The sequence below is a fragment of the Petaurus breviceps genome, unplaced genomic scaffold, assembly GCF_028583685.1.
Source record: "Petaurus breviceps papuanus isolate PSGF00001 unplaced genomic scaffold, PetGlider_PUasm1.0 90281, whole genome shotgun sequence".
Lineage (NCBI taxonomy): Eukaryota > Metazoa > Chordata > Mammalia > Diprotodontia > Petauridae > Petaurus > Petaurus breviceps.
In genome coordinates this window covers 229726-292926 of record NW_027187205.1, presented here as the reverse complement: position 1 = coordinate 292926, position 63201 = coordinate 229726, and the positions used below count along the sequence as shown (strand labels likewise).

The following is a 63201-nucleotide window of genomic DNA, read 5'->3' as shown; positions in this document are numbered from 1 at the left end:
TTAGCCTAGGGGCAGGGAAGATCTTTAAAATTTACATTTCCATTACACCTGTGCTAATGAATCCTGAAATTTAGAGCAGAAAAGGAAACTATGGACAGGAATGACAAAGAAGCTATCTCCGTTTTTCAGCTGCATTATGAAGGCCCAAGAAAAGAAAGGGACTTATCCAGAAAGAGTTGATTTTGTCTTGAAGAAAGGAGCCACTCAGCCTTCCTGTCTATATAAAAGGTCACTCATCCCAGACTTTGTTTTTTGTTCTTGTATCACTGAACCTTCTATATCCTGAGTGCCAAATGAAAGAGGAAACTGTAGTTGTTTTCATTTTTTGTAATATGTTCATTGTTTTTATTTCGTTTCTAAGGTTGCCAAAGATAAATCAAACTCTAACTTTTGTGTTTATTTCTGAAATCTTGATTTGGCCAAATAAAGAGAAGCTCAGTAACTCTTCATAGCTTTAACTCCCATAATTGACCATAAACTCTCTCTTTAAAAAAAAAATGGTCACTGCCTTCTAGCATACCAAAGGGACAACCTTTTTTGAATGCAAGAAACCAAGCTTAAAATCAGGATCTATCTCAAGATCTATGAATCTATGTCAAAGGATACACCCACCCCACCTGTGGAATCTTCTCTCAGGTCAGTGATAAGAGAAATGCTGAGAAAGGATTAGAGAGGCTAAGGGCTTTCCTTAAATAAATGGTTCTTAGTCTTTGGTGACTTTTGATACTTGTGGCTCTGCCTAAAAGCAAGTGAATTTAAGTAAGTGTTGTTTTATTACAGGGCACTCAGAGGATAAGGAGAGATGTCCTCAGGCATTCATTATCTGGTAGGGCTGGGGATGCTTGCACTAAATACTTAGTAAAGCTATTGGGGAAGGTAGGTGGTACAATGGATTGAGTGCTGGGCCTGGAATCAGGAAGACCTGAATTCAGATCTGACCTTAGACACTTACTCCAGGTAGGAGACCCTGGGCAAACCCTGTTTGCTTCCGTTTCCTTATTTGTAAAATGGTCTAGAGAAGGAAATGGCAAACCACTCCAGGATCTTTGCCAAGAAAATCCCATATCAGATCATGAAGAGTCAGACACAACTGAATAAAAGTAAGGCTATCTGAGAATTGGTGTCTTGTTTTCAACAACAAAATGCCCCAAGAAGTTGTTTTTTAAAATATCTTAGGAATTCTTGTATACTAATAAGCAGGGTGGGAGTGGGTGGTGGCCGGGGAAGACGGGGGTGGGGGGGGGGTGTATTTCTCTGGCCTTCCCTTCTTTTCCAAGAAAATATCTCCCAATTTTAATTAAACAAAATAATGACATTCCCCCAATCCCTCCTAGACTTCTAAAAATCAAAATGTATTGAGATCCTGTGGGTGGGTGGGGGGAAGACTATTAGACTTAACTTTTCAGCCCAAAGTAAACACTTGGCACCCTTAGATCACAATGAGATACCCGTGACAGTCCTAGGCTTACTGCATAATTACAGTCAGCATTAACTTTTTGGTACCTTCTAGTATGTAAACAAGGGCTGTACTTTGAACTCTGGTCAGGCCAGTTCAGCTGAACCTTGGGTTCCCAGATGTCCAGCACAATACACCATCTCCCTCCTGCTCTCCTCTCCCTTAACTCCTCTGGCTCACCAGCAGCTTCAATAGCCTTGATTAAAGCTTGACTTTTTACTCCAAAGTGCAAACATTGCTTCATGTTGTCAGTTTATATTTCCTCCTTCCTTCAGCTCTTAGGATCAGAAGATACTGTGCTTTGTTTGCAAGTAGAATTTTTGGTTTTGGAAGTTTCTAGCATTTTAGAAAATAGCCCCTTTTTCAACTTTAAAAAAATTGGAATTATCAGCATAGTCTATCCATGAGAAATTTGTCCCTTTTTTGCCCTCTATTTTTCCACCCTGTCCTTCAATAGATGTCTAATTACTGTAGCTGGAGCCCATAGGGTATTTTTACCAGCTGTGCAGGGTGTGGATTTCTCTTCAGCAAAGTGGGCTCTTTAAACTCTATTCATGCTTTCAGTCAGAGTATGGAATTTCCGTCCAGATTGGCAAATTACAGATGACTGCATCTGGTGACTGGCTTTTCCCTGAACTGTTTCTCTTCCTTATACTCCATAAGTTGGCAAAATTTTTCTGTTGTATTTAGCCATACCCAGACAGCACTAAATAAGCCTTTTCGGTTTGGTTTGGGCCCTTACTTCAATGTTTCCATGAGAGGTGTTCTTTTATAAAGCACTTTTCAGCCTAACCTGCCCTGAGTCTGCCTTATTTCCCCTGAAATAAAGTGGGAGGGTATTCATGTCTCAAGTCAATTAGGCCAACCCCATTTCTTCCTTCACACCAAACAGTGCCCTTCCAGGCTACTGGTTGCCTCTCAATGAGGCCAGCTCTGTTTCTCCTCCAAGAGTTAGACCTCATTGAACCTGTTGGGCTGAAAATCTGCCCATTGCAGAAGATATGGAGCAAGCGCTGAATTTGCAAAGTTGAAAACAGGTTTGGGAAGAAACCAAAGCTAGATTCTACATCCTGCAGCAAGATTTAAGGTAAAAGAGTGAGAAAATAAGCTGTAACGAGGTAGCAAAGCCTAAAGGAGTGAGAGCAAATAGGACCTGTCATAGAGAGTCTTTCTGGTTCAAAAGAAAACCAAACTCAATTTAATATGTTTTTATTCATTTGGATAACTCAGTAAAGGTGATTAAAAAAATTTAAAAAACCATAACTTTCAGATCAATAATCATTTAAACATTTTTTGTTTTTATAATGTTGATTGTTAAGTCGGAAATTTTAAGCCTTTCTGTTAGAGACTGTTTGACCTTGGATAAGGCAAATGTTTCAATTTGTCATATCAAAAAATTGAAGCCGGTTTGGAGGGGTTGGAAGCAATGCACACATAATTACCTTCACTAGCTAAGTTTCTGAGAGTCATAGCTAGTATGATTCATACCTGCAGATTCATAAAAACATTCATTAGAACCAAGGATAAATAGTTTCCTATTTCTTTCACCACACGAGAACAAACCCATCTGAAGTAAGGGGAGGCATAAAGGAGAGGACAATGGCAGACTTTTGTGCAAGACTGAAGTCTAGGGGTGTCTAGGTGTCTCAGTGAATAGAGCACCAGCCCTGGAGTCAGGAGGACCTGAGTTCAAATGTGACCTCAGACACTTGACACACTAGCCATGTGACTTTGGGCAAGTCACTTAACCCCAATTGCCCTCCAAAGAGAAAAAAAAAAGACTGAAGTCTGATCCCCAGTAACTCTTGAGAAACACCAGGTCATGAGGAGCAAGTCGTAAGGTGCCAGACCTATGAACATAGTATGCAACTGCATAGAAACCATGCACAGAAACAAATGACAAATGGAAACCATCCAAGAACAAAGAAAAACTCTAGGGCTTAAATAATAAAGTTAATTTTGAAAAATCACCTTTGCAGAATTGGAAAACAGTGAGTTATGAAGTAATTAAGTTAATGAAAGTCTTGCTGGCTTAAAAAAAAACAATGAAAGTGTTTTTCTTAATAGAATCATAGATATAAAGTTGGAAGAAGTCTTCTAGACAAGTCCCTTTATTTTACAGATTGGGAAACTGGGATACAGAGAGGTTTGGGTGATTTGCCCATGGTCAGACAATTCAATCACAGTTCAGAGGTGAATCACAACCCAAGTCTTCTGTTTCTAAATCCAGCATTCCCTTTACATCAACCTGACCATTTCATTGTAAATTCAGTAAAGGTGATGATTGATGATTACTTTTTTTTTTTTGTAAATTCAGTAAAGGTGATGATTGATGATTACTTTTTTAAAAAAATCAGTTTTTAAATGGTTAAAAAGATGAAAAAATTTGTGTTTTTGTATCATGTTGTTTTTTTCATCCTGAAATCAAGTTTTTATTTGCATCTTGTTAGATGCATTCAGCATTTGAATTAGTGCATTTGTAAATGGTCTGATTTCTGTCCACAGACCTCAAAAGATAACCTTTCCTGTTCTAAAGGGCGTATCCTCTGCTCACTGTTTATTCCTACTTTACTCTTTTTAAAAAATTTTTTTTGCCTTTTGGAGGGCAATTGGGGTTAAGTAACTTGCCTAAGGTTACATGGCTAGTTTTTTTTGTGTGGGTGTTAAGTGTCTGAGGCTAGAACCGAACTGGGGTCCTCCTGACTCCAGGGCTGGCGCTTTACTCACTGTGCCACCTAGATGCCCCACTACTTTACTCTTAAGCAATGAAATGAGCTAAATGAGAACTCCTGTCCTTGACTATACAGAATGATGACTATACACATTTTTCATGCCTGCTCACAAAGGAGGTGTCATCTACCAATAAAATCATAGATCATAGGATTATAAATTTAGAACTGGAAGGAACTTCTGAGACCAATGCCCTTATTTTATACATGAGGAAACTGAGACCCAGGGAGGGTAAATAATTTGCCCAAGATCACAAGTAAGTAGTAGAGCTGTGATTCAAATCCAGTTTCACAACTGGAATATGTCTATAATCTCATTCTTCCTCTGAACAGTTTAAAACCTTTCTGTGCTTCCACATCTGGTGATTCTTGCCCCTGTCTCTCTGAAATTCCTTCCTAGGAGACCCACAAAGCCCTAGCAGCTGGTGCTCTGTGGTTCTTTCCTATGAGGCCATTGGGATTTTATAACAGAATCTATATTCCCAGACATGCTGACCTATGCAGTAGGAGGCAATGGTTGGATCTAATAAATATAATTCAAGTTGTCAACTCAGATAGGGATGATCTGACCCTGCACAGCTAAGCACCTCCACAGAGCAAGGTGATATGGTAGAACAATCATGCAGTTTCCACACTATTACTCTGTCTGGCCAAATTTCTTATTCTCTCACTGAGCAGGTAAGAAGGAGGAAGGATTACAGGATCATTATCTAAAGCTGGAAGGGATTTGGGGCTTAGACTCATACTTGGCCCCAATCATGTCACCCTATTTTTCCATGTTGTCTGAATACAACAACTAATTCACTAATATCATCAACTAAATGATTCAGCCTCATTATTTCTTTTGGGGGTGGGATTAACATCTGGACTTTACTTGAGTAAGGGAATTCCCAGTGTGGGAATTTCCTCCACTAATGTAGACTGGTAACTTTTTTCTTTTGGCATGTCCTTAACAGCAATGGTTCTCAGAGTATGGTGCAGGGAGTCTTTGAAGTCAAAATTCTCTTAATAATAGCACTAAGATATTTTAATTTCTAATAAAGTAAATATCAGCAGATATAGCTCACATAAACAAAAACTCTCTGGGGAGCCTTAAAAGTTTTAAAGAGTGTAAAGGGGCCCTGAGACCTGAAAATTTGAGAACCAATGCTTTGGACATTGAGGGATTGAATGACTTGGTCATGATCATATAGCAACTCTATGCCCAAAGTAGGACTTGAACCCAGATCTTCCTGACTCTAAGCCCTGTCCCATGCTGTCTCTTTTATTTTTTTTTATTAGATCACAGAATCATGAAATCTGAGGGCTTGAAGGACCTTGAGAGAAGATCTATCTTAACCCCCTTATTTTTTAGATGAGGAAACTGAAAAACAGATACATAGAGTGGCTTGCCCAATATCATATGCTATTTAATGGCAGAACCATTGGTAGATGTCCCTGACTCCTAATTCAGTGCTCTTTCCACTCTATGCCACATATTCCTTGCCTTGTATATATTTGACCATGGTGTTGGAAAATGTGTGCTTGAAGGTAACTGTACTGATTCAATTGCTTTACTTTGCTCCACCTGCATCTTTTCATCTTTTCTGCCTCTGACTCCTATAATATATTCCCTTCTCATTCATTTGGATTTGATAGTTCTTCTTTGCCCCTTCACCCATTCATCTTTCATTCAGTCTTGCTTGGGGCCAACTTTGGTCTCTCATTGTCACTGCATTTTTATTTACTCTTGCCACTTCTCTTCCTTTCAACTTTGTCACGTCTGCCATATGGACACTCCAATCTTACCCCAGATCTTCTACCTCTTCCAATTTTATTACTCCCCCCCTCCAGCATATCCTTTCATTAGCTCCTTATATATCTTGCCACATAATTTTTAAGCTACTTCTTTTTTGCTTCCCCCCTTTTACCCTGTAAACCCAACTGTTCTCATTTCTTGATAATCACCAAGGTTTTATAGGCAGCTTCCCCCCTTTCTGAGATAATTAAGCCACCATGGTGAACTGGGGTGTTTTCCCCAAATAAATCAAGGTCAGGGAGCAAACCCAAGTGAGAACTCACTGGATAAAAGGTCACTAGAGAAAGAATATCATAGCATTGCCCAGGATATTGATTTAGAGGTGAAAGAGCCCTTAGAAGGGCACCTTGTCCAGTGCCCCTCACAGGTTTGGAGACTATAAACAAGAGAGGTTAAATGTCTATTCAAGCAGTGAGTGATAGGTTTGGGATTTGAACCCAAGCTCTCTTGACATTAAGACCACCACTCTTGATACAACACCAACTTCTAAGAGCCTTTGGTAATGGGCAGTGACCCAGATGATATTTTCCTGATGTCAAAGTAGAAGGAATAAATGAAGGGTACTTTAAAAAGTACTAACAAACACACATGTGACTTTGACCTAGGAGCTTTGTACTGTAATTGAGTTACAAATTTAAAATAGCTATAATGATGCCCAAAATAAAACTTCAAAAATAAAATGTGGATCAAGATATTTCCCCCCTTATTCAATACCTTCTAATAGTTCCCTAATCCATAATGACCATAAAGCAAGGGGTTTTGACATAGGGCCTGTGAACTTAGGTTTTAGTATTTTGATGACTACATCTCAATATAATTTGCTCCCTTTGTAATCCTACATATTTTATTTTACGTTTAAAAATCTTATTCTGAGGAGGGGTGCATGGGCTCACCAGGCTACAAAAGATGTCCATGGCCCAGAGAAGGTTAAGAAGCATTGCCCAAAGACGAGATCTGAGAGGCACATTGGCTAAGGGAAATCAAGTTGAGTCAGTCTTGGAAATCTGCTTATTATGGTGTCATTGGTCTCTGCTTAACCTGCAGTATAACCATGAATCATCAGTGCCCGAGAAAAAGGACCAGCCAGTTCTCACACGTGGGCAGTTGCAGCGAGAGTTGAGGTCCAGTCTTGGCCTTATTGGCAGTAAAATGTCAGAACATTTTCTTGATTTCCTCTGGTCAGGATGACAGGAGGTCTCAGATCCTGAGATAGTGTCTCCAGCCAAGCCATGTATAGGGAACTTGGACATTTTCCCTTCCTTCCTATTGGCAAGGTTCTGCAAGGCAGGAAAAAGCAACATGAGGGGAAGTACTGATTTTTTCCCATTTATACCCAGCTTCCTGCTTTGTCTTTCAGTCTGGCAGCTGGGTTTATTGTCCCCTCCATAGGACTTATCTGGCCTTCTCTTACACCACTGCCCATCCCTGGAAAGATCTCCCCTTTCTCCTCTTCATGGCTTTCCCACTTCTTCAAGAATATGATCAAAACTTACCTCTTCCTTTGTGAAATCCTTCTAGATAAATCCTAACTGTGAGTCACTGGGATCACTTCCACATCCCTTTCCAGGTACCCACATATGTGGCTCAGCAGAGCTGTGATGAGCTGGGGGGTATGTTTCAGTTCTGTGGTTCTTATGTAGTTTGTCCTGTTCCCAGTTCCCTCCAGGAGTGGGGAATCTTCTGCTTCAAGGTCACATGTGGCCTTCTAGGTCCTTGAGTTTGGCCTTTTGACTAAGTCCAAGTTTTACAGAACAAGTCGTTTCATGAAAGGGATTTGTTCTGTGAAGTTTGGATTCAGTGAAAGGGCCACACTTGAGGACCTCGAGGAACACATGAGGCCTCAAGGCCAAAGGTTCCCCACCCCTGCTCCACCCTACCCGCAACATTAAATGTAAGGTCCTTGAGCACAAGAACTGAGTCTATTGTCTACTTAGCAATGTACCACATTCAAATCATATGGTGCTCTGCAAACAGTAGGCTGCTGACTTCTGGGAGAAAACCCAGGTCCTGTTTGCTCTGCTGGTTCCTTTTTGCCTGCCTATAATTCCTCTGGATGACCATTTGAAAATTGCCACGGAAGTAAATATTAGCTGGTAGAGTTTTAAAATTTTTTCATTTTAACTATCCTTCTTGCAATTAACTTCAATTTAGAATATTCAGACAAATGTTTAATCTTGTTTTATGTTGTGATGTCATAGTAGCACCATGGCCCTGGCAAATTGTCTCAAAACAATAGAGTAATCATTTAAGCTCTTTGAAAAATGTCAGCATTGCTCCATAGAAAGGATTGATCTAATATGGAGGGAGACACCAGGTCCTCCTACCAGTGTGATTTGAAAAGGCTAGGATGTTTTGGATATTTGGGCACTTCTGTTCCTCACTCTCCCCTTACCACACGAAATGCTGTTGTTAAAGATTCCTCACTGGAGTTAAGCCTTATCCTCTCCAGTCACATCTCCTTTGACCAGAGAGCAGCAGCAGGGTGAGGGACCATGAGAGTCAGAAGGGAGCTTAGAAGTCCCCTAGATGAGCCCCTTCATTTTATGGTTGAGGAAACTGAAGCTGTTGAGATCAGAGGATTGTAGCTATAGACCCAGAAGGGACAGCAAACTCCATCATTTTACCAATGAGGAAACTGAGGCACAAAACAATTTGGTGATTTGCCCAAGATCACACAAGTGATGAAGCTGAAATCTGAACCCAGGCCTTCAGACTGACTCACTACAGTGTACTTCTAAATTATTAGGAAATGAGGTGGGAAAGAGGAGAAGCTCTTCTTTTGCCAGATGTCAAATTTCCAAATTGCTTTCTTTCATTTGTTTGTGAGGCATATAGATAGAAATTCAATTGGAGGACAGAGGAGCTAGGTTCAAATTCGAATTCTTCCACTTTGTGACCTTGGGTAGTAATCAATTAACCAATAAATGAGCATTTATTAAACAACCACTATGTGCCAAACAAGTCTTTAGGCCCTCTGGGTCTCCATTTCTTCAGCTCCATGTAGCAGAGGTGAGTGGAGAACTTCTGATCAGCTGGATAACCCCTCTCCCCTCTACCCCAGGTAACTGGTTGAAATTACCTTTGTCAAAAGTGGGAACTTCCATGGGGGCTTGTTATATGCACCCACTGAGGGGCCCTCCAATTCTAAATCTATAATCTTGAAATCCTAGGATCCCATCCACACATCAGCCAGGGAATCTTTATATTCTTGCCCAGGAGAGTAACTAAAGTGGAGGGGGGAGTCTGATCCCTAGAATGGAATTCCCTTCCCTCTCTCCCCCCCTCACCCCCAAGCAGAGAAATGTCTTACTTATATAGCCAGCTATTCTTAGCAAAAAAAAAATCTGGGATATGGGGCCATAAAATATAACCTCAGGGACAATTTCCCAGCTCTAAAGTCTCTCATTAGGGCCATGTGAAAAAAAATTCCTCTTGGCTATTTTTAAAAATTAGGGAAATAGATCTTATTATGAACTGAGAATCAAGACTCCCTACTATACTTTGGACCAAGGCCTTCTGTGCCTCGGTTTTCTTGCCTGTAAAATGGGGAGAGGTAAATTCACCTTTCTCACTAAATGGATGAACTAATAATCAGAATTTATTTTTGAACCATAAAGTATGATGAAAGTCCCAAATAAAATGTATCCTTTAATACTCAACTCAAGTATCAGCTTCTAATGAAGCATTTTTGTATCCCTCTTGCAACTACTACTCTCCCTCCCCAAATCATATTGTATCCATTTCACATACATCCTGATTGTACTTATTTATTTATGTATACATGTCTCCCATTAGAATATAAGTTCTTTCAGTCCAAGGGCTGTTTTACTTCTATTTTTGTATCCCCAGTGCTTAGACTTGCTACATAGTAATCACTTAATAAATGCTTGTTGCTTTATCAATCAGTTAGTTGATAGATGTAATTGGAAAAAAATAAAATACTATTAAGTACAAAAAAGTCAGTTGATTGGTGAGTTGTGGTACTGGACTCTGGCAAATTAGATTCCTTCTGGGAAACCAGAGTCACAAAGGGAAACTGGAATTTCGCTCCCTAGAGATTTTAAAGAACAGGCTAAAAATAGTTTTGTATGGGCCTGCTTAGAAGCAGAAGGCTAATAAAGCTTCTTGTTGGAGGGTTCATTAGCCATTACTGGTCCAGATGGCCAAAAAGATAGTCCTATAGAATGTGACTTGACTGTCCTTTGTGACCTCTTCTGGGGCCTGCTACTATGAGGAGTTCTATCCCCCCAGGAGTCACTTGTTCTACAGGCTTTTGGACACTCATACCCTCTGCCCAGGCAGCCATTGAGATTGTTTGGGTTTCTGACTCAGACCCTGGAAAAAGAGAGTTCCTTGGATTGGAGCTCCCAACTTCTGGGGCATTGGGGTTTGGGATAAAGATTTATGGCTTTTGGCTGGAGAGACTGGCTCAAGTTTTGGGGCAAACAAGATTAAATAAAAGCAAAATACATTAGGCTACAGTTTTGTACACCTACATCCATACACATGCTACCTGAATGGCTGTTTTAGTGCATAACTAATGCTTTCTTCCCAAGTGGATATTCACTGCTTCTGAAATGTAGGTGAACCTACCACTTCTGGCCAAACTCTTTCTAGGGTGATGCATGTGCTCTGTACTGGCTTATGTACTTGTAGCTAAGCCTCAAATCCTCTGCTTGTTTCCCTGGGTGTAATTCCCACAGGGCCACACCAAATGGAATAGCCAGGGAAAGTTGGAGTAGGGATGCCTTTATAGTAGTCACTAAGAATGCATCATTCATTTCAGGCAATTTTTAGAAAGGAGGCTGGGCACAATTTTTTTCTGGGAGGCTAGGAAGCTCAGTCTCAAGGTATTCATGTCAACTTTGCCCCTCATTCCCCAAGAAATATACAGTGTTAATTAGCCTACTGAGGAAATGCCTCTTTTCCCTCTGGGGCTCACAGATTCACGGAATTTAGAACTGAAAGGGATCTCAGGTAACATCCAGTCCAACCACCTCATTACTTTTGATGCAACTAAGGCCCACAGATGCGACATGATTTGCTGGAGGTCTTACAGTAAGCCAATGAGAGCCAGGATTTGAACCTAGGTCTTCTGACTCTAATTCCAGTTCTCTTTCCACTGCAGAGAGAGCTCACTTCCCACCAAACTCTCTTCAGGCCCTCCAACCATGCCTTAATATTTCTACCAAACACAATCTACCACTATCTCCTCTGAGCACCAGTAGTAAGAATAATAATCATAGCTAGCATTTATAGAGATTTAAGGTTTACAAAGAACTTTACAGATATTCTCCAATTTTATCCTCTCAACAATCTTGAGAGGTAGATGCAATTGTTATTCTGATTTTATACAGATGAGGAAGCTGATGCACACAGAGGTTAAGTGACTTGCTCAAGGTCACATAGCTAAGAAGTAGCTGAGATGAGACATAATTTGAACTCAGGCCTTCCCAACTCTAAGTTAATCACTCTATCCACTGTTCCAACTAGCTGCCTTGAATCAAATCCTACTTCTATCAGTACCTGTGTGACCTTAGGCAGAGTTTTCAGTTTTCTCATCTATAAAATGAAGAAATTGGGTTGGATTGGATACTTCAGTTTTCTTATCTATAAAATGAAGATTTTGGATTGGAGTAGGTGCCTCTAAGGTTCCTTCCAGCTCTAAATGTACAATACCTCAAATTCTGCTTTAGTTTCTTCTTAGATCCTACCACCACCACCACTACAAAATAACCAGGGGATAGTATAGGATCTATCTTCTCTCCATATCCTTTTTCAAAATAGTAATAATAATAAAAATAAGACCATAACAATGGTACTTGACATGTAGATAGTACTTAAAGTTTGCAAAGCATTTCACATTCATTAGCTCTGATTTGGTAAAGGGATGCTGAGTTAGGGAGCCATTAGGGTGGTTCCAAGATCTGAGATACCAAGGGTCTGTTACTAACTCTAATCACAGGGGCCACAGATATAGTGTTCTCTTCCCTCCACACCCCTGTACCCCATCATGCCTCCATATTGCCTTACAAATACTTCTGCTCCATTCCCCTAATCCCCTGCCAAGAGAGTTGCACTTCATTCTGAGCCCAGAAATAGTACTATACATATTGAGAGAAGCCAGTTCTTTCCAATATTATGTCCTCCCAACTCCTAAGAGAGCAGATATCATAAGGTCATAGGTTTTAGAACTAGAAGGGGCCTTGCAGATTATCTGTTCTGCATAAACCAGTTTTACAGATGAAGAAACTGAAGCCCAGAGAATTTCAATAACTTTCCTAAAGTCACAGGTAGTAAATGGTAGAACCAGGTCAAGACCAGACCCATGAACAATAGGGCCTTGGACAAGATATAAACACCTGGCTGACTCTCTGTAGTTGTTAATACCTGTCTAATTATTAATGCCACCCATCCCATAATCAAGGAGAAATGACTCAGAAGTTGAGCCACACAGCTGTTGAAACATACAGGTCATGTGATGCTTGATGGTTCTTTCCAGACGGGAAAAAATACAGCAGAGGCACCTGTTTGGCAATCTTCCAGGACTTAAGCTGGCAGTGTACAACTGGACATCTCTGGTGGTCCTGGTGGATCTTCCCACTTATCCGCCTCCTGTCCCTCAGGCCTCTCTAAAAGTGATTTATCCTACCTCCAAACTCCCACCATGCTTTGTGCCTTAAGCTCTTGTGCACTTACAGATTTCATTCTGCTTTGAATTATGAGTACTTCTAATAGCTCTCTTACTAGACTGAAAGCTCCTTGAGGGGAGGGAAATTCCATGTCTTATTCATCTTTGCAACTCCCTCAATCCTAGTACAATGCTTTGCATAGAATGAGTGCTCAACATGTGTGAGGTAAATTGAATTGAAGAGGTTTGGAACAATTGAGCTGGATGCAAGTCCTTGACTTTCAGCTAAGATGAGACAGGACAAAAGTGACAAAAGAGGTGGCTCAGTAAAATGTGCCTCTTCCTGAGTGGGATACACTGCTAGAATATACTACAGTACCTCAGGTTCCACTCATGAAGCTGACTTAATGTGAAAAGAGAAAAGAGGGAGTCAGAACACTGTTGTCAGTGATTCTGCAGTCTCCGGGAGGAGTTTATGGATCAGCAAATCCAGCTCTAGTGCTCTGGGATGAGAGTGGGGATAGATAACCTCGCCAGCAACATATTAGAATTACCAGCTGATTGTGGCCCTCTATGCTTTTGAACCAGGGAGGCAAGTCTTTCCTCCCTGGCTTGGGACAAGCTTCTCAAGCAGGTCAGACTTGACTTACATGACTATGAGAGCAGCATCTCGGGAGTAATCCAACAGAACCTCGTTCAGCCTCACTTGTCGCAGGGACTGAGGGGAGAACAAAACTCATCAGCACCCATGGTGTGGACAGCAGCCCGTCTAGGGGTGTGTCTCTCTCTTAATTTTAAATAACAGGCTCTTCAGGGGGTGGCTAGGTGGTGCAATGAATAGAGCACCAGCCCCGGAGTCAGGAGGATCTGAGTTCAAATGTGACCTCAGACATTTAACATAAAACTAGCTATGTGACCTTGTGCAAGCCCCTCTCCCAAAAAAAAAAAAAAAAAAAGCAAAAAAGTCCCCCCCCCCAACCAAATCAGTTTCTTCACCTGGGGTCCATTAATTTTTTTAATGTTTTGATAGCTTTCAATAGAACTGCTTTTTTAGTTCATGTATTTTATTTTCATAAAATATTCATTTTATGAAAATAATTTATAGTATTTTGTGCATTTAAAAATAGCGTTCTAAAAAGAGGTCTATAGTCTTTGCCATATTATCAGAGGGCTCCATGACACAAAAAAGATTAAGAACCCTGGTCTAAATGAATGTGCATTCTCTGGTCTCCTGGAGACATAGAGAAGTTTTAGCACTACTTGGAATTTAATTGCCAAACTCACCTCCTGATTGATTCCAGTTGACCCTTACTCAACTTTGATATACTTGGTGAAATATATTAGTTTGCAATTCTTACATGTTGCTTTGCACGTGTATTTAAATAATTAAAAATTTTTGAGTGGGGATCCTGAGTTCCCAGTGGTATTACAAGCTTGGTCAGTGAGAGAATTATTTTATTTCTCTTATCTCCCCCTGCCCTCAGTACCTAGGAAAGATCTCTGGACACCAAGGGTGATCAGTAAATGTTGTTGATCAACTGTGTAGAGGGAAGATTTGCAGAGGGTGGGGGTGGGATGATAGCCATCATCTTAATGAAACCACTAAAAAGTAGAGAAGTTAGCATGGTAAAGAGGGAAAGCATTGGATTTGGACCTAGGAAGCCCAGATCCTTGTTCTAGACATGCTGCTAACTCCCTTTGGGTCTTGGGGCAAATTGCTTTCTCTTCTCTTGGCTAAGGAACCACTGTAAAAATGAGGGATTGGCCTAGGTGATATCTAACATCTTATTCAGCTCCAAGATTCAATTCAATTTGATTCCACCCCATCTTATCATTTACCTGGGAGAAGAAGAGACAGGAAAGATATAGGGGTCAAATGAAGGTCAGCAGCCCATGTTAGCAACAAAACTGGCAGCATGGCCTGATTTATAGTATAAATCAGACTAGTCCAGCTAATTTGCTCCAGATGCCCTGGGAACAGGAAGGTGGGAGGTTCCCAAATCACTTGTCCTCTTCCCTCTCCGCGCGCCGCCCCCCCCCCCCACAATGGCACCAAATCAGAAATGTCCTTGCCAACTATACCTTCATTTTGTTCTTATTAATCTCCTCATCTGAGATCTTCCAGGGGCAGTCACGTCGCATCTCATTAACGGTAGCTTCATCCTTGAAGCCATCATTCAGCCGAAAGGGGGCAATCATGTCCTCAAACCGCTTGGTGCTGAAGTCAGAAGAAAGAGTTTGAGAAACTCTTCCTTCAATGTGTACCACGTAGTAGGAGGATGGAGGTGGGGTGGGGTGTGATAAGGAGATGGGAAGGGGAGAGGAAAAGAAACGTTTCTATAATACCTACAATGCACCAAGTGACCTACAATCTCATCTGAACCTCACAACAACCTTGAGAAGGTAAATGCTATTATTATCCTCATTTTACAGTTGAAGAAACTGAGGCAGATAGAGGTTAAATGATTTGCTCAGGGTCACAGGATTAGTAAGTATCTGAGGCTGGGTTTGAACTCAGGTCTTCTTTCATTCCTAGGGCAGCTAGATGGTGCAGTGAATAGAATGCTGGACTTGGATCAGAAAGATGAGTCTTCCTGAGTTGAAGTCTGGTCCCAGGCACTCACTAGCTGTGCAACCCTGGGCAAGTCATTTCACCCTGTTTGTCTCCATTCTTCATCTATAAAATGAGCTGGAGAAGGAAATGGCAAACCACTCCAGTATCTTTGCCAAGGAAAACCCAAATAAGATCATGAAGAGTCAGACAGGACTGAAAATGACTGATCAACAACGTCCTGACTCCAGGCCTAGTGCTCTATTCACTGTGCCATCTAGCAGCCTCTAATAAGACTCAATACCATCCCTCCACATTTATCCATCCCCAACAGATCTTGAATCATTCCTTCACTCTTCTTCTCCTCCCTCTCCCTCCCTTAATGATAGTAGCTGGCATGAGATCTGCAAGGTACTTTATGTTTATTGCCTCATTTGATCGTCCCAAGAACCTGGGATATGAGTAGTGCAAGTATTATTATTCTCATTTTACAGAAGTGAACCGAGTTGTTCAAGGTTACACAGCTTCTATAGCTCAGCTGGGACTTGAGCCCAGATCTTCTGATGCCAACTCTAGGGCTTTTTGTCACAGACTGCAGTTACCTCACTTCTTTGCCCCCCACTCCCACCCCTTTCCTTCTTCTCTCAGGTCAGGGTCTGAGGGTGATAGGAATATGGAAGAAGAGGGAGTAGAAGGTGTGAGTACAGGAAGGCATTACTCTATACAGCAGGCACATTTCTGAAAAACTATTTAAATCAAAGTTTTCTATACGGAATCTTATTTTAAATGCCTGGCCAAAGGTGGGGCTAGAGTTCCACTTAAAGGAATCACAGTGAAAAGTTTCAAATCAACAATAATTTCTATGTATCAGACTTTCTATATAAATCTGGACTTTCAGCATACCAGCTTCTCCATGGGTCTCCTCTCTTGCTCAGGCTGGAAGTCCAGGAGCCACTTACAGGCCCAGTCCCACTGCCCATCAGCATTGGAAGCTTTGATCTGCTTCATTTCTGTCCTGGCCTATCTCTCCCATTCTCAGGCAGCCAGGTAGCCCCTCATTCCTTAAGTATTCAGTATATTGGTGCACAACTTAGCATAGACACTGCAGCTCAGAATTCCTGAGCTCAAGTGATCCACCAGCCTCAGCCTCCCCAGTTGAAGAGATTATGGTCATGGACAACAATATCTAGTTTACCTTGTGTTTACTTTGCACTATATTTTTACCTTGTGTTTATTTTATATTTGCTTATATGAATACATCCCCCCCCCCCCCACTGAGGACAAGGACTTTTATCAAATTTAAATTAAAAATCCCCAGCACCATCGTTGGTGGAATTGTGAACTGATCCAACCATTGTGTTGTTTTGGAGGGGGGGAAGGCAAGGCAATTGGGGCTAAGTGACTTGCCCAAGGTCACATAGCTAGTTAAGTTTCAAGTGTTTGAGGTCACATTTGAACTCAGGTCCTTCTGACTCCAGGGTTAGTGCTCTATTCACTCTGCCACCTAGCTGCCTCATGATTCGACTGTTTTGGAGAACAATTTGAAATTATGCCCAAAGGGCTATAAAACTGTGCATACTCTTTGATCCAGCAATACCACTATTAGGCCTGTATCCCAAAGAGATAATAAAAAGGGGGGGAAAACCCACATGTATAAAAATATAGAAGCTCTTTTTGGTGTGATAAAGAATTAGAAACTGAAGGAATGACTATCAGTTGGGGAATGGCTGAACAAGTTGTGGCATATGAATGTAATGGAATGCTATTGTTCTATAAGAAATGGTGAGAGAGCAGATTTCAGAAAAACCTGGAGACTTACATGAACTGATGCTGAGTGAAGTGAGCAGAACCAGGAGAACATTTTACACAGTAACAGCAACATTGTGTGATGATCAACTATGATAGACTAAACTCTTCTCAGCAATACAATGATCCATGACAATTCAAAAAGACTTGTGATGGAAAATGCTGTCCATATCCAGAGAAAGAACTGAAAGTCTAAATGCAGATTGAAGCATACTATTTTCACTTTTTTGTTTTTTCTTTCTCATGGTTTTCCCCTTTTGTTCTGATTCTTCTTTTACAACATGACTAATGTGGAAATACATTTAACATGATTGTACATGTATAACCTATATCAGAATGCTTGCTGTCTTGGGAAGGGTAGAGGGAAGGAAGGGAAGGTGAAAAATTTGGAATTCAAAATCTCATAAAAATGAATGTCGAAAATTAACTTTACGTGTAATTGGAAAAAAACAAAATATTATTAAGTATATACACACACACAAATCCCCAGCACCTAACACAGTATTTGACACTTAGTTGGTGCTTTAATAAATGCTTGCTGATTGATTTCATATTAGCTTCATGTGGGGAGTACACTTGTTGCTACATGGAGAGGGGACTGGTCCTTAACCAAACTATCCCAGTTTCTCCTTTTTCCAGCTTCCAAGTACTGGTGGGGAATAAACATAAAGCCAGATCACCCTGAAATATAGCGGTAGGGACCTCCCTGAGCAGGCTAAGAACATTTCATAACAAGAAACAATTCCAGGGTTGGAGAAAGCTTAGGAATTGATGAGCCTAGGAAGCCATTCATTTCTATGGACAGAGTTGGCCCTTCAAAGGCATCCCTAATACAAAGCTCAGGGATTGATTGAGTCTCAGAGTCTGAAGCTTTCCACAGCTTGAAGGGCTTCTTTCTGGGTAAACTTTGTCTTTGGAAAACCTGGTTTCCTCTAAAACTTTGTACAAATGCTACCTTCTACATGAAGCCTTTCCTGCCCTCCTTATCCTTCCTCTTCTTCCCAGTTTGTGCCCTCACTACTCAAATCACTTTGTGCTCACTATATATATATATATACACATACATATATATTTTTTCTGTATGTATTTATTAAGTTCATGTTGTTTCTCCCACTAGAATATAAACTTCTTGAGGGCAGGGAAGTGCTTCACTTTTGTCTGCATTCCTAGGGCTTAGCATGCTTCCTGGCCCATAGTAGGTATTTAATAAATGCTTGCTAAACCTGACAGGAAAGCTTCTGAAGGGAAGAAACTTAACTGTGACCTGGCATGTGTCAGGATAAGTGGATTTAGAGATAGAAAAGGCATTTAAAGGTCATCTGGTTGATGTCCTGCTTTTACAAAGGAGGAAAATCAAGGCCCAGAGAACAAAAGAAAGGGATTTGATCAAGATTGCACAGTAGTGAAGTCAAGAATCAAGCCCAGGGTCAGCCAGGTAGCACAGAGTAAGAGCACCAGCTCCAGTGTCAGGATGACCTGGGGATCGAATCCAGGCTCAGACACTTAGCACCCACCCAGAAACACCTGGCCATGTAACCTTGAGCAAGTTACTTAACCCCAATTGCTTAGGGGTGGCCAGGTAGCACAGAGAGTAAGAGCACCGGCTCCAGTGTCGGGATGACCTGGGGATCAAATCTGGGATCAGATACTTAGTACCACACTCAGAAATAACTGGCTGTGTAACCTTGAGCAAGTTACTTAACCCTGATTGCTTTAAAAAAAAAATCAAACCCAGATCCTCTGATGCTAAGTCTAGTGCCCTTTTCATTAAGCCAAAAGACCTTTGATAAATACTTAGACCAGGGGTGGGGAACCTGTGGCCCTGAGGCCACATGTGGCCCTCTAGGTCCTCAAGTGTGGCCCTTTGACTGAATCCAGACTTTGTGAAATTTGGATTCAGTCAAAGGGTCACACTTGAGGACCTAGAAGGCCATATGTGACCTGGAGGTCGAACCCCTGATTTAGACCTTTTGCCAGGCCTCACCTTCAGGTGTGTCTTGGAGAAAGGCCTAGGCAGTAATGTTCAGAAAGCCAGAGGAAACCACAAAGAACCACCCTTCATCATTACCACCACCACTATAATAAGAGACTTCAGATGCTTGTTTTCCCTTCTTTTCTCTCAGAGAATCATAAAATTGCTGAGTTGGAAGGGACCTCAGTGGCCTTCTAATCCAATAAAAACCTGAAAAAGAATCCAGTGCACCACACATCTCACAAGGGGGTCAACCCACCTTAGCTTGAAGACCTTCAGAGGTAGGAATACTACTGGAGCCTATTTCTCTTTTGGACAGCTCTGTTAGGTAGTTTTTCCCCTAAGTCAAACCTTTATCTGCCACTTTATAACTTGTCCAGGATCCTAAGAAGTTGAATCTCACCATGGAGGGGAGATCTGCCATCTCTTCCTGGGACATATATAAAAACAGTGGGATCCCATGTGAGACCATCTGTAAAGTGGGCTAGTTGCCCCTAATCGTGTCCACTATGCCCCTGAGTCCCAGAGCTCCAAAATACAGAGAATTACTGTTCTGGCCGAGGCTTCTGATTGATGTCAGGAAGGACATGAACTTCATGGAATCCTAGACGAAACTTGCTCAGCAGTGAGATGATCCTGTAAGGCAGGCAAAGGTAGATTTGTTGTTATTGTTGTTGTTATTTCCCAATCACTTATCAAGAAATAAAAATAACTCCTTTCTATAGTGCTTTAAAGTTTACAAAGAGTTTTAAAACCTCATAAGAACCCTGTGAAGCAGGTTTGATTATCGCATGTACTATTCTCAAACTTTTTCAGAAAGAGACATGGTGACTTGCCTAGGGTCCCAGCTAACAGGGGTTAATGCAGGTCAGATTCTAAACCCCCTGCATTTCTTCTGATGTGATTTTTAAGAGCAAATTGTACCCTCTCCATCTTCTTATCTCACAGTTGGGTCTGTAAATGTTTGTTCTTGGCACCTGGCATTTTCAAAAGGATGAAAAGGGGACCCAAAACCAAAAAAAATTCTCTAATGTTCCTCTAATAGAAACACACTTGGGTTTCAAGATAAGCAAACACTGAGTACAGATATAAGGGTTTGAGACGTGGGGCTTACTCAGAGCTGAAACCTCCCTATGGTGTGATTTTTGGAGTACTTAGGTTGCTAAAGAGCTGCCTTCCTGGGTGCTTACAATGTGCCTAGCACTGTGAAGGATACCAAAGAATAGTCCTTGTCCTCAGATGACTTAGAGTCTTAATGGGAAGCGGAGACTCCTTCCCATGAAACAGCAAACATTCAATTTTCTGGCTAGGGGGCTCTGACTTTTTGTTCTATAAACACTTAGAGAAGGAAGGGATCTATTTGAGTCGGGAAGGAATCACAGAAGAGATGAAGAGCTTGAGCTGGGTCTTGAAGGGTGAGCAAGATTTGGAAATGAAGGGGAGAGTAGGAAGACAATCCAAGATGGAAGGAAAGGCCCAAACAGGTACAACTGGTTTCTGTGAAAAAGTCTGGCCTGGACTGAATGGAAGTTGCGTGCTTGAGAGTGGAAGGAGATATGTTTGCATGCACAGGTATGGATAGGAGCATCAGATCAGAGAAAGTCTTCAAAGTATCCTCACAGGTGATTCTACATTGTTTAATTTGCTCATTTAAGGACAATTATCTAAAAAGGGAGAGAGCAAGGGGCCAGTCTAGCTAGTGCCAGTGAAGCTAGTGGATAGGGTTTAAGGGTGAAAGCTGCCAGAATGACATGTCCCTGAGAACCTGCTTGAGTTGCTTATCACTTTCCCTGAACAATTATATAATTCACCCCACTCCCACCTCTCCCCCCCATTGTTTACTGGCTTTTTACCAGAGGGGAAGAAAGTTCTCCATCCAGGTGTGACCTTCTCCCTCACACATGAATGACCCCCTCCCCGGTATAATTTATTTTCTTTTTAAAAAATAAATTTATTATTTATTTTTAACATTGATTTTTTTCAAATTTTGTGTTCCAAATTCTCCTCCTCTGCCCACCCCCCTTTCTCCACTCATTGACAAGGCAAGCAATATGATATCTGATAAGATTTAAAAAGCAAATTTCACCCTCCCCATCTTCTTAGCTCACAGTAGAGGTGCTATATGCTTGTTCTGGGCACCTGGCATTTTCAAAAGTATGAAAAGGGGATATGAAACCAAAAACAATTTCTCAAATGTTTCTGTAATAGGAACAACTTGAGTCTCAAAATAATCAGACTTTGAGCACTAGAGCTTGGAGTCTTTGCTGTGGGTCTGCTTCCCAGGTGAGACTCCCTGCTGTGTGGTTATTTGGGTGACTGGGTTGCCATTTCAATAGCCTCCTCGACTTCTGATTGGCTTCCCTGCCTTGAGTGTCTCTACTCCAGGCCATCCTCCTTTCAGCTGTCAAATTGCTCTTCCTAAAGCACAGATCTGACCATGTCACTCTCCTATTCAATAAACTTCATGGGTTCCCTGTTACTTTGAGGATTGAATATAAAATCCTCTGTTTGACCTTTAAAGTCCTTCATAATTTGACCCTTTCCTACTTTTTCAGTCTTTTTATTCTTTGCTCCCCTCCAAGAACTCTGGAGATGCAGTGACACTGGCCTTTTGCTGTTCCTTGCAGAGGACACTCTTCTCTTTGCTCCAGGTATTTTCTCTGGCTGTTCCCTGTGCCTGGAGCTCTCTCCCTCTTAACCTCTGTCTTCTGGCTTCCTTGGCTTTCAAGTCTCAGCTAAAGCCGCACTTTCTGCAGGAAGTCTTTTCCAGTCCACTTTCACTGTAATGTCTTCCCTCTGAGATTATCTCCAGTTTATCCTGTCTGTGTCTTGTTTATACATGTTATACATAGTTGTTCATGTGTTGTTCCTCCATTGGACTGGAGGCTCCTTGAGAGCAGGGACTTTTTCTTTTTGCCTTTCTTTGTGACTCTAGTGCTTAGCACAGTGCCCGGCATACAGTAGCTGCTTATCAAATGCTTGTTAACTTGAACTGACTTAAATAACCTTAGCTTGGATGTGCTGGAGCCAGCTCAACTGCTAAATTTTCAATGAGTATTTAAACTTTGGAAGCTGGCAAAATACTACAGACCAGAACTTGATTTATTGCTTGTTGATTATCTAGACTTAAGAAACTGATGCATCCCATCTTTCCCTACTGGAAAGTCAGAGGGGGAATGGGGAAGGATATAGGAGAGAGCAGATTGGGGGGGGGGGTTATACAGTGGGATCGCTGTTTTGGGGAGGTGGGTAGGGGAAAGATGGGGAGAAAAATCTGTAACTCAAAATCTTGTCGAAATGAACGATGTAAACTAAAAATAAACACAAAATTTAATTAAAAAAAAAAGAAACTGATGCATCCTGTGTATTTTTTTCAGAGAGCCAGTTGTTAAACATTTGTCAGCATACCATTGCTTTATCACATAGTGTCATAATCAGATCCTCGAGTACCTTTGAATGCCCCAAACTTAGAGGACACCAGTTGCTGGCAAGAGAGATAAATCTCCATCCACACCCACTTACGCCTTTCTTTCTTCATCCATCCTGTTGATCTGGCCCCCAACAAACACTCGGATCTTACACTTGTTCCACCTCTTCTTTCGACCCAGGAGATAGGGAATCAGGAGGGTTAGGCCTTGCCAAAGTAAAGGATACATCAAAGAAGTCAAAAAGTCCATCAGAACCAGTGGCAGAGGCAGCCCCATTACCCACCTGCCTCTGCTGAGTCACAGTCTTTTACTGCCTCTTGTGGATCTTCTCTGTAGATTTTATCACTAAATGAATAACCTTTTGTGAAATGCCAACTACTTTTGTTCGAGGGACTGGACTAGGTGCCTCAATAAAAGAGAGATATTTGCAATTTGTCTTACAAGGTCAAAGAAAGCAAAGTGATTAAATGGAATCACTAGGCATTGGCCTGGGAATCAAGAGAACAAAACAAGCTTTTGTCTTAGGTCTTGATACTAAATCAGTTTTGGCCTTGAGAAATTAAGTTAATAGAAGTATAGGATCATAGACTGTAGACAGATAAATAGTGCAATGGATAGAGCATTTGACTTGGAGTCAGGAAAATCTGATTGCAAATCTAGCCTCAGACACTAGCTTTGTGACCTTGGGCAAGTCAATTAACCTGTCTCAGTTTCCTCATTTATAAAATGGAGATAATAATAACATTTACCTCCCAGGATAGTTGTGAAGATCAAATAAGATAATATTTGTAAAGTATTATGTTAAGTAATAGCTATTATTTAACATATTTAACATAAAGTATTATGTTAAATAATAGCTATTATTATTTTTATTATTATTATAGCTATTAAATAAATAGCTATTATTATTATTAGATCTGGAAAAGACCTTAGATACTTCACCAAGTCCAATCCCTAGGTTTCAGTTCCTTCATCTGTAAAAATAAGGGATGGGCCTCCAGGAGCCAAGATGGCGGAGTAAGCAGTAAGTCACTGTCACCCTCCCTTACAAACTTTGAAAAACCTAGGGAATATTGCCCCAAGAAAAATCCTGGAATAGTGGAGCCACAGAAAGAGAGGGTACAGCAGTCTTTTAGCCCAGGAGGCTAGGCGGATTAATGGGAAAGGTCCCTCTTGCTGTGGCTAAAGGGGACCAGCACAGGACAGGAGGCGTCCCAGCAAACCAGAGGCAAGCCCCACCTCAGCAAAGCAGAGGGAGATCCTGGGTACAAGGGTGGTAGAGCAGGCAAGCGCCAACACCAGACACATACCAACCACCACCAGTAGTTCCATCTCAGCACCAGGTAAACTACAGCATCCAGCTGCCAGCACCTGAGGCCCCAGCACAGAAAAATAAGGGAAGGGGGTGGTCTGTGGTTTAGTAGGTTCTTTTCAGTTCCAAAATACTGTGATTCTATATTGTTTTATTATCAGCATATTTCTGGGAGGAAAGAGAATGGACCATATCTTTAGCATCATAGGACTTAAGAATTACAAGGGACTGAGAGTCATCTACTTGTTCCTATTTTCACAGCATGGGACCAAGACATACAGGGTGGAGAATTCATTCAAATTTTCATAACATGTTATTGGAAGAATAAAAATAAGAAGAATCAATTAGGACTCATAAATCTCAATCAATAAGACCCAGGACATGATTCCCAGATCAACACTCTTTCTGCTAGAAACTACTGTGTCTCATGAATGATCATGTCAAAGACATGGTAAAAATGGCCCTAAAAGATGGCCAAAAAACTCCAGTCCCTAAACCTATTAGAGGATGGAGGATGGCAAAGAGAGAGGCAGAAAAGCTCCTTTTTAGACTCATACCTCAGAAATCTCCAGGTACTTTGGGGGTTACTGACCTCCATCATCAAAGAGCCAGTAGATATCAATGGTCTTTTTTCCCTGTTCAGACTGGAATATGGTGCTTGCTTGTTCTTCAGCCACCAGAACTTCTGGGTTCACTAGAAAAAAGATAATGGATCATCCATGAGACAAGAAACACACTTACCTACAACTCTATGGCTGGGGAACAGGTGGCTCCCTCACTCTTATCCATGAACTTTTTCTCTTTTCCCTTTGTCAGAATAAAAAGTGCCCTTATTTCCTGCTCCTTGATCATAACTTTATTGCAGGCATGGGGAGTTGTGGGGACACCCTGAGGCCACCCCAAAGCCAGATACATTATGTCATAGACAAGTCTGTCTCCAGCCCTTTTTTCAACCATGACTCTAAAAGAGGAAGCATGTGTGATAATATGGCCTAGGCCAGTCAGTTAACTGCCCCACAGGCTGACAGATCACCGATGGCTGAATCCTAGAGGGGACTGACATATACCACTGACAGATGGCCTAGCTCCATTGGCTCTGGTTTCTTTCTGGTCTTCAGCCGGGTCAAATACAGGATTAACTACAAGAAAGAGGAAAGAGGCGTCCTTGAATACAGACTGTCCATGGTCGCCTGGGAGTGGCTGAGATGCAGAGGACAACACTTACTGTGGGCTTGCATCACTTCAGAGACGTTGAGACCTTCTCTCATCCTCATCACACACACACCATAGTTGAAATCAAAAGCATCACTGGGAAAAGAATAAACACAGTCCTGCCCACTGTCTGGACTTTGAGTCCCATGAATCAGGAAATCAGCACAGGCCTCTTACACTAGTTGAGAACGTAATTATCCAGAGACCAGTGCCATACGCAGAGAAGGCCTTATGCCTTGGTATCATGAATGATGGCCTACTGGTATCGTTAGAAGGGTATTTGTCCCCAAATATCCTCCCTATCTGACTGCTGCTCTGTTGGAAATTCTCCCCTTAGAGACTGCTCAGGGCTAAGCTAATGGATTCTAAGCTTCTCTTCTAAAACGCAGGTGTCATTGAGAGGAGAAAAACATAGGAAGTCCCCAGAGCTTTATTATGATTGAGTTGGTCAGATCTGCTTTCCTCTCAGTGCAAGAGGAGGTGGGGTAACATGGAGCCATGACATTTGGGAGGTGAGGGGATGCTGAGGAGGAAGGAAAGGAAACAAGGGAGAGGGCGGTGCGAAGGGAAGCGCACAGGATTTAGAGTCAGGCAGACCTTGGTTTTGCGGGGCAGCTAGGTGGCACAGTGGATAGAGCACCAGGCCTGGAGTGACAAGACTTATCTGCCTGAGTTCCAGTCTGGCCGCAGACACTTCCTAGCTGTGTGGTCTTGGGCAAGTCACTTAGCCCTGTTTGCCTCAGTTTCCTCATCTATAGAATGAGCTGGGAAAGGAAATGGTGAACCATTTCAATCTCTCTGCCAAGAAAATCTCATGGACAGTATTGACATGATATGGTCCATGGGGTCATGAAGAGTCAGATACAAACCAGAGACTGAACAACGGCCTCTGACTCAGAATCCAGTATTATTTCTAACAGTTTTCAAAGGGCAAGGATTTCTCTTCCTACCCGACAATAACTACAACAGCCACAATAATAATAACTAGCACCATATTTAATGATATAGCACTTTAAGGTTTGCAAAATGCTTCACATACATCATCTCATTTGATACTCAAAACAGCTCTATAAGGCAAATGCTATTATTAACCCTTTTTACAGATGAGGAAACTGAGACGCAAAGAGGGCTAGTGACTGCGCAGGGTCACATTCTAAAGACAGTGTCTGAGAGGAGATTTGAATTCAGATCTTCCTGACTCCAGGCCGCTATTCACTGAGCCACTGAGCCTCTACACAGCAAATGCCAAGTAAAGACAACCTGATGATACGCACATTTTTTATCAAATTATCCTGTAGAGCACAACCTTGACTATCCAAGGCCCAGCTCATTGATCCTCAGTTGACTAGCTCACATTTTTAGCCTCTTTTACAAGAGACAGCATGGCCTAATATAGAGGAAATGGACCCTGGCAACAAGAAGAGTCCTGCCTCTGACCCAGACCTGCGTGTGACCCTAGGCAAGCTCCTTAGCCCCTCAGTGCTCTGGGTAACCCTCCAGGACTGTACCTTACAGAGGAGCTGTTCCCTATGCTGGTAGGGGAAGTTCTTCACCGAGAGTTCTCAACACTAATCAATCCTTAAACACTTACTAAGTACCTACTCTGTGCCAGGCACAATTCTAAGTGCTGGGGTCACAAAGAAAGGAAAAATCCAGTCCCTGTTCTAAAGGAGTCCACAGTCTAATGGGGGAGATGATGGACAAACCTCTTATGTGCCAAGTATATGCAGGATAAATAGGAAATAATCAACAGAGGGAAGGTACTAGAATTGAGAGGGACTGGGAAAGATTTCCTGTAGGAGATGACAACTGGGCCTCACAGACCAGTCTCTGCCCTTTCCCAGTTACAAAGTGCTTTCCAACTGAGCACTTCATTCAATCTTCTCATTCCCCCGTGAAGTAGGCAGAACCAATATTGTTACTCCCATTGTATAGTACTGGTGACTGAGGATGAGGGTATTTGTCCCCAAATATCCTCCCTATGTGACTGCTGCTCTGTTGGAAATTCTCCCCTTAGAGACTGCTCGGGGCTGAGCTAATGGATTCTAAGCTCCTCTTCTAAAACGCAGGTGTCATTGAGAGACTACACAGCAAGTTGAAGAATCAGAACAAGACCTCTGGTTTCTCACCATCTAATGTTGTACTTTTCCTGCTAGACCCCATTGCTTCTCTTAAAACAAGGAGAAAAAAAAGTTGATATCAGAGGTTTTTGTTTTTAGTTCACATAAACAGAAACAAACTTCCTAAGGTTTGTGAGTCTCCATCTGTGAGCCTGGCCAAAAAGCATCAATGGTCAGAAGGATAGCCCCATCACTGAAATACAATTTACTAGAATTTCAGGATGTTAGAGCTGGGAAGGGCCTTGGACACTGTCTGACCCAATCAATTTACAGAGGAAACAGGCTCAGAGAGGGAAAGTAATATGTTCAGAGTCCCATGACTAATTAGGGATAGTGGGAGGGCAAGAACCAAGTTCTCTTGGCTCCCTGCACAATAGGCTTTGTTCACTATGGCTCCATTTGCCATTAAGGCAGGAAAATGATTTGGACATTTTAGTTGAGAGAACAGATTCATGGATTAGCCCTGAGATAGCTCCCAAATTCACAGATGCGACCCATTTGTCAAACATATCATTTTCTGAGCTTTAACTACAGATGCACTCTGCAGATTGACTTCATGTCAAGACCAAGGTGGGAGTAGGGGAGATAGTGTGGGAGTTTTCTCCCCTTCTCTGCCCATGCCTAAGAAACCTTCAGGATCTCATTTTCTTCTGACCCGTGCTGGCCATCCTCCCTCCCCACTGTGGCCTGGACTCAAGAGCTGGTGGAGAGAGGGGCCTGCTTCCCCTGAAGACCCATGGGATGGTTAAAGCCCCAGGCACTTAAACTCACTGCAGAATCCCGATGTAATCCTCCACTGTCGCAGGGTGAGCCGACTGCCAGTTCTTTTTGTATCCGACCACCAGAATGTTGGGCTTCATCTTCCCAAGACCCGCTGCCTGTATTCAAGGAAGAGCTGGAGAAATCTAGCCAGCTCTCCATCATTAGCAAGTGCATTATTGGAGACACACCATGTAACACCGGACCGGCCATTCCTACGCTTCCTTATCCCTGTCAGCTCTGGAAGTGGCCACAGGTTTACACTAGTGTATGCCTTACACATAATGAGAAAGTTATACAAGTCATCACACACGTGTTCCCGAGCCAGGCACAAAAACTTTTGAATTCTCTCTGAGCCTCAGTTTTTTCATTTGTAAAATGAGATTTTAGGCGATCTCTAAGCTCTCTTCCAATTCTAAAGCCTATGATTCTTGGCCTGCTCCCCTAAATTAGTGCCCTCCTACTAGGTTGTAAACTCCTTGAGGGCAGGGACCATCTGTGCCATATCCATCTTTACCCAGAACTGAGGTCTATGGGCTTGGCACAATTAAAAGTTGTTTTTTCTAATAATGAAGTCAGGCTCTTCCCTCCCCAAACATTCAGTTCCACTGTTCCCCATACTGAGCTTTCCTGCCCCTTCTGAAATTCATGGAAAGCTGTATGAAACAAAAACATTGCCAAATGGGACAAGGACAAGAGGTAGGCCTGAGTTAAAATTTTCCCAGGCATTTACTAGCTGTATGACCCTGAATAAATCACCTAATCTCTCTTAGCCTCAGTTTCCTCATCTGTAGAATGAAGAGGTTGGACTCGAGGACCTCCAAAGTCCCTTCTGGCTCTAAATCTATGATTCTATGACATAGGGATTCTAGTGCCAGAGCTATTAGGGTCCAGGAAGAACTTCCTTACTGGAAAGACTGTGAGGAATGGCTAGGGATGGCTATGGAATCTTCAGAGAAGGTCATTCAGAGCAGGCCAGACCCTCATCTGTCCATCCCCGGTTAGGCATACTTGGGGCTCTCTGCTTTTTCCCAGGCAATCACTTCACCTGAATTAGAATTTGGACTCCACTCCTCAAGTCCTCTGCAATCACATCTGAGTAGAAAGCCTTGATCTTCCTTTTGTTCAGCCACTTTGTATGTCCATTGGAGATGAGCCGGAGCTCTGGCATCCTCTGTTTTCGAGGTCCCTGCCATGGGAGTGCAAGAGAGATCCCCCCACCCCCAGAGAATCAGGGCCTGCAGTGTTGGAGAACTCCACACTAGCTCAGGACTGGCCAACATCTGTAGCCTGCAGGCCACCAGCAGGACACAGGCCTGGCAGGCCTAGTGAACAGAGATGGGAGAAGAAAAGAGAAAGAAGAGGAGGCCAGAGAAAAGGCTTTAAAGTCTGAAGGGCTTAGTCTAGTCCTCCATCCTTACCATCATTAATTTTATTAAAGGGAAGCTGAGGCCCAAGTGGGGAAGGTCACACTGAGGACAAAGCTGGAATTTGGATCCGTGCTCCCAAATGCAGAGATCTTTGAAGGGGGAGGAAGAGAAAAAGGGCAGGAAGTAAAAGATGGAGAGAAAGAGGTGACCAGAAAAGAGGGAAAAAAAAATATGAAGCTAACCAGCAATGGTACAGTAAGTCCATAAATGGAGGGTGTAGCCAGATTGTGAGGAGCCTTAAATGCCAAACAAACAAATTAATTTATATGCTTAACTCGAGCCAATAGGGAACCACTAGAGTTTCTTGAGCAGGAGAATGACATCCTCATACATGTGTGTTCCTGTGTGCCCCATGGAAAGCCCCTCACATCCTGCAGCACGGGGCTGGAGTGATCTGCAGAAAACAGCCAGCTAAGTGAGTGTCCCAACCCAGGGCTGTTCCCAGACCAAACCTGGAGAAGAAGGAGGAGGCAGGGACTCACAATGATCACGTGGCCACAAATCATCAGGCTGAGATTCCTTGTGAACGTGCCCACAAAGTCCACCAGGGCTGGCCGGAAATTTGGAGGCCCAGTAAGGACCAGGCACTGGGGTCTGAGGGAGAAAAAGGAAAGATGTGGATGTCACCAGGGATGGAGCCACTGCCCAGAGACTGCAGCTGGACCTCTGTGCTCCAGGGGCACTCTCTCCCTCCTCTGCCCTGCATCTGCTTCTTCATTTGCAAAAATCTGACCTATGTCACAGGCACATTAAGAGAATCAAACTGCAATGACTCTGTGCAGGATTTGTGGAAAATATGTCATTGTATAAATGGACAGGATCATTATCATTAAGAAATAATCAGGCAGTCAGTCAAGCCTTTGTTAAGCACCTACTATGAGTGGCACAGTAGATAGAGTGCTGGGTCTGGAGTCAGGAAGACTCATCTTCCTGAGTTCGAATCCAGCCTCAGACACTTACTAGCTGTGTGACCCTGGGCAAGTCACTTAACCCTGTTTGCCTTAGTTTCCTGATCCGTAAAATGAGCTGGAGAAGGAAATGGCAAATCACCCCAGTATCTTTGCCAAGAAAACTCCAAATGGGGTCATGAAAGATCAGACACAACTAGATCAACTGAACAACAACAAAATGAGACTTCTAGGCAGTAGGAATACAGATAGTTTAAAATTCAAGGCCTTGTCATGTTGTCAGTGTGAATACTTCTTCTACCACCCCTCTCCAGCTGAATGGTTTCTGAGAGTTGCTGTGGTTATCAGGAGTGCGGAACCTGCAGCCTCAAGGCTACATGTGGCCTTCCAGGTCCACAAGTGCAACCCTTTGACTGACTCCAAACTTGACAGAACAAATTCCCTTCATAAAGGAGTTTGCTCTGTAAAACTTGGATTCAAGCCAAAAGGCCACACTTGAGGACCCAGAAGGCCACATGTAGCCTCGAGGCCGCAGGTTCCCTGTTCTAAGTATTCACATTAAGGCCAGCCTGGTGATGAGTCTCTGTGCACTTGTGTAGGCTGGTCCTCAGCCTATGGATGCATGCAGTCTGTAGTAGCTAGGACCTGAGAGCTTGGCGTGGTCTTCAGGAAGCCAGGGCAACCTTTGTGTGGCAGCAGAGGACAATGTTCATGATTAGTCATAGGAATCACAAAATACTGACTAGTTATAGAATACTCTGAGTGATGTCAATTTTTTTTTCATCAGTGAACTTGCTCAGTGCTGGCACCACCGTCTTTCCATGGGTCAGTGTCTCAGTTCAGAAGCACTGGGGTGGTGGGCATGTTCTGCACCAGTTTAGTCCCAGCATGGTGCCTGTCATGACGTAAGTGCTTAATACTCATTTGTTGACTGACTGCTTGATGGTTCTCAAGGACAGGGGAAAGCAGGAATGTGTGTTTTCGAATGGCTGGTCACAGGGACAAAAGGGTGGCCCGTTCACCTGTAATTCTTAATGTGCTCTTCAACCTCATTGAGTCCTACTGAGTAGCTCAGGGCCATGTTGTAGGAGCCCGCCTGGACTGAAGATCCCCAGTTCACCTCTGGGGAGAGAAAAAAAGTAGGCAGGGGAGGAAGGAAGAAGAGGTTTCCAGCTTTGAAAGAAGAACCAAACATCATATTCAGAAGATCTGGGTGGCAGCTCAAAAGGTGGAGCCAAGCTGCAGGAGATAATGAAAACAGCTCACAATAAACCTATTTTGCTCTAAAGTTCACAAACCATTTTCCTTGCAACAAACCTTATGTACGTAGTGTGAATATTATTATTCTTATTTTATAGATGAGGGACTTGTGGCTCAGAGAATTTAAAAGGACATGCCCAGGGTCACTCAGTGTGTGTCAGAGTCAGGAATGTAGATGTAGGGCTGGGAGGGAGTTCAGGAATCATCTGATCTTACTAATTTTCAGATAAGACAAGGGAGGCCCAGAGGGTTTAAATGACTTGTCCTAGTTACATAGGCAGCATAGGAAAGAACAAGGGTTTGAACTCAGGTCTCACCTGACTCCAGAGGCAGTGACATCTTCATTAAAACATGCACACTTTCAGTCTAGGTGACATTGATATGGGACTTTAGGGTTCACAAACGACTTTGCATATGTCATCTTATCAAAAAGAGCTGTCTTTATGATAGGCTGGCAAGGGAGTATCTACAAGGCTAACTTAAGAAAAAGAGAATAGTGAATGGAACAACCATTGGCTTGACCCCACCCTGAAGCAGGCCTGGCCCCCTGGATACCTGCACAGGCCATTAGTCTGCAGTCAGGGTCTAAAAATCGGTGTCATAGGTATCATGGGAGTGATCATCCCTGCCCTCCTCCTTTTCAAGGTTACTGGAAAGGACTTGGGGGGGAAGGGAAGAGAAATCTAAATAATGGCTCTGAAAAGGTTTTGTAAATGGCAAGGCAGTTTACTTGAGTGAAAGGAGTCTGGAGCAGGAGTCAGGGAAACTGAGCAGCCCTGCAGCCTGGCTTCTGCCATCACACTAGTGTGTGACCTTGGATAAATTACTCAAGACCTCTGAGCCTCTTTTCTTTGTAAAATGGAGGTACTAATACTTCCCCTGCCCACCTCTGGGTTCTTTGATATCCTGGGCAAAAAGTCAGTCATTCGATTAGTTAAGGGAAAGATGGCAGGAGAAGGGCCAGCAGGCTACAGCTTGATGTCAAAGGTGGCTTGTGTGTAAAATATATTATCATGAGTATATACATATATGTAAAAGTGTACATACATATGTCTCTATCTATCTATCTATCTATCTATCTATCTATCTATCTATCTATCTATCTATCTATCTATCATCTATCTACCTGTCTGTCTACCTGTCTGTCTATCTGTCTGTCTGTCTATCTATCTATCTATCTATCTATCTATCTATCTATCTGTCTGTCTGTCTGTCTGTCTGTCTGTCTGTCTGTCTGTCTGTCTATCTATCTAGCCAGGAAGAGAGGTAAGTTAGTAAATAGGGGGGATAATGAGGAATACTAGAAAGAACAATGACTTTGGAAACAAAGGGCAGTGTGGCACAATACAAAGAACACTAGATCCAAGGTCAAAAGACCTGGGTTCAAATCTTGACCCTACTACTTTGTCTTTGTGAATTTCAGCTTCTTTATAAAAGGAAGGGCTTCAATAGATGACCTCTAAGGTGCCTCCTATCTCTAAATCTATGATGAATTATGACCTGGATTCAAATCCCAGCTCTGTCATATTCTAGTTGTGTTGTTTTAGCAAATTCCTTTAACTTCTTGTGGACTCAGTCTCCTCATCTGTAAAATGGGGAGAGTGGTCTAGTTGATCACTAAGGACCTTTCAGATGCTGGTATTGTCTGTTAAACACATAGGTGGTGGATAGCTCAATATTAACATTGCTGCCCCTGGGATATTAAGAAAATCAAAGAAAGATCTTTAGCACACAGCAGATAGCTCTTCAATGGAAGATTCTTGGGGGAAAAAAAGAATTCCATAGAATAGAAAGTCATGGAGTGGGGAGGCTAGATGGCACAGTGAATAGAGCACTAACCCTGGAGTCAGGAGGATCTGAGTTCAAATCCGACCTCCAACACTTAACACAAAAACTATCTGTGTGACCTTGGGCAAGTCACTTAACCCCAACTACCCTACCTTCCCCCACCAAAAAGGCAAAAAAAAGGAAGTCATGGAGGGACTGAGAGCTGCCATGACTAACAAAGCCATGGATTTATCATAGCATCAAAGCAAAGCATGTACCCCATGGGGTTGTTGTGAAGAGAAAAATAAGTCATCTATGTAAAGTACTTTGTAACCAGGAAGAGCTTTGTGAATGTCATGAACTGTAAAGTGCTATAGAAATGTGAGGGGTTGTTAGTGACAATACCTTTTGTCATACTAAAACTTCCTCCTGGCAGAGAGATAAGTGAATAACCAAAGACCCCCAGATTCCGCCAAGGTCTCCACACCTGGCTTCTTGTAGAGCACGTATAACAGCAGGAAGATGACCACGGCAATGGCAATGAGGGCTGCCCACCAGGTGAGAAGGAACATGATGACCACAGAGATGACTGCCCCAAACAGGGCTATCCACTTGTTGTAGTAATGGAACGAGGGTCTCCACCCTGGGACAGAGAGGGAGGTTCAGCTGGCACAAGGTAGTGGGCAGACCCTCTCCCAGGACCTGATGGGTAAGGTTATAGCCCCAGTTTCTAGGGGGAAGTGAATGAAGAAGACTGATTTTGTCAAGAAGCAGGGAATCCAGATTCCCAATGTGGGGTCTTGTCCATTGGATCCCTAAGAACATCTGTCCTCTGAATAGCAGGGTCTTGTCCTAAATTTGGGCAGATATACCTGAAAGGTCTGACCTAGTCTTTGACATGGGTGCAGAGCTCCTCATGTAGCTCAGCCTGTGGGGAGAAGGTGTTCAGGAGGGAGAATTGGGACATAGTGGTCCTGATAAGCTAGGAGGCTTCTGTTTCCCCATAAGCACCTACCTGGAGAATTGGTTATGGAGGCATGGAAGCAGCTGAAGTTGATGAGTGCATAGGAGCACAAGAAGAAGTTGGAGATGATGGGGGCAATGGTGTTGAGCTCAGCTGCAAGGATCAAAGAGGGAGGGAAACAATTATGAACAATCCCAACTATCCTGGTCCATCATGAATTTGAGTAGATCTCCTCAAACAGGGAGAGGGGGAAGAGGAGGGAAGAAAGACATGATCAGATATCAGGAGCCTTGGAAATTGGGGTGGGTTAGTCCTCTGCCTACCTACCTCCCTTCATCCTACTTTCTCTCTCTTTCTCTTTCTATCTCTCTCCTCTCTCTCTCCCCCTCCCTTTCCCTGTCCCTGTCCCTCTCTCCTTCTCTCCCCCCTTCTTCTTCTCCCCTCCCTCTCTGTCTGCCCCTTGATTTGAAAAAAGCTCAGAGGAGATATGACACAGAGTCATGGTGTCATGGAATCATATATCTTTTGATTAAAAGAATTCAAAAGATCATCTGGAGGGACGGCCAGGTAGCACAGCGAGTAAGAGCACTGGCCCCAGTGTCAGGATGACCTGGGATCAAATCCGGGCTCAGACACTTAGCACCCACCCAAAAACACCTGTCTGTGTAACCTTGAGCAAGTTACTTAACCCCAATTGCTCATTTAAAAAAAAGATTATCTGGTCCAGATTTCACCCTCGGGACAGGTAATATTATCTGTGCTTTATAGATAACACAACTCTGACCTGGAGAGATGGAGTGCCCTGCTTAGGCCAGCCAGATGTAATACTAGTCATTAGGCCTCATATTAAATCACTCTTCAGTTCATGCCAAATCCAGTTCAGATGCTATGGAATCATATCTGAATTTAGTTAATTCTTCACCCTCATCCCTAGAGAAGGTCAGAAGGAAATCTGGATATTTTTTCCTTTGATTTTCAGTCAAGTTAGTGTTCTCTTTCCCATCCGCCCAATTTCCAGCCCTGATGCCTGCTGCCTCTCAGGGACCAGGGTCCAGTCTCACCAATGAGAATGAAGGCCACTGCAATGACATAAGCCAGCAGGTAACCCCGGATAGGTTCATTGTTTTTTCCATAGCCCTTCCCGAAGAAGCCAATGAGAGGGTAGAGTTGGTCTTCACATAGGCACTGGGGAGTGAGGGATGGAGAGAGAGAGAAGGGGAGAAGAAAGACAGCAAAGTTTTATCCTGGGGTCTCAGAATTTATTCTCTCCATTCTAGATTTGTTCCCTGCCGCCCCCACCCCCACCCCAAACAAGCTGTGAGTTACATTTAAGTGTCTTCCTTGGGTACATTTTTCAACTGGCCTTTAGGCTTCTTCCATCTTCCCTTCCCCCTTCTTTTCCTTTTCCCTCCTGTCCGCCCATCCCGGCCTTATCTCTCTAGCAGAAGACATGGTGAAGTTACTGATGTTGATATTTTATGTTCCCATTCTCTCTTGTTACCCTCATCCATCCCAAACCTTTCCTGAGCCCCTCCATTGTAGGTTTGTACTATCAGAAGACCACCCATCACATTGAGTGTTATAGATGGGATGACATCTGGAATTCACCCCTAGGCCGGGCACCACTTTCTTACCTGAAAGACTTTCGCAGCAGAGACAAGGCAGGCCAGGGCAGAAGAGAGGGTGGCCCCAAAGATGCCTGCAGTGATCAGGGGTGCAAAGCCAGATACCATACTCATACTCTGCAGGAGGGGCACAGGGTTTAGTACCTGCTCATTGCTCAAGATTTGCCCCAGAGCCCCTTAATTTTGAGAACTGAGCTCCCTCACTCCTGAGTACTGCTTCCCTTAAACCTAGGTCCCGCGCCTCTCATTCAAGGGTGCCAATTCTGGCAAATTAATCACTTGACTTTTGGAGGAAGAATGGGAGACTATTACCTGGTGTTCTGTGGGGTGAGGTGGGGTCCATCTTGTATCTGGGCAGCTAGTCTGATATTGGAAGGCCTAGGCCACTGACCTCTACTATAGTCTCTCTGGAAGGAGGCTTCTTTCTCCTTGTGCCCCTCCCCATGGTCTGACCAGGACTTTGGCAGTGGCTTTAACAAAAACACTAAGCAACTAGGGTCTGGAGATAAGGACAGGAGCCCCTGTACTCTGATGACTTTCCTCAAAGGCCTGTAGAGTTGGGGTACCTGGTAGTAATTAATGAGCCCATAGTGACAGCTGTGCTTCTGGGTACACTCAGTGAAGTTCCAGCCATAGCCACATGCCAGCCCCTCGCAGTCAGGGGAACCAGGGACCACTGTGTCATTGAGGCCTCCAGAGGCATCTCGGACTACACAGGAGCCTGGCAAGGAAGAGTGATGTCAGGAGAGTGGCAGCTAGCCCCAAATCTCTGCCTTGGTATACTTCCAATGGAAGTTATTGGAGTATGTGGCTGTTCTACCTTATTCATGTGCCTGTATCACCCTGGTAGTGTTGGGGCCAGGACTGCACCCATGGGATCACCAGGTTAGATCCCATTTCACCTGGATGGAGTAGTTTGGCTTCCTAGACAGGCATAGGATAGGGAATGGGATTTGCCCCTTGGTACCCAAATTCATCTAATGATGTGAGGCTTAGTGGATAGAGACTTCTTAGAGTTAGGAAGATTCAGGTTCAAGAAGTCTTCTAACACTTCCTGCCACGTGATCCTGGACAAGTAACTTAACCTCTCAGTGCTTCAAGCATCCCTCTATAATTTGCAAAGCAGATGCAATGGCATCAAAAAAGGGCGTTTTCTACACCAATATAATCATAGATTTAGACCTCCACACTTCCCCACAAAAAGAAAATATAATAATGAGCTTAGTTGTAGTATATTCCATCAGACCCAACTGTTAGCACAGCCCCAGACCTTCATCCATCTCTGATCATTTGGTCCCCCACTACTTACCAATGGTAGCAGAGATGGCCAGGTAGGAGACTGTGGTCCAGAATATGGCCATTAAGGTACCTTTGGGGATTGCCACAGCAGGATCCTGAAGGAGAAAGTTTTAAACAATTCCTCCTTGGAGAACACTGAATATAGTAACAGTAATATTGTGAGGATGATCAGCTGTGAAAGACTTAGCTGCTCTGATTCAAGACAATTCCAGAGGACCCATGATGAAAAGTGCTGTCCACCTCCAGAGAGAGAACTAATAAATTCTGAGTGCAGATTGAAGCACACTTTAAAAAAAAACTTCATTTTTCTCCTTTTGTTCTGTATTCTCCTCTCCGACATGGTCAATATGGAGATGTTTTCCATGACTTCACACATATAATCAATATCAAATTACTTGCCTTCTCAAGGAGGTGGGAAGGACAGGAGAGAGGATGAGAATTTGGAGCTCAGAAATTTTTAAATGATTGTTGAAATTTTTAAAAAATGTAACTAGGAAATATTTAATGAAATAAATAAAAATATATTGGGGGGAAAATTCGTCCTTAGCTTCCTTCTAAAGCAGCCTAAATGCCTTGAGTAAACAAAGGATTTTCAGTCCCAAGGTTGAAGTCTGTTGTGTTCCCAGGGTCCAAGCCCTGGGCACTGAGTACTGGATTTTGTTGCTAGGGCCTGCAGCTCCAGCCATGCTTAGGAAGACTTATAGCCAACTCATATCCTCCAAACACCAAATACAGAGGGAGGAAGAGGTGAGAACAGACTGAGTATATTGTCATCTGGTACGTGGGTGCTTAATAACTGTCTGTTGATTGATTGATTCGTCTAGTTTCCCACCAGTCACCTTAAAAGAGCAGAAGACAGGCTCTGTGAGTGTGAAGAGCTCCCCTTCACCCTGCCATCCCTCTTCCTCTTGCCCTTTCCAGTAACAATCACTGACACTTGTGTAAGTCACAGGTTTAGACTAGATTACCTCTTCCAGCTCTGAATCTGAGAGCCTATGACATCCAAGTACTTTAAGCACACACCATCTCCTATGAACCAGGTTATTGTCCCAATTTTTCAGGTAAAGAAATGGAAGTTTTGAGAAGGGAGATAACCAGCTGTGGTCAGTGGCAGCCTTGAGCCTAGAACCCAGCCCTGTTGACTCTGAGCCCTGTTCTTTTTCCATCAGGGCCCAAGGGCTCTCTAGAAAGCAGAGCTTTGGAATCCTGCTGGGTTCAGACTATAGACCAGGCCACACCTGGGAAGAGAGGCGCTGCTGGGCAGTTTTTGCAACGGGAACAGGACATGTTCCAAGAACTGCTTTGCTCATGGCTTCTCACAGAGCCAGACTCCAGGAGCACAATTTTGTGATTTTCATGGTGTTTATAAATCTTTTCAGTGCGATATGATATGTCCTTTTGCCTGCTCACTTCCCTTCCTCTGCCCCCATCTCCCCCCCCCCCCCTGCCCCACACATAAAAGAGCCACTCTGACAGAGGAGCTCAAAGCAAAGGCTCCTTTTGACAGGTGGGTCATTAGTTGAGAAAGTAAACCCAGGTGGGGATCACCAGCTGTCAGACCCTATGGCCTTTGTTCTCTTTAATCCATTCAGTTTATGTACAATACTGAGTTCTCTGACCTAAACCCACCAGGAAAGACCACATACCCATTTCTTTTTTTCTTTTCTTTTTCTTTCTTTTTTTGCTTTTTGGAGGTGCAATTGGGGTTAAGTGACTTGCCCAAGGTCACATGGCTAGTAAGTGTTAAGTGTCTGAGGCAGGATTTGAACTCAGTTCCTCCTGACTCCAGGGCCGGTGCTCTATTCACTGTGCCATCTAGCTGCCCCTACACACCCACTTCTTAAGGCAATCAATGGCCAAACTGTCCTGCCCACCCCTACAAAGGAACCTCTGCTTCCATCACAGCATCATCATCATCATCATCATCAGGAAAGCCCCGAGGGCATAACCCACTCCTTTGGGTTCTAGGAATAGCATTTCCCAACAGGGAACTGTGAGGAACTACTTTTTTCTTTTGGGGAAAGGGGACTTGCTGCTCTTTAACTGTGGGTTAGGAGTTCCCCAGACCTTTCCCCCTTCCCTTTCTAAAGTAACAAGCTTTGGGGATTTCCCCCATCTTAGCTAGGGTCAGCTCAAGCCTGCTGGAGAGAGCCAGTTGTTAAATTTTCATTATGAGCATTTACAGCTAACAAATCAGCAAATGCTACAAACCAGGACTTGATTTATTGTTTTGTTGATTGTCAAGACTTAAGAAAGGGATAGAGAAAATGTTAGTAATGCAGGTTAAACTTAAACCAGTCTCCATCCCAAACCAGTTGGACAACATGTCCTGCACATTGCTGGTGACCACCCTGGAGTCCACCAAGTATCTGAGAGCATGTGTGTTGGGTTTCTTTGTTGATTTTTGTGGCTTACGATTCTTCTCTGTCCATGCCACCCTCATGCCCTGTAGCTACCTGCCTGGCATATCAAGCATCTTGGGGCTATTGGAAGAAAGGGGCAGAGGGGGTGTTTGCTGTCCTGTAGTTTCGAAATTTTTATTTTTACACATGTAATCCAACTGGTACAAGTAACTAACTTTGTAAATATGATGTACTTCCCTTGACCTCCATGGCTGCTGGAGGAGGGAGAGAAGAAGAAAAAGGAGAAGGAGGAAGAGGAGGAAGGAAGGAAGGAAGGAAGGAAGGAAGGAAGGAAGGAAGGAAGGAAGAGAGGAAGGGAGGAAGGAGGGAAGGAAGGAAGGAAGGAAGGAAGGAAGGAAGGAAGGAAGGAAGGAAGGGAGTTAGTGAGTGTCCTAAAACTCTGAACTAGGTGCTAGACTGGGCCAAGGCTTTGGGGAAGGGCAACCATACAAGGTCAAACTTTAACCTGAATGCAACAGAATTGACCTCTACCCAATCAGGAAGGGGATGGAGAGGAAAGGTAGGAATATAGGATCATAGATTTGTAACTAGAAGGAACCTCTGAAAGGATTGTCCCAGGGGTGAGGAACCTGCCACATGCAGCCTTCTAGGTCCTTGGGTGCAGCCTTTTGACTGAGTCCAGGTTTTACACAATGCATCCTTTTATTAAGGGGATTTGTTCTGTGAAGTTTGTATTCAATCAAAGGGCTGCACTTGAGCACCTAGAGGGCCACATATGGCCTTGAGGTTGCAGGTTCCCCACCCCTGTGTCTAAATCCCTTATTTTACAGCTGAGGAAACTGAAACTTGGAGAAAAGTAACTTGCCCCTCTGACTTCAAAACTAAACTCTTTGCCCTTTTCACTGTCCCATAATACCCTACACTGACAGTCACTGAATATCAGACACCAGAAACAGCACAATCTCTTGAAGCTTAAAGGGGGAAGTTTAAGATAAATAACAAGTCAGTAGAGAGGCAGCCCTTAGGAGAAGTTTAAGATAAATAACAAGTCAGTGTGATAAACGGCATGTTCTGGAAGGGTTTAAAGAGATTCCTGGGTTTCTTAAGGGATTATTACAAGAAAGCAGGGTGCTTGGATCACATTCCTGGCTTCTCCAAACTTCTCCAAAGTGGCACTCTATCTACTACTCCTCCAAACTGTTTCTCAGTGCCCCCATCACAGCCCAGGCCCTGGCCTGGAAGGTGGATGACACAGATCTGGGAGGGACAGCCCAAACACTGTATGACAAAATCAAGATCCAGAGTCATGGCCAAAAATATCTTGACAGGCTCAAATATTGGGAAAGGACCAAACAAGCATTGATTAAGTGTCTGTTATATGCCAGCCACTGATAAATATTATTTTTGAGTCTCACATCATCCTGGGAGGTAGGAACTGTTGTTATTCCTATTTTACAGTTGAGGAAACTGAGGCAGGCAGAGGTTAAGTGAAGTACCCAGGGTCACACAGTTAGTAAGTGTCTGAGGCTGGACTTGAATTTAGGTCTTCTTGATTTTAGGCCTGGCACTCTATCTACACCACCTAGCTGCCTCTCAGAACTCTGGTTGAAGACCCTGGGGTTGTTTATCTGGAGAAGCAAAGGCCTGAGATGCAGGGGCACATCACCAGTCTTCAAGTATTTGAAGGGGTGTGTAGGAGAAGGTTTAGCTTTGTTCTGTTTGGTCCCAGAGATCACAGTTAGGAGCAAAGGTGGAAATGACAAAGAAGCAAATGTCACCTCGATCAGGAAAAAACCCTCAACATTTAGAGCTGCACGCTGCCTGAAGGGTGGTGGACTCCTCCATATTGGAGCTCTGTGTGCAAAGGCTGGACTTTATTTTGTATTTATTCTGTATAAACTCATAGACTATCAGATAAGATAGTATATATATACACATATGCACATAACATGTATGCACAACTATATATATATATATATATAATATGTTGTTGCATATCTGACTCTTTGTGACCCATTTGGGGTTTTCTCGGCAAAAATACTGGAGTGGTTTGCCATTTTCTTCTCCAGCTCATTTGACATGAGGAAACTGAGGCAGAGTTAAGTGACTTTCCCAGGGTCATACAGCTAGTAAGTATCTGAGGCTGAATTTGAATTCAGGAATTTGAGTCTTCTGACTCTAGGCCTGGCACTCTATCTACCCACTTTGCCCATTTCATATACATATGCATATATATGTATATGTATACATATATGCACACACATAAAGGTCTTTGTCAACCTTAAAGGGCAGTATAAATTTTAGCTACTATTATTGTTGTTATTACATACATATTTTCCCCCAGAGAGAACGTGAGCACCTTGAGGGGCAGGTATTGCTTAATTTTTTGTATTTGTATCCCCAGATCCTAGCATAGTATTTGGCACATAGTAGGCATTTAATAAGTGCTTGAAGGAAGGCTAAGTAAATGTCCGAGGCCATATGGTTGGGGTGGGGTTGTGGCATGAATTTAGATTGATACCAATGACAATATTACAACCCCAAACATTTGGACCTTTCTGGCCTGGGGACTTGGGGCTCAGATTTGTCAGAATCAAAATATTGCTCCCCAAACACTATCAGAAAGAGAGTGAAGGCTGCCTCTGGGGGTGCCACACGGGCCTATCCCACATTCAGTGCTCCATCCCTCTGGTCTCATACTTCCATGTCTCCAGCTCATCTCCCTGGGGGCAGGGAGCTAAGCCTTTTCCTCTAATGGTGGGGGGCAGGATGGAATACTAGGAAGAACATTGGAGTTAGAATCAGAGTCAGTCTGGTACAGGGGAAAAGAATGGTGGCTCTGGAGTCAGAGGATCCAAGTTCAAGTCTCGACTTTGCCATTTATTGACTGGGTGACCTTGAGTAAGTCATTTAACTTCAGTTTCTTCTTCATCTCTATAATGAAATTGTTAGGCTGGATGACCACTGAGGTCCTGGCCTATTCTAGATCTGTGATCATATTTCCCATGGCCCTTTGCATAGCAGCTCTGTTCCTTTCTACCTATGTGAGTTCAAGCCAATCATTTCTGCTCCCTGGGCCTCTGTTTTCTCAGGTGTAAAACTGAAGGGTTTTATGCTAAGGTCTTACTCTAATTGAGCCAATAACTTTTCTCTTATATTGCTAACAGGGCCACCCCTGGACTGACATACAGTAAGTGAGCTTCTCAGTCACTGTTTCTAGGAAGGAAGATGGAAAGGGGGTTCTGGGTCTGTGCTTTATGGTCACAACTCACCTTCAAGTCACCGGAGATGTTGGCACCTGCAAGGATACCAGTGGCTGATGGGAAGAAGATAGAGAACATTCCAAAGAAGCTGCCATCCACACCCCTCCAGTCTGGAACTAAATTCTGGACAAAAATGTCCCCTGGAAAAATGTATGCTAGTTCAGCCCCTTTCCCTTTGTGACTCAGCTCCTTTTCTCCTGTGCCCAGGGCCATAGAGAAGAGGGTTGGCTTTTCCACAAGCCTGGAGGTGGGACATTGTACTAGGGTGGCTGTCAAAAGGATGCCCAGAGGAGTGGATTTCTAACACAGGGCACAGTGCCATGGTATCATGGGGCTGATGGGAAGTCAGTAAATCCGCTCTCTTCATTTTACAGATGAAGACACTGAGCTCCAGAAAGGTGAAGGGAGTTTGCCCAAGGTCACACAAGCAATTAAGTGGTTGAAGTAGGATCTGAACCTAGGTCTTCCTGCCTCCAGGTCCAACACCCTATGGCTTCACCATTCTGTGTAGGGAGAGATCTAGGGACTTTAATGTCCCCTGGACCTAACCAACATCAACACCATCCCACCTCCCCACGACTGGCCCCGCCTTGCTCAGTACAGACTTTGTGACCCAACCTGCTCCTCCACTGCCCTCAGACATACCCCTGTAGCTGAAGAAGCCTTTTGATGCCTTCTCCTCAGATGGAGGAATCAGTGTTCCCACCAAGTAGTTGGCAAAGGAGACCATGATGACCAGGAAGAACAGCACCTGGGCCTAGAGGAGCCAAACACCTGGGTTGAAAACCTGGTGGTAGAGGTGGCCAGTGTAGGACCCCCCCCCCCATCTTTTCCCTTCCAACTCAGACAATGCCCTGCTCTTAGCAACTTAAGTGGAGTTAAATCATTGATCTGAACCAAACCTTTTCCCAGTTTACCAGGTGGAGCCTTTTAATTTTGGCAATGTTACATGTATTTCTATATGTACATGCCATCTCTCCAGATAGGATGTATACATGCGGAGGACAGTAATGCTCATTTTTATCTCTGGATGCCCAGTCCTTAGCACAATGCTTGGCACACAGAAGGCGCTTTATAAATGCTTATTGATTGTGTGTTGGGGCAGGGGAGGGACTTAAAGCTTCCTAGGGAGACACCTAGCTATCAGCCTTGAAAAGGGGAGAAAGTGATTGAAGCAAGCCACTTGCTCTCTCTCTCTTTTGTGTTTAGTTTTGTTTCATTCCTTCTTTCTCATTGTTCATAATTCTTCTTTACAACTTGACTAATGGTTGATGTGTAGGTATTTGTAGAACCTATATCAGATTGCATGCTGCCATGGTGGGGAGGGGAGAGGAGAGGGGAGAAAATTTGAATCTCAAGGGATTGTGGAACTGAACGTTGCAATCTAAAAGTAAACAAATAAATTAAAAGTAAAAAAAGAAAAAAGGGAGAAAGTGAACAAGGGCTGGTGGAAGGGATGGGGATCACTTAGGGGAAGGCCCTGACTGGGCAGCAGAAGCCATGGAGCTCTCCCACTGCCCCGAGTTCTCCACCCCCATCCCCAGAACTCACTTCTCCCAACAGAGGGACCATGGCATTTTTAAAAGCTCCAGTAGAGCTAAGCAGAAGTCCATGCATGAGAGAAGCTGCCATTATTGCCAGGGGAGCCACTGGCACTGCCACACTGAGCACATCCTTGACAGAGCTTTGTTGGCCCCTCCTCAGCAAAGTCACCAGTCCCCTTTACTTGGGAGTCCTCTAAGCTTCCTCTTGGTCAGTCATTATTTGGAGTCCAGCTGGCTTTCCTTCGAGGCCAAGAAGGCACTTGAACTGCATGGTTTGCTTAGTGCTAGGAAGGTGCTTTCTCCCTTCTCCCCACCACACTACTTTACCTTAGACTCCCATTCCATCCCTGCCAAGGAAATGGCCAACAGCACTGTGACGGTGACCACGCCGATGATTCTTATGTCGTTGGTGGGGTCCACTATGGGAGAGCCGTACTCCTGCAGAGGGGCAACCAGGACCAACAGGGTAGGGAGATACTTCCATTGGGCTCCTGCGGCCAGCCCTTTCCTCAGTCCATTAGCACCCCTCCCTCTTTAGAAACAGACAATTGTACTTGGCAAGAGAAATCTAGGGTTAGAATTACTGTATTTAGTGATGCAGAATAAGGGACTTGAGGAATCTTAGAATTCCAAGGAAGTTTAGAGATCATCTAGTCCAAGCTCTCATTCCCCTAAAACATGCTGCTTTGTGAATTTGCCCTAAGGGCAACACTCCCCAAAGTAATGAAACTAGGGTCTCCAATCAGTTTTCTTTAGATGAAATTTTCCTTTTCATTTACCAGTAATTATGTCATCTTAATAGCTATTATAAAAATGAATTAGCTGAACCCCAGGGTAGCCCAAATACGGAAGAGCCTCCCAAAGTCTCCCTTTCTGTCCCCAGAAGCCACAGCTTACCTGGATCAGATCTCGCACAGTCTCAGCAAAGCCCACAGTGTGCATGGCCACAGCAACAGCGTTGGCAAAGGCAAAGATGAGGCCGATGGAGCCGCCCAGCTCTGGGCCAAGGCTCCTTGAGATGAGGAAGTAGGTGCCACCTAACAGAGACCCAACCCCCCACCCCCACTCCAGGTGAGATGCTAGAGGGCTTTAGGGTGGTGGGAATAGGGACATAAGGGCATAGAAAAAGAAAATGCTAAGAAGACAAGACAGTGCTCAGAGTCCTTTACTCTGTGCCTCAGAGAGGATTTAATCCATCCCTCTCGATTCATAGACAGGGAAACTAACATAGAAAGGGGCAGTGACTTGACTAAGGTGACACAGAGAGTTAGTGATGGAGTCAGCTCTCGGGCTCAGGACACCGGACTCCCAGATGAGTCCCCATTATTGCACCTCACTTGGGTTTTTCAGACAATCTAAATAACTAAAAAGAGCTAGTAGGTGATGGCCACCTAACATAGTAGAAAGCGCTCTGGATTTGATGCCTATTGGCTCTGTGCCTATAGGTAAGTCAATTAACCTGTTTGGACTTCAGCTTCCTCACCAATGGATTAGGAATAAAAATATTTTCCTCGTCTCCCACAGAAGTAAGTTGTGGGGAAAGTGTTTTGTACATTAAAGTGATGCGTAGGTATGGCTAAGTGGCACAGTGAATAGAGCACCAGCCCTGATATCAGAAGAACCTGAGTTCAAATCTGACTTCAGACACTTAACATTTACTAGCCGTGTGACCTTGGGCAAGTCACTTAACCCCAATTGCCCTGCCTTCCCCCCTCAAAAAAAAAGGGAAAAAAAGTGATACATAAATGTACATTCCCCCTAAAATTATCTTGTGTTTATATTGTATATGTTTATTTAGGTTCATGTTGTCTCCCACAAAGGAATGAAAGCTGCGTGAGGGCAAGGATTTCACATCCCCAGTGCCTATCACAGAAAGTGCTTTAATAAATGCATGTCGGTTGATTGGCTGTCTCACCTGATGGAATGTAAGCTCCTTGAGAGCAAGGACAAATAGGGTTTTTTTCTTTGTTTTCCCAGAATGTAGCACTGCACCTGGCACATAGCAAGTGTTTAATGAATTTTTACTTATTGACTGATTGAAAAAAAAGCGTGAGATTAAGAATCAAGAGACATGAGGGACAGCTAGGTGGCGCTGTGAATAGAGCACTGGCCCTGGAGTCAGGAGGACCTGAGTTCAAATGTGACCTCAGACACTTAGCATTTACTAACTATGTAACCTTGGGCAAGTCACTTAACCCCAATTGTCCTGCCTTTCCCCCTCCAAAAAGAAAAAAAAAAACAAGAGACCTTAGTTCTAGATTCTTGGTCCTGTGCTAAAATTTCCATTAGTTCTAGGTATGAATGACATTATTTGCATTTGGAAGCAGCAAAAAGAACTTCCTACAATTCTCTGGCTCAGCCTAACACTGAAATTGTCTCCATTGGCCAAACATACTCCCTAGTGGCAGGAGAATAAAGTGCAAGTGCATGATGAAATCCATCTGGCATTCCACATTATGTATGCACAGATAACACAAAATGGGGATAACTGAGAACTCAGGAGGAATTAGAATTTGTGAATTCGGGAAATTCTAGCATTCCCGTGAAATCTCCCTTAGTACTGGGGATTCTTCCCCTCTTGATGATGGAGAGGAGTTTGGGGGTGCCAGAAAGCAATAAGACATTTCGAAGACAGATGGTCTCTCCAGTGAACCAACAATATCTGGGGACCTGGCGGAGCAGGGAGAAAAGAAATGGCAGCAAACCTGACTTGACTTTGCCGTTGGTGGAGATGGCGGAGATGGAGAGGCCAGTGATGGTGGTCACTGTCACTGAGAGGAGGATGATGACCCATGTCAAGACTGTGGAGAGAGCATTGGGGTGTGGAAGGGAAGGTCTGAGTGCCCCTCCCCTAATCCTTCATACTTGTAAAGTTCTGTGAGGCCCGTTGCCTAATTTGATTGTCATCATCACCCCCAGGAACTAGGCAAGACAGAGCTTGTCATCCCCATCTGACAAATTGGGAAAACGAGGACAGAGAAATAAAGTAATTTGCCAAAATTACAAAGGAAGTTGGTGGTGCAGGCAGGATTAAATTCTTAGTTTGGGGCTTTTTGTACTTCCCTATGCTGATCTCTAACATGAGAGCCCAGGGCTTCCCTTCCCTTCCCTAGAGTCCTTCACTTTCCACTTGGGGAAGGGGTAGGATCATCCTCTCTGAAGTCACCACCCTGTGCTTTAAAGACTCCTGACTATGCTCAACCACCCAGCCCAGCTCTGTCTTCCGGGGTCCTCACTAAGTCCTATTGGGGGTTGTTTCCTTCTGCACCCTGGATGTTCCATGGCCCTTCCTTTTATTCACAAGAAGAAAGGCCAAAATATGGGGACCAGCGAAGGGCTCTGTCCCTCCCCCGGAAGCCCCATTCTCTATCCTTCCACCAGCCTGGGGAAGGCTTGCTTACCGATGCCAGCTTGGGCTGTGATCCAGGGCAGGCGTAGGTACAGGATCACTCCCCATATGTTGAGCATGCATCGGACCTGAGAGGAGAAGGCAGAGTCACCCTGAACCAAAAGGATGCAAGGAGACCCCAAGGGGCCATGGCATCTGTGCCCAGGGCCTGGGGCATGTGGGAATGCGCCCTCACCTCAATCCACCTCGACAGGCATTTCCTGAGGACCTACTCTGTGTTATTGTATGCAGGGCATTATGGAAGGTGCAGAAAGAGACACGATATTAAGCAAAGATAGTTGTTGACCTCATGAAAATATGAGTTTAGTGAGGGGATGGGACACAAAGAAAGATATAACATAAGTGAATTGGAGAGGCCAAAGCAAAGTTCTAAGTGAAATCTGATGCTCACGGCAACCTAGGGTTTAGATGCTATTATTTGTTATTCTCATCTTAGAGTTAAGGAAACTAAGGCAAACAGAGGTTAAGTGACTTGCCCAGGGTCCCACAGCTAGTAAGTGTCTTAGGCTGGATTTGAACTCAGGCTTTTCTGATTCAAGGCCTAGTATTTGGTCCATTGCACTGCCTAGCTACCCATTAAATCCTTGCCAATTATAGGCCACAAAGATCTCTCCCTTTCCTAGTCATTCATTTGGCTAAGTAATCACATCAAATATAGTTTTAAAAGAATGTCTATTTCAGTGACCCAGAAAGCTATCTTGATGATCTGAACTGGAGGAAGTGGAGTCCAGGAAATGGGATCTTGGAGAAACTCCTATTGACACTGGACTCAGCCCACCAGAGTTAGGATAGGAGATCTGTTGCCCTCTCAAATCCCATAAAATGTCTTACAGAAGTGACTTTTGGATTGTCCTTTTTTTTTTGAAAAAATTAAAAAAAATTTTCTTTCTGATTTTTCAGCCCTCCGTTCCATTGTAGCAGACGCCGATTAGCTCTATGTGAATGGGAAGCCGTATTTGGAAGGTCACCTCTCTGGGGTGGTAGTTGTGGGAAGAAAACTTGGCTTCACGTCCTTATTCCACTCCTGACTTACTGTGTGATCTAGGTCAAAATCACAGAATCATAGAATTTGAGGACTAGAAGGAACCCGTAGTGATTATCTCATCTGATCCCAATCCAAGAGGAATCCCTATTATAGCATTCCAGATGAGGGGGAACCGCAACTTCCCAAGGCAGATTCTTCCACTCTGCAGTGCTCTGTTAGGACATTTTTCTTGGCATCAACCATTGCTCCTGGTTCTGCTCTTTAGAACCAAACAGAATAAATCAAATCCCTCTCCTACAGGACAGTTCTTCAGTTACTAGAAGACAACTCTCAGGTTCCCTGTGAGTCATCTCACCTACACATTCTTAATTCCTGCAACCAATCCTCTCGTGTCACTGACTCAAGGCCCCTCCCCATCCTGATTGTGCTCCACTGGATACAGCCCAATCTATCAATGTCCTTCCTAAACCCTGATCAGCCCACAACTGAACACAATACCCCAGATGGGATCTGATCAAGGCAGAGAACAGAGGGACTATTCTACAAGAGGCCCTGAAGTCAGAGGACCTGGATTCAAACCCAGTTTCTAACATTTACTCCTTGGGGGACTATGCAAATCACTTTACTTACTTCCTTTGCCTTTGGGTCACTTATTTATAAAACAAGGTAGAACCAGATGAATTCTGACATCCCTTCTGACTCTACAACCATGATCCTATGATCTCCTTATTCCTGGAAGCAATATGTCTGTCTTTAACGCGGCCTGAGGTGGTATTAGCATTTTTGGCTGGCATATCCCATTGCATCTCAAGGCCTTAGTTTGCTCCTCCATAAAATGGATTCAACGATCTCTGAGGTTCCCCTTCCAACTCTTACATTCTATGTTCTAGGGTTCTTTTCTGTGCTGCTACCCCTGAAGCCTCAAAGGCTCTCCCTCATCCCCTCTGTCTCTTGGCTTCCTGAGTTTCCTTCAAGACTCAGCTCCAATCCCACCTTCTCCAAGGAGCCTTTCCTGGTCCTCCCCCACTGACAGTACTTTCGTCTACACTTGCTTTCCCTTTACACTCGATAGGCTTGGTTGTATAATTTTGTTTGTTTGGGGTTTTTTTTTTTGCATTTTGTCTCCCCCATTAGACAAATGAGCTTTTTAAGGGCATGGGGAATGTTTTTGCCTTTCTTTACATCTCCAGTTTTAGTGTCCTCCTTTATTTATTTATTTATTTATTTTGGTATCACCAGTTTGAGTAAAGCAGGCACTTAATAAATGGCTTGTTAAATGACCTGTTGACTGTGTTGACAGGATGCCATGAGTCTGTGAAACAAGGCTGCCATCTGGTGGTCTCAGAAATAACTACGGTCTCTGAATTTCCCACACTGGCTCCCACTTAGATTAAAAGAACCCATTAGGGGAGATTTAGCCATTTTATAAAACCTTGGGTGGAGGAAGAACTTTACAGGATAGGTATGAAAAATTCTTTCAGGTGGTTGAGTCTCGCTGGGATCCCTAGAAATGGCAAAGGGGAGGACAAGTTTGGTTTGGGGGTTTGAGAGAAAGTGATATAGTTTCAATAAGAGGGTAGGTAGGGGAGCTTAATGAAAATAAAATTTTTGTTTATGTTTTATCATTTACATTATATTATAAACTATTGTTTTTAATTTATTTGTATGTAGTACCTTTTATTGTTTTATGGGGAGATGTAAATATAGCAATGTAAGAGTATAAACATATATTATGTGATATTAATATTAAAAACATGTTTAAAGATCATTGATTTAATAGTCACCTAATTAATTGATTAATGTATATTTGTAATAATTTCTATACAAGTAATCTATTATTATGATTTAATTTTATGTCTGTATGTCGTTCATTTGTTATCGTTCTTGATATGTGTGAGTTGCTAACAATGGCACTGAGATATCTTTCTTTTTTTTTTTTTTAACTTAAGCAATTGGGGTTAAGTAACTTGCTCAAGGTTACACGGCCAGTTATTATTTCTGGGTGTGGTGCTGAGTATCTGAGCCCGGATTTGATCCAGGTCATCCCAACACTGGAGCCGGTGCCCTTACTCGCTGAGCCACCTGGCCGCCCCTAAGCAATTGGGGTTAAGTAGCTTGCTCAAGGTTACAGGGCCAGGTGTTTCTGAGTGGATGCTAAGTGTCTGAGTCCGGGATGAGATATCTTTCTTAAGTGTTTAATGTCCCAGCCTGGAGAGCTGGAAAAGTTCCTCTGATGTATATCCCCAGCATCAAGCATGCTTCCTTGCTCATAGCTGGTGCTTAATAAATGCTTGCTGATTTGAATTGGTATGAGACTCTGAGTTCTTACTTAGTTCAGGCTTTGTCCTAAGGCAAACATCTCTAGGTTTTTCATAGCTGAGCCCCTGGCATGTGATTAGGTGCTGAATGAAAGCTTTTCAGTGAAGGTGAAGTGATGATAATTACTTCTCTATAGCCCTACACACTCTTTCAGAATCATGTTATTCTAAAATCGAAGATTTAGTGTTAAAGGAGAGATGATCTGGCTCATTTCATTAATCTTAGAGGTAAAGAAACAAGTCTAAAGAAGAAGTGACTTGCCCAAGGTGGAACATGTGGATAAAAAGCTGCAAAGTCAGAATTGGAACCTGGGCCTTTTGGCACTAAATCCAGCTCTCATTCCGTTAGTCACTTAACAAGCATTTAATTGTGCTAGGTAGATGCTAAGCATTGAGGGTACAAAGGCAAAAAGATTCCCTGCCTTCAAAGAGATCATTCTTTAATGGGGGAGAAAATGTGCAAGCAACTAGAGAAACACAAGGGATCTGTAGTGTACATGGGAAGTAGATCACCCCACTTAGAGACAAGGAAACTGAGACTCAGGAGGGAAGTGATTTGCTCTGAGCTCACAGACTGCAGAGTTAGGATGTCTCTCTCTGTACTATGAGACTTAGGGATATTAGAATATAGAATGATGAATGTCAGAGCAAAAGGCTCTCAGAGCTCATCTAATCCAACCTTTGTGCTCTGGAAGGTCTTCAGGCAGAGGCTGGATGGCTGAGGCTTTGGAGTACATTCTACTGAGGACTCTTTCTGGGCATGAGCTGGGCCAGGAGGTCCTCTGACATCCCTTCCCACCCTAACCTGTGATCCTGTGATTTTTCCTTCAATATTTGAAAAGTATCAATGTGGTCACTTCCTCCTCTGGCATGCCCCCCTCTGTGCCTCAGTGAGTAACCTCTATGAACTCTGGTGGCCAAACCTCCCCTTCCCCCCCACATCATCTCCTGGTGGCCAACTTTGTGGTGATGAGCCTCCCTAGGCTTAGCTAGGACTGGGAATTGCCAGACTTGGCAGGGGGGGGGGGGGGGGGGTGCAAGGGATAGAGTGCTGGGCCAGGAGTCGGGAAGACCTGAGTTCAAATATAGCCTTAGACACTAGCTGTGTGACCCTGGGCAAGTCACTTAACCCTGTTTGTCTCAGTTTCCTCATCTGTAAAATAAACTGGAGAAGGAAATGGCAAACCACACTTGCATCTTTGATAAGAAAACCCCAAATGGAGTCATGAAGAGTCATTCATGACTGAAAAATGACTGAATGACAAGTGTTCTACTAGCCTGGGGTTTTTGAGGACTCAAGGCCACCTCCCTGGCCCAGGGAAGCATCAGAGGAGAGTCTTAATCCACGGCCCTACCCATTGTCCAAGAATCGCAGAACAGAATACCAGAGCTGGAAGGACACTTAAAGGTGATCCAGTCCAACCTCTCCCTCTGTGGGGCTGGAAAGGAAAGTGACTGGCTCTAGGTCTCACAGAGAGTCTGGAGCAGGGATTATATTTCCTCCCAGAGAATTCAAGTTCTTGTTTTGTATTTGTGTTGTTGCTGTTGTTTTGGTATGTCCCAGAGCCTCACCCTTTTTTATTGTCATGGAGCCCTTTGGCAGTCTGGTGAAGCCTATGGACCCTTTCTTAAATGCATACATAAAATACAGAAGATTAAAAAGGCAACAACTATATTGATAGAGTTATCACAGAGCCCAAGAACCCCTGATATATATCCCTGGTACCAAGAACAATACCTCGTACACAGTACAGACGTAATCGATATTAGTTGAATTTAATTGCAATGAGACTAGATAGTGGGTCTCTTGACTCCTAGTTCAGGGTTCTGGCCACTGAATCCCACTGCCTTTCTTAGGTGGGGAGGATATTGTGTCCTTAAAGTGTAGCAGGACACATACTTATAATCAGTATAACCTGAAGAGTCCTTCACATTTCATAGAATCTCAGAATTCAGAGCCTCTGGTGAATTTGTCTACTTACCATCACCCCTTTGACCCATCCAAATCGCACAGGCTCCCCTGGTGGCTTCTCCCCGGCTGCACTGCTGGCATCTTCCACCAGCCCATCAGACAGCTCGTGGCTAGATCGTCTCTCGAAGGCCAGGGAATGGAGGTGGCTGCCTTCCTGCTGGAATGCCAGGGATCAGTGGTTCAAGGTCCACTTCCAGGAAGGATAGGGGGTGAAGAGGAGGAGGAAGAGGAGAAAAGGAGTGGAGAGCGTGTTTTCGGGAATCCCCATCCTCCTCAGGATAGTTAGGCTGGGAGGGAAAGTAGGTCCAGGAAAGAGCCCTGGTAGGAACACAGGGAAGAAAAGGATTAAAAGAGTGTGCTGAAGGTGTGGCTGATGTGGCCACAGCCTTAGGGTTGACATGAGGCAGAGAGCTTTAAAAAGAGACAGATGAATTAGGCATCTTCACATGCTATTCTGAAAACTGTTCAGAATGTCTTCGATTCCAGAGCTGGGGCTGAGTACCAGGTACAGGGAGCTAAGGGCTAGGGTTGAGTATAATTCTTGGGATGAGGTCTAAGGGCTGGACCCTTTTGTTTTTGTTTTTGCTTTTTGGAGGGAAGTTGGGGTTAAGTGACTTGCCTGAGGTCACATGGCTAGTAAGTGTGAAGTGTCTGAGGTTGGATTTGAACTCAGGTCCTCCTAACTCCAGGGCTGGTGCTCTATTCACTGTGCCACCTAGCTGCCCCAAGGGCTGGACCCTTTTGGTGTCTGTATCATGACAGTGTCTCATGTTCAGTGACTCATGTTCCATATATATTGTCTTATTTGTCTTCACAACAATCCTGTGAGGTAGATAGTGTCATCCCCATTTTACAGATGGGGAAATTAAGGCTAGGGTTATGGAGCCTAAGGTCACACAGCTAATAACTTGTGGAGCTGGGACTGAACTCTTGTCTCTTGGCCCTCTATTCGATCACATTGCCCCCAGGTCTGTGTTGCCTTGGCACCTGAAATAGTGATTCTCTGCGGACACCTCTTATTGCCAGCTTAACTAAAGCAGCACCATTCTCCCCTTTCTGTGTAGGATAAGCTTTTTGGTCTGTCTTTACACTGCCAAGTGGTCTGAAGGAAGAGGATTTTTTTTTTTAAACCATAGTAGTCTGTGGAGTGGAAACAAGTCAAGAACCACTGACGCAGAAGGTTAGAAGAAAGGTCTGGAGACTATCTCGACCCAGTTCAATTTTATAGATGGAGAGAGGGAAGCAAGCTAAGTTACACCTGAGATGGAGACAGAGATGAGGACCTTGGCTTTCAGCCTCTGCCTCTTCTTAGGCAGCTCAGCTCCTACAAACCCAGAGAGAAGAAAAAGGCCCTTCCCACCCCACCTTGATCTTGTTCCTGAAGGAGTGGGGGTGAGGTGGGTGAAGGGCAGCAAAGGCTTCGCTCTTACCTTAAGGAATGAGTGGAGGTCAGCCAGTGTGGGCCTCACCTTCTTGACTTCACCAGGCATGGCACTATTGGTATAGTGTTCATAGGCAGGCACGACATCGATGGTGTTGTAGCCAAAGGTCCTCATGTAGAAGGTACTGCTGTGAGTGGTGTCGTAGGCAGCAGGGGGTGGGTCAGGCTGCCCATAGTGGGGTCGCCCCCCATCCTCACTCCCTAATAGGGTGCTGATGGTGAACCGGCCACTGCACAGGGCAGGATCCCCAGGGATCTCAGAAGCCTGCAGTTCAGCCATTGAGACTCTCCCAAGACTTGGAGGAAAGGAGGAGTGGGGAGGCTGAAGATGTTGGGGGCAGCTTTATATGCTGAGGAACCAGAGTGGACCAGCCAGCTCAAACCACCCAGAGCTGGTGAATGGTCCCCCAAGGGTGGGAGGAGGAGAGAAAAAATAATGTGCCCCTTTCCACCTGATTGGCTTGGAGATAAGAGAGGTTGGAACTGTGGCCTGAGGACAGAATTATAGCGCATTCTACCTCCCTCCTCCCCACACCAGCCTCCCCATTGGATCCTGGAGGAAAGATCTCAGTTTGTCCCTTAGGGCCCTACTCTTGGGCTTGGCCGCCACTTGGGACTCTGGGCATATCTTTGGGGTCAGGGGCTTTTAAAGCATGAGGTTACAGTCCACAGGCAAGAAGAGAATAGCTTTCTGATAACCTCTCTGGGCAGAGTAGCACATCAGCTGTCCAAACTTGCAGCTCCCCCTGCCATTCCCCAGGTGGGAGAGCCAAAGTAGGATTGGGGTATAGAAAGACTCTCCAAGAAATAGAAAGACTCTCCGGGCAATAGATGCTACCCTCAGGGGTAGCTGCTTTTGATATCATCCTGGAGTCTGTCATCCAGCCCAACTCAGGGGAGGGTGTTTCAGCTTTGTGGGGAGGGGCAGTGCTTCAGATTTGGAGAAAAGTCTGTTTGTTCACTTTCTTTTAACTCTTTGCAGCTTCAGCAAACCCTTCCTTTCCTTTCTTCTCTTTTTCTTGACTGTGTCTTCAGCCCTACTACCTCCTTCCTCTAGTTGCCTTTCCTGCCCTGGCTCTAGGTTCCCTTCCTGAGTGACTTTATTCCAGGGGTTCTTGACTGTGAGTCCATGAACTTTAAAAAAGAATTTTGATAACTCTATTCCAATATGATTGATTTCTTTGTAATCATATGCATTGTTTTTAGTATTTAAAGTATTCAGTATTTAAAGACATAGGCTTCATCAGACTGCCAAAGGGATCCATCATACATACATACACACACACACACACACACACACACACACACACACACACACAGAAAATTGGGAACCATCAGAGAATTTTTGATTCCCCAATGGGAAACTGAACACAGCACAGCTGGGCCTGGGGTAACCCAGAAGGTTGGTGTCAGCTTCAAGGAAAACAGCTTTAGGGCTGATAGGGGCCTTGGAGATCATTGAGTCCAACCACCTCATTTTATAAATGAAGAATTTGAAGCCCAGAGAGTTTGTGACTTGCCCAAGGTCACACAGCTAGTAAGGTCAGAGAATGGGATTGCAACCCAGGTGTTCCTGACTCTAAGTTCGGTGAATGTTCTCTTCCCTATATCACATACCCTCCCTATGGGTAAAGAGAAGAGATAGTTAGAGAGATAGAGAGGCAGGGAGGATGAGGCTACAGGTAGTGGAAAGAGTCTACTAGAGTTGGAATCATGGGAGACCTGGGATGAACTTCCAGCGCAAACACTTACCCGTGTTTCCCCGATAATAAGACCTATCCCGAAAATAAGCCCTCCCCTTACTGTGTAAGATTCCTCTAAAATAAGCCCTCCCCCCAAAATAAGCCCTATTGAGATTGCTACTGTAGTGAAGGTGATCCCCTGTGCTACACGCTACATTATGGTACCCTCTGTATGCACTGTCCTCCCCCCCGCCCTGTGAAACGCACACCGCGCTCCGAGCTGCATCCAATCAGAGCTGCAGCAGTGAGCGCGTCATCCTGTTCTTCCCCAGTGATTTGCTTGCTGGTGCCATTGAGAGCAGTGCCACAGAGGAGAGCTGAGGCAGGACAACATAAGCCCTCCCCTGAAAATAAGCCCTCTGGTGTTTTTCTGTCCAAAAAAATTAATAAGACAGTGTCTTATTATCGGGGAAACACAGTATTAGCTACCTGTAATTCTGGAAAAGTCATTTTCAAAGCCTGTTTCCTTAGCTAAATGATAGCACATGTGCTCCCCATATTATAGGGTCATTGTGAGAATAGCACTTTGTAAACCTTAACATGGGAGAGAAATATGAACTTTGATTGTAAACCTGAGGGCCCTGAAAAATAACTCAATATTAGAGATGGACCTTGGGTCAAGTTCACTGTCCTTTCATAGACTCCCATCATTGAAAAGGGTTGTTAGCCTGTGCTGTCATCATCCACAGTTTTGCCATGTGCCCAAACCCTACTTTCTCATAAAAGACTCTAGGTAGGATAACCCTTTCCCCCTATTTCCAGCCTACCCCATCTCTTGGTGATGAAGGGGATAGGATCACAGATTATCAAGTTTAAAGGGACCACTGAGGTAGTAGGCACTTCCATTTTTAAGGTGAAGAGGATGAATCAATCCACAAACATTTACTACTGTCATTGAGTCATTTTATTTTATTTATTTGTTTATTTATTTTTAAAGCAATTGGGGTTAAGTAACTTGCTCAAGGTTGCATGGCCAGGTGTTTCTGGGTGGGTACTAAGTATCAGAGCCTGGATTTGATCCCAGGTCATCCTGACTCTGGGGCTGGTGCTCTCACTCACTGTGCTCCCTGGCCACCCCCCCCCCCCATTGAGTCATTTTAGTGCTGTCCAGTTCTTCATGACCTGATTTGGGGTTTTCTCGGCAAAGATACTGGAGTGGTTTGTAATTTCCTTTTCCAGTTCATTTTATAGATGAGGAAACTGAGGCAAACAGGGTTAAGTGACTTGCCCAGGGTCACACAGCTAATAAGTGTTTGAGGCCAGATTCAAACTGAGGAAGATGAGTCTTCCTGACTCTAGACCTAGCACTCTGCCCATTGTGCCACCTAGATGTCTAAATATTTATTAAGTCCCTACTATGTGCCAGGCACTGTGCTAAGCACTGGGATGAAGTGACTTGTTCGAGGTTTGTCTAGGTAATAAGTGGCAGAGCTGAGATTTGAACTCAAGTCCACTGACTTCAAATCAAGTGCTCTTTTCACTATAACCGTGACCCTCATATAATGAAATCTGCAAAAACAGCAGCTCTTTCAATTGGCAGTTTTCAGGTAGGTTTACAGAGGCACATGCTCTGTGTGTGTCCCATATATATGTATAAATACTCACATGTATATACACATACGATGTACAAGAAAGTTAATGTAGGACAAAGTTGTTGAGCGAGCATGGGACACCAGCTAACATAGAACAGTACTCTCTCCTCTTTCCTAGGATATTGAAGGGAGTCAGAAGGAGGCTTTCAGAAAAGTGCTATCTTATTGGATCACAGGATCGTTAATTTTAGAACTAGAAGGGTCCATAGAGGTTACGGAGTCTAAACCCTTATTTTATAGACACGGAAACCAAAGCTCAGAACAGTTAAGTGATTTGCCCAAGGTCACACAGCTAAGTAGATGTCTGAATTAGGATATGAACCTAAGTCTTCCTGAGGTGGTATTCATGATACCATGCAGCTTCTCAGTGTGCGAAAGTGAAGCTTCCACTAAAGCAGGTGGTATGCAGTGACAGAGTGCCAGGCCTGGAGTCAGGAAGGCTCATCTTCTTGAGTTCAAATCTGACTTTAGACACATATTAGCTGTGTGACCCTGGACAAGTCACTTAACCCCATTTGCCTCAGTTTTCTCATCTGTAAAATGAACTAGAGAAGGAAATGGCAAACCACTCCAGTATCTTTGCCAAGAAACCCCCAAATTGGGTCATGAAGAGCGAGACTCAACTGAAACAACTGAATGAAACCAACTGAAAAGCTGGAAGGCTAAGATGGAAAAGGCTGTGGCTGCTGAACCAGGGATAGCCATGTTTCTGTCAGTAATGGACCCCACATTAGAAATTCCTGGTTGGGGGCTGCATGGAACTTGATTTCAAGTTTCATGAAAGAGAATATGCTTTCCCAGTCAGGTCAACAGACCCAAGCATTGTGAAGTTTTCCCACAGAGTCAGAAGCTTCACATGCTCATGTCCTTACTAGGTCATGCAGACCTAGTCAATTAAAAATTGTTCTGCTAAAAATTTCAGGAAGGTTTCCCCTTCCCCTTCCTTGCTTTGGTCAGCAGGCCACTTGCAGGGGCTGAAGTTTGACAGCCTTTTTTTTTTGAGGGCAATTGCTGTTAAGTGACTTGCCCAAAGTCACGTGGCTAGTAAGTGTGTCAAGTTTCTGAGGCTGGATTTGAACTCAGGTCCTCCTGACTCCAGGGCCAGTGCGCCACCTAGCCACCCTCCCCCCCCCTTTTTTTTTCTGGTCCAGTCCTGTGATTTCACTGACAAAGAAAACTCCTGATATGGAAATTCCCTCTGCCAGTATAGCTCTCCCACTCTTCTTTAACCTATAGTTTTAGGTGCCTCAGGTTCTGAGAGGTTCAGTGATCCACCCAGGATTATATAGCACAGGAACCATATGTGGGGTATGTACATAGAGAGGAGCCAGAACTTAGGTGAATTTGTCTGACTTCAAAAAATTAAAAAGTTAATTGACTTGCCCAAGGTCACACTGATAGAGAGTTGGGATTTGAAGTCAGAGAACTCAGCTTTTTACAGGGAGCCTTCTTTTCACCATGTCACACTTTGGGAAGCTAGAACTAAGTGGCTAAAGTCTGAAAACAATTTATGGTAGAGATGAGATGAACCAGTTTTGAAATGCCCATAGGTTGTGCAAAGACAGACAGATTCATGTACAGTTAGTAGAGTCATGGATTGGTCCAACCTCTAAGAAAAGCAACTAAAATAAAGAAAATGACTAAAATGGCCATCTACTTGGATTCAAAGATGGCTCTGCTGGGCTTATACCACAAGAAGAGATAAGGGATAGGGAATGACCCTGGCATTTCACTGGCACAGGAAACTCTTTCCTGTGGGGTGGCACCTTTTCTGTAACTTGTAGTCCTTGAGAGCTGTGTAGAGCATGAAGTTAAAGAATTTGCTGAGGCTCACAAAGCCAGGATTTATCAGATATAGGAAGACTCAAGTCTTCCTGGCTTCAAGGCTGCCTCTCTATCTCCAAAGAGGTCCTTGCTAAAATGAAAGTCCCCATAAAGCCTGAAATATTTATAGCACTTTTTTGTAATAGCAATGAACTGAGAACTCACCCCCACCCCCAAATGCCCATTGATTGGAGAACAGCAAAATAAATTGTGGTACCTGAATGCAATGGAAAAGTATTGTGCTTAAAGAAATGAATAAAAGGAATACAGATAATCATGGGAAGAAGTGATGCAAAGTCAAGCGATCAGGAAAGCAGAAAGAACAAAACAACTGAAATTTGTAAGAGTATAATGACCAAGCTTGATCCCAAAGACGAGATGAGAAGCCACCTCCACTCCTTTACGAGGGAGACTGGGTAAGTGATGTGATCATTAGCTTTTCTGAATGGGTTTTCTGTGTTTTTTTAATGCTTTGTGATAAGGGATAGCTTCTCCGGGAAGGGAAGGAGGGATTGATGCATTTGGGAATATGAAACAAAAGAGCAACACAAATTTATTTTTTTAAAAACCCACTAGGCATATGTGGTTAGCAGAAAGATGGGAAACTAGGTGGCAAAGGGAGTTGCCCCTCTGGAGCTGATTAGCGGTGTATGAGAGGTATGGCCATTTTGACTAACTTCTCTCCAATGCTGGTTTGAAATGGTCCCTTTACTTTCTATCAGACTACTTATGATGACTTCCTCCCACTTCAGGAGAAAGGAGTGTGTAAATAGTAAGTTTATTGGAGGTGGGGGGTTTCCCAAACCTCCCTTTCCTGGCCTTTGTTTCTGCCCTAGCTGCAGATTTTGAAATGAGAGGACCTGGAGGGGTCTGAGCTCCTCTTGGAGCTCCTCGATAGGTCACAGGCCCAATAAATCGCTTTCTACAGTGAAGGGAGTTCCCCAATACCCTTCCTTTGTCCTGTGAAGGAAAGTCAAAGAGCTCACATCTGGAGCCTTAGCCTTGCAGATATGCCAGTTTCCCCCAACACAGCATCTGCCAGCCAAGCAGAGCAGGGTGAGAACTACGGGTAGGAAGAGAGCTCTCAAGTGTGCTTCTAGGACTCTCAAAGTCAAGGGGCTCACGCCCCATTAAAGAACAGCCCAATTTCTCCCACCCACTCAGCAATTTTCCATTCACTTCACTCCCCAATGACTTGAGTGTGGGGGAGGGAAGTTATTAATTTACTCCCATTGGTATCTTTCTGCAGATGTTATCTCTTGCTGCTCTGAAATTCCCATGTGACCGGGTAATTTTGTAACCACCCCACACGAACCTCAATCTAGGTTTGAAGGAGGAAAACCTGATTAAGAATGTTGTAGAATCCCTAGTTCCTTCTTCACGAAGATTCCAACCCCCCCCCCCAGCTGTTAGTGAATCCCCCTCTCCAATTTTGTTTTCATTTTGTACCCAGAATTCTGTTACCCCTAGGCTACATTGTGAGCCCCTTATGAGTAGCTATTATTTCACTTAAGTCTTTGTAACCAATACCTAACACTGTAGGCTTGAATGATTGGTACTTCCTTCTGTTTAAAATCCAGAATGGGTTAACTCACCTTTTAGGTAACTTCAGTCTCATGGCATATACCTGTCTGTATGGGGTGTCACAAGAAAGAGCTAATCTAATTTACGGAATATCAATAAAGGAAGGAGTCCCAGCAGACATTGGGGTGGAATTAGCCAATCCTTCTGAACCACCCCCTCTTTTCCTCTGCCCCAACTCAGATCCAGGGTAGGCAAGTGTTTTGTTTTTTTTTAGGGGCTAGATATGCAGTCTGTGACCTCTGTAGGGTCTTCATTTCTTTTTTGATCTCTACCTTTGATAGGCAGGGGGGACTAAATGGTGTCAGCTTAATTAGTCAACACACCATTGGTGTGAGATTCACAAAAAGGCTAGAACTCATGGGTAGGAGAGGTTGGGGGTCCCTGATCCCAAGATCACAGATAAAGACAATGATCTGTCTTCTGGAGGCCTCAGGAAATCCATTCCTTATTCTATCACCCCAAATCATAGATCACTTATACTCCCGTAGGTAGAGTATCCCAGAAATCACACACCCACACACCCACACACACACACACAACCTCTGGCTTCTGCAGATTGGCCATTTATTAAGGAGACTTGGAAGAGAAAGAGCAGCACTCAGAATGGAACACTCAACCGTAGCAACACTCAACAGATGGCGGACTCGTAGCGATACATAGGATGTCTGGGGCTGGATTCCATGCGTCTTCTCAGCCTTCTGAAGGAGAGCGGTATGATGCAACCCTGGTGTGGTGAAATAGCCGGGTAATAGGATGCGCTGCTTGTCGGCCTGATTCACAACACCAGCTGCAGCAACAATACCAGAATCCGTGGGGGCTGAGGCTCTGGGGCTCCTGCCCCTTCCAGGCGTGGCGAGGTGGTCAGCAGCAAGGCAAATCTTTAGAGACAGACAGGTAGAGAAGCCCACATCCTTTTCCTGCGCTCCTATAACTACTCACAGAGCAGTGGGGTTCCTAACTCTTCAGCTCTGGGCTTGGGCCACATGGCTTATGCTTTTCCACAGACCATGTAGTTAGCTTCCCCAGGGATAGGTGTGCATTGTTTTCCCCAGGACCCAAACTTAGCTGGAGAAATTTCCAGTTAAGAGTCCTGACCAGGGTCATAGACCCATTGTACCAAAATGAATTTAAGTAGCAGTGGCAGGAAGTATCCTCAGTAATAGGAGAAAACATATGCTAAGCAATCAGCTCCTGACCGTACCAGCTAGCTTTCTTCATTTGCTCTATTCCAGTTGCCAATGAGTCAAGTTAATCTCCCTATCTTTTATAGCTTTTTTAATTTTAAACATGTCCTGCGGCTTTACGGTACTCACTCTCCTAAAGCAATTTGGGAAATGCAGTCATTCTGCTAGACTTGTGTATTTCAATGGGATATTTCTTATCATAATGATCTTTCAATGGGCTCATTTTCATCTCCCCCAGGATGGCAATTAAAGACTAGATGCCCAAAGGGGACAGAGGACTCTTACCTAGCACTGCAGGAGTGGCCAGGGTCTGGGATGCTAGCCACTACTAGCCTGACTTCTGCTTCTTCTCCCCAGGGCAATCTTCTAATGTAGAGAGCAAGTGAGAAGGCAGCAAGGTGTGGTAGAGAGCATGCCTGGATTTGGAATCCAGAGGGTTTGGGCTCAAATCCTGGCTCTGACACTAACTGTGTGATTTCAGGCAAATTCCTTCACTAGGTTTCTAGTCTTTCAGTTTCCTCATCTGTAAAACGAGGGAACTGAACAAGGTGGCCTCTTACGTCCCTTCAAGCTCTAAATCTGGGATCTTATAGAGAAGCAGGAAGATCCTCATTAGTGGAGGCCCCTCTAGGAGGCAGCTAGATGATCTCTTGTTGGGAATATGGTAAAAGGCTTGGACTAGGTGATCTCTACTCTCTAACTTTAAAGTCCTATGGTTCCATGATATAGTGTAAGACTGAAGGGTCAAACTCTCATTTCAGTGCTGTCTGGCAGAAAGAGATTTGGGTCTTAAACCCAGTTCTGCTACTAACTTCAGTAGGGTAGGTAGTCCTTGGGTAAATTCCTTTGCCTCACTTTGCTTGTTTTCTTATTTGTCAAATGGGGATGCCACCTGTCCTATACACCCTCAAGAAAAAAAAAAATGTTCTGAGGATGAAGAGGCATAAGAAATT

At 43.9% G+C, this 63201-nt stretch overlaps 1 protein-coding gene across 3 annotated transcripts; it reads right to left on the bottom strand.

Moving 5' to 3' along the window:
- Positions 1 to 2649: 2649 nt before the first annotated feature.
- SLC12A3 (solute carrier family 12 member 3) lies at positions 2650 to 54651 on the bottom strand. Of its 3 annotated transcripts, none has more exons than XM_069107776.1 (26): positions 54312 to 54651; positions 52892 to 53038; positions 47599 to 47674; positions 46903 to 46998; positions 45095 to 45234; positions 44525 to 44635; positions 43299 to 43410; positions 42663 to 42793; positions 37038 to 37122; positions 36295 to 36449; positions 35738 to 35845; positions 35165 to 35288; positions 34155 to 34256; positions 33627 to 33782; positions 31135 to 31234; positions 29687 to 29798; positions 28823 to 28963; positions 27787 to 27893; positions 24909 to 24991; positions 24751 to 24822; positions 24276 to 24377; positions 22466 to 22577; positions 19493 to 19579; positions 14697 to 14832; positions 13265 to 13332; positions 2650 to 7260 (listed from the first exon to the last, which is right to left on the bottom strand). In XM_069107776.1, exons 1-26 carry the CDS (start codon positions 54600 to 54602, stop codon positions 7119 to 7121), a joined length of 3096 nt encoding a protein of 1031 aa, XP_068963877.1. In that variant the 5' UTR covers positions 54603 to 54651; the 3' UTR covers positions 2650 to 7118. The 3 variants fall into 3 exon arrangements, with proteins under 3 accessions (XP_068963877.1, XP_068963878.1, XP_068963879.1); XM_069107777.1 differs by having other exon boundaries at positions 52892 to 53035; XM_069107778.1 differs by lacking the exons at positions 2650 to 7260; positions 13265 to 13332; positions 14697 to 14832; positions 19493 to 19579; positions 22466 to 22577 and adding an exon at positions 23386 to 23742.
- Between the last annotated feature and the right edge of the window lie 8550 nt (positions 54652 to 63201).

What these genes read in the sequence shown, in the direction of transcription:
- SLC12A3 (XM_069107776.1), bottom strand. Translation starts at nt 54,602, where the DNA reads ATGGCTGAACTGCAGGCTTCTGAGATCCCTGGGGATCCTGCCCTGTGC. An exon ending in CACAGCCCAAGCTGGCATCG is followed by an intron (nt 46,999 to 47,598) that starts GTAAGCAAGCCT and finishes CTCTCTCCACAG; the next exon opens with TCTTGACATGGGTCATCATC. An exon ending in AGGCTTCTTCAGCTACAGGG is followed by an intron (nt 42,794 to 43,298) that starts GTATGTCTGAGG and finishes ACATTTTTCCAG; the next exon opens with GGGACATTTTTGTCCAGAAT.